Here is a 67,231-nt window from a genome sequence, read left to right as displayed (position 1 = left end):
CCAAGAATGTGTTTCGACCCGAAGTAGATCAATACGAGGAAATGGAAAAAGAGGCAAAAGAAAGGCGACGATATGTTTGCTAAAAGAGATCCACGGTCTCAAAGAAGCAATGAGAAACCTCCAAGTCGCTAGGGGAACCAAGAGTGTAGAATACGAGGATCTGTGTGTTCAGCCTGACGTCGATTTGCCCGTAGGCTACAAACCGCCGAAATTTGATACTTTCGATGGAACTGGTGATCCCCATACGCACTTAAGTGCCTATTGTGACAAATTGGTTGGAGTAGGTAGAGACCAGAACATAAGGATGAAGCTATTCATCAGGAGCTTATCCGGTGAAGCCCTTAATTGGTATACACAACAGGACGTTCGTAAATGGCGTGGTTGGAGTGATATGGCCCAAGACTTTATGGACCGATTCAGTTTCAACACCGATATCACACCAGATAGAGTCTACATGACCAAATTAACCAAGAAATCAACTGAGTCATTCCGTGAGTACTTTTGCGTTGGAGGTCGGCGACCGTGGTTCAACCCCCGATGAATGACAGAGAAATAGCTTCTTTACTTTCATTGAATGCCAGTCGGGCATATTTTATGAGAAAATGATAGGTATGATGGGACGAGAAATTCACGGAAGTTGTCGAATGGGTGAAGCCTTGGAAGAAGGAATCAAATCTGGAAAAATTCAGATCTTACGCTTGTAAGCTATAAACAAAGCTATTCAATACGGTTACATCGGTGGGCTTAAAAAAAGAAGAAAGACAACTGCTGCGGTCATGAATGTCCAAGGACATAAGCCGAGGCAAGCCACCGCATACTTTAATCATCCACAACCGCCTTTCTACCCTTACCATTACGTTGAACCTTACCAAACTCCACTATCTCCTTACCCTCGTCTACGGTACCCAAGCAATTACTACCAACCCCGAGCACCTCCACATCAAAACCCACGTCCATATCAACCCGTTCAAGCTCCCACTTACCAAAATCGACCACATACTACACCCAAAACCCGTCCAAACACCGACATAAAAAATGCCCGTAATTACACTCGCCCGCCGAACCCTCGGCTCAATTGTTCGAAAGATTGAAAGCAGGCGTGATACAACCAATTGAAGGGAAAATTTCGATCCTATTCAAGATGGTTTGATGGTTCCAAGCGTTGGCGTATCATTCGGGAGTTGTCGGGCATGACACCGAGGATTGCTACGGCTCAAAAATAAAATCGAAGCCCCGATCAAGAAGGGAGCGATCACCACCGGAGCTCTTACCAACGTGGAAAACAACCCTCTACCTGCTCATAAAAATGCCAATGTGAACATGATCACTGTTGAGAAAGATGGAGATGTGAAAGCCATCATGCCATCAACCTTTATCGCTCCAGTGGGAACAATCCAAAAACAAGCACCATTGAAGATTGTTGCTACAACAACTCACAACACCGAGACACCGACCATTCAGGGTGCCGAACCAGTAGAGACTTTGAAGAATTGGACTTGTACTCCGTCTCTGGTTCGCCGGGAGTCTTGGTAGATTTGAACATGTAGTGAACTTTTGAGATAGCGCAATTTTAAAATTGAGGCTTAAATTGTGCCCTAAAACTTTTGTTGTTTCGCCTCATCTTTTGGAAGCTAAAATTGCACAATCTATGAATGCATTTCTGATTTTCTTTAACTGTCTATTTATTATTTTCTACTTTATTTATCAAATCTGCCAACTGTACGATTGTGACGTAAAACGAATGAATGAATCAAGTACACCTCGAGGGAATAACAAAGAAATTAGAAGACAAGATTCCATTTGGAAGAGAGCAAATAGCCAATAGGTGATGACGTAAGCCTGAAAGCTAGCAATTCAAGAAGAAATCAAAATACGACATTAGGTTAGACAACCTAGTTTGAAACCTTTCCTTTAACACAGTACGAACTACGCTGACCTGATTCCCGTGGTGGGATAGGTAGGCAGCCCACATAGGGTTCGGTTGCATTATAACAGAAAATCCAAAATCCTCATACAAGCGAGAATTACGCTTGCTCCGATTCCATCGGCGGGATTCGTAGACTATCAACATACAGGTCAAACATATTTAGGTAGAAAGCCAACAAACTTTTACCATTTATATAACAGAACTACGCCGACCTGATTCCCTCGGGGGGATACGTAGGCAATCCACATCGGGTTCGGTCTCTTTATTAGAAAATTTCAAACCATTTTAGATACCGTATGAACTACGCTGACCTGATTCCCATGGAGGATACGTAGGCAATCCACATCGGGTCCGGTCCCTTTATTAGACAATTTCAAATCATTTTCACGTGTCCTACGAACTACGTTCTGACCTTATTCCTTTGGCGGGATACGTAGGCAACCTATATAAGGTCCGGTCACACCATAACATAAGTTTAGTACACCCTTCTGAGCCGAAACTGGCGCATATTTTTGAAAACGTATGGACAAAATGGTTGGACATCGACAAGACTAAGACTACCAGACAGGAAATAGTATAGACAAATGACTTTTCTGTTATATCCCGCATTTTGAACATTGGGACAATCCGGGTTAACTATGATAAGTTAGGGACAAGACCATTCCGGGATACGAAGTCGAGACTTTTGACCTTCGATTTTGTTTTAAGACATAAGTTGTTCATAAATTTGTTGGCATGGAACATTTAGGAAAATTTGGGACTAAAAGTGAAATATTGGAAAGTTGGCAATTATTGAAAAATTGGCCATGTTGGCCGTGTGGTTTGGAAATGGCCCCACACATTTTGTGGCCAAATTTAATTGGTCCAACCCATGTGTGGGCCATGGACACTTGTATGATTCATCTAAGAGCATAAAAGATGACTAATAAGTCATCTTTCTCATTTCCACACTTAGAAAAAAATCAAGAACTTGGAAGAACAACATCAAGGGCCATTCGGCCAAGACCCTCAAAATTCAAGACCAAGATTTAGCCATCACAAAATTATTTTATCTTAGCAAACCCATTAATTGAAGGGTCCTCGTTAACATGGAGTTGTTGTTTGGGGCAATAAACCGCTCGTTTTCATCCTTGCTAACCCTAGCCAAGTTGTGAAGTTGAGAAGAAAGGTAAGATTTAATCTTGTTTTTATGTGTTATGAATGATGTGTGCATGTTGTAGTATGTCAAAATGGATGAAATTCATGAAATATGGCATAGGGAAGTTGAGCCGTGCATGGCTTGTAGCCGTGTGAATGTGTGTGTTGTGTTGAAGTGATGAGTTAAATTCTATGTAGCATGTTTAATTGTTGTAGTGTGTTGAAGTGGATGAGAATCATCAATATATGTATATATGGTGGTGGCCGAATATGGGTCATGTTATGTGACAAAGAATGAATTAATACTACTTAGTGTTTTAGTTGTTGTCGTTATGAATTCTATGTTGGCGATAAGAGTTTTATGATTCAAATTGATATTGTAAGTGTTACGGGCTGATTTGGAGGTTAATGTGCATTTGAGGTAATTTATATATTTATGAGAATGACATTGTTAGAGTGTAGATTGTTGGTGCAAATGTGATTCGGAAGTTAGGAATGTGTTATGGATGTTGTTCTAGGGTTTGGGACAGTTTTCGGGTAAATTGGAGCATTTGTTGGATTGTTGGAAAAATTGTGTGAATTGTTTAAAGAGTTCTTGAATATTGTTTGAATGGTTTCGGATTAGTAATCAAATATGTGAGCATTAGTATTAGTTTGATTGTATATTGGTTTGTATGCATGTAATTGTAATGAACAATTGGAATGTTTTTGGAATATATGGAGAAGAATTATTAATGTTCGAATGCGCTCCGAATTGATTGTTGATGTTGCTAGAATGATTGTTGGTGTTGTTGTTGTTGATTTGGCTGAGTTGAATTCTCGGGGTTGTTGTATTTACAGGGGAAATGCTGCCCAAATTTCTGTAGAATTTAGCGTTAGCTTGGAAATGAACTCCTAAATGCCTATAGTTAACGTTGGTATGTATTGATGTTATGTAGATCTTGGGGAGTCCGAGACATAGGTTTGATTTGGATTAGCTTTGAGAGCGACCGAGGTATGTAAAGCTCAACCCTTCCTTCTTTTGGCATGCCTTAGTTATAAATAGGCTATGACACGAGCCTCGAGGAAATTCTATTCTCGCGATCCGAGCATGTCTATGATTTTTATTTGTTTCTTGGTATTCGTATGCTTGACGTGATGAAATATTGGCCCTTATGTCTTTGGAATATTTGATTTTCAAATGTTGCATAAAAAGTTTTGTTTTTAAAGAGTTCCGTAACTACGAACGACCGTAACTTTCACAGAAAGGCTCGGATTGCCTCGATATGTTCGTAGGAGCTTTTATAGCGTATGATGACTATGTTTTCCATAGGCGGGCCCGGCTTGGGTTGACACCCGTCCGTGGGTCCCGCTACTTTCCTTTATATGTTTCTGATGACTTTTGAAAGAAAATGGTATTACTATTATCCCGACCTCAAGTATGATCAGTTTACTTATCTTTTGAGTTTATGATGATGATTTTATGCATATGGTTACTCACTACTCTGCTCGTGCAAATGGTTATTGCATCTTCCGCCGAGTCCCGGGCCGGTTATGTTATCGTGCGCACTATGTGATATTCTGGAGTATGATGTGTCCGGTTCGCCGAGCCCCTCTGCTATAGGGCCGGGTACCGTGTATATTTGGTGTTATGATGTGTCCGGTTCGCCGAGCCCCTCCGTTATAGGTGGCGGGTACCGTGTATATGTGATATGCGATATGTCGGGTTTTCGGGAGATATGAAATCTTCCGGAGTATGATGTGTTATGGCGCCATTGACGGGCGACCATATTTTTCGAGCCCTATGCATGATTTGTATTTTGAAAATAAACATTTTGGTATTTTGGATATGCACTTACTTTCTCGTACTTCGTTTCGATTATGACTCGCATTTGTTTTCATCGTATCTTCTCGCTTTGCATACTCGCACATATTCCGTACTCCGATCGATCCCCGTCTTCGGGGGTCGCGTTTCATGCCCGCAGGTACAGACGCACAGTTCGGTGATCCGCCAGTCTAGGACACCTATTCTGCTATTGGAGAGCTCCCTTTATTCCGGAGCCCACATTTTGGTACATATTCGTCCGTTGCATATGTATTTGTTGTTCAGGGGTACGGCGGGGCCCTGTCCCGTCATATGATTCTGTTGGTCTGTATAGAGGTCTGTAGACGTACATGTGGGTTATGGTTATTTCTGTACAGGTGTGTTCGCATGTTTGATGTTCTGGGCGATCCCATTCGCCGTGGCAGCCTTGTCGGCTTGCATTTGTATATATTTTGGGCCGTTGCGCCATATGATAGCCTTGCCTTCGCCTCGTAATATATATGTTTGTGTTTGAGACAGTTTGAGATAATTTGAGCGTCGTCTGATATTTGTATACGTATAAGCCATCTGCATGTGATTCGGATTAATGAATGTGTTTGGGTGCCCAGCTCGGGCACTAGTCATGGCCTACGGGGTTGGGTCATGACATTTTCAATTGTGTCACGATATGAGGTTGGCAGAAATATTTTACAACTTACATACATATCTTTCCTTATATACATACGTTTACATATATATTTTCAAATGAAATACTTTCTCTCAATTGTTTCACTACCGTTCATCTATCGAGGCTTGAATGGGAATCACAAGATCCAAACAAACAAGACAAATGGAGCGCCAACACCGTCAAGCTTCGAGTCAACACGAATCAACTTCCCCCCTCCCAAACTAAAAATTTTTCTTTGAGCGCAGGAATCTAAAACCGCGAGATCAACAGTCAAGTCTATCATGGCCGAAAAGCATCATTTGGCCCATTATGGCCTCAACTCAAAAGCCAAACAGCTTTATTCTCAACTTTATCTTCAATTTTATTTCATCACAATAACTTTATGACTTTATTAACAAATATACCTGTTTTGTAGGTTGTCGAGATTGAAGGCGAATCAATCAGGATTACGTGCCATTAATTTGGCCTGTCACGATACTATCATCAGCCGAACGGCTACTCTATCACTTTACTGCATCAATTACTTCATCATATACTTTACCTATTTTAACCACTTTACCCAGAACTTTACAGGAATCTACATTAAGTCTCCGAAGACAACCGGGGGCATCATTCGGCTATACAGCCTCACATGCTTAAGCCAGACGGCTACACTATGACTTTACTCTCTACTTTATCATTCACTTTACCAACTTTAACGACTTTACCCTGAACTTTACAGGAATTATCATTAAGCCTCCGAAGACAACCGGAGACATCATCCACTTTACGACTTTACCCCGGACTTTACGGGAATCTGCATCAAAGCTTCCGAAGACAACCGGAAACATCACCCACTTTACGACTTTACCCCGGACTTTACGGGAATCTGCATCGAAGCCTCCGAAGACAACCGGAGACATCATCCTACTTTACGACTTTACCCCGGACTTTACGGGAATCTTCATCAAGTCTCCGAAGACAACTGGAGATATCATATGGCTATACAGCCTCATTTTCATAAGCCAGACGGCTGCACTCTTACTTCACTTTCTATTTCATCAATTGCCTTATCATTCACTTTAATAACTTTACCCTAATTTCACAGATACCATCAAGTCCCCGAAAATAACCGGAGACATCACATGGCTACACAGCCTCATTTGCATAAGCCAAACGGCTACACGCTTACTTTACTCTCTACTTTATTACTTTACATCCACTTTACTTACTCTGACGACTTTACTTTAAAATTCACAGACATCATTTATCATCAAGTCCCGGAAGACAGCCGGAGGCCTTATCACTATCATTAAAATCTCCAAATACGACTGGAGATATTATTGCATCCTCGGCATACACATCACACATTCATTCAAGTCCCTGGAGACAACCAGAGACAACATTTGGCCACACTGCCTCGTTATAAGCCACACGGCTCCACCCTCACTTTCACACTTATATTTTATCATTTTACATTCTTCAAAAGATTTACAGTCTCAACTTTACCCAGACTTTATTACTAATTTTGACATGAATTTCAGGAAGTACAACTTACAGAGACACAGCGCAACATGGAACTTTATCTTACGCAGTGAACTGGGGCAAATTTGCTGAAGAGGAATCTCAAACTCACAAGCAAGGGTCACGGATCTACTCTCGAACTCAACTCCGCCTGTCCACAAACACGTGATACGTAGGTTAATTTCTCTTTCATATCCATCGCTAAAACTCTACTCAAGCAACTCCTTTCACAATCTTGTGTCCTTTCCTATATCCCAGTCTCACCATAATTCAACACTGGGGCAAAGCGTAGCGTCAGTATCGACCCGCTTCTTTCGAACTACATACAGTTTGATTTTCACAAAACCAGTAATACATAGGCTATCCAAAACTTGAGGTTTGGTCATAATTCCTTCCGTCCCATAATATTTGCCACCAATTCTCCTGCCCATATTTTTCAAATTCTTCAGAGTTCCCATTTATTGGTCGGAACAAAATTGGCTACTACGTCAACTTCTTCGCCCGAAAACTCTTACATCGTTTCCGGTCGAAGAGAGGCATCTGTTGACACCCAATTTTGTCCCTCCTTTATTCCAATTTATTTTCTTGGGCTTTTAAATTAATTAAATCTAAATATTTTATTTTCGCTACTATTTTTACTGTTATTAATATCATTACTTTCATCTTCACTATTTTCTATCAACATTACTTTCGCTACTTTATCACAAATTTTAAATGATTCGTCATCGTTTCATTTTCGAATTTTGTGCTCGTTAAATTAGTTATACTTTATTAAATCTTTACTTTCTACATACTAATTATTAATTGTCTTCATTGTACTAGTTGTTAAATTAGAAACCCAAAAGGAATTAAATTGAAGGAGAAAGGCCACAAAATTTCAGCCAAACAAATGGCCCAATTTTTGGCCAATTTTAGTAGCCAAATGAAGCCTAACCAGACCCGTCACCAGCCCATTACCACTCACTCGATCCAGCCCACTATTCAATCACCCGACCCGGCCCACGTCGTCTTCTTCACCTAAAACCTAACGAACAAACGCAGCCGCTTCTCTTCTTTCTCTCTCTCGCACAGCGTCTTCTCCTCCTCTCTCTCACCCCATTTTAGCAAAATCTCAGTGCCCTTTCATCGTAAACAGTCTCGTCTCTCCATTTCCGCACAAAAATCATCCATACATCTACTCCACCTGCTTATTCTGTCATTGACAGAGGGAAGTCTTCCATTTTTTGCTTCAAGACGCGGACAATCTTGAAAGAACAGAGAAAATCGGACCGTTTTGGGGGCACGAATCTGCCACCAAATCGCGTGAGGATCTATTTGGACCTCAACGGATCCTTTCTTTGACTAGTTTTGAAAACCCAAGTTTCAAAATCCCGCCCAATCCAGAACCGAAAACCCTAGAAATCGCTCTATAAATATTCACGTTTGATCCATCAAAGATTTTGGGGGGGGAGCCGCCTGAGAACCCTTAAACATTTACATTTCTTAGTCACTATATCTAAAAAAGGGAGAAAACGACGACAATCAAAAAATAACAGTCAACCTATTATTTTTTTTTTTGCTTCTCGATATGAAGCTTTTGGGGTTGATTCAAGCGAGTTCGGGTCCATCGCGTTCGAGCGTGGATTCGTGGCCTAAATCCCAGTTCACCGCACTCAAAGGTGTAATTTTCCTTCTTGTCTTAATAGTCCTTATTTCTTAGTTCAGTGTTTCAAGTGAAATGGCTTAGTTCCATCTTCATTTAGATGTTTAGGTTTTCCTTTCAATACTATCTTGCTAGTTCTGTTGCTTTCGAGTCCGCGCAGGTTAGCCTAGTTCGTTTTCGTTTAAATTAGGCAGTAATTCCCTTTCTATTTTATTTGCCTGCATTTCATCCTTTTAGCTTGTTCCGTGTTAGTTTGATTTTTCGCTTGTATATGATTTGTATGCTTAAAGTTCTATGTAGTTTGAGATGCCTACGTGTTCAAACTAATCTGTTCTTACGCGTAGATTATATTGGTGCTTAGTTTAGTCTTAGTTATAAATGAGTAGGATTATGTGATTTAATCAGTTCTCAAGCATGTCAGATAGATCAGTATTACCCTTACCCCTTCTTGTGCGTTTAGATCAGTTTAGCTCAGTATAATAAAAGTGTGCCATATATGTAAATTTCGATTCCAATGGTATGATTAATCTGGATTAAATCCGCCTCACGTGTTAACTTGGTCCGGCTTGCCTAAATATAAAGTATGGATCTTTTTGTTTAATTTCGTGTGAGGGTAAAATGATTTTAATCAATTTCTTTGATGATTTGATCATGTTCTATGCGTTGTCTATGGTTTGATCTGCCCCTGTTAAAAAATAGCTTTGTTGTCTAGTCTGTGTGGTCAAGCATGCTAACTTAGGCTTATATTTTAGTTTTAATTCATCCCTGCCCCAATGTGTTGTGTGTGGTTTTGAATGAGTGTAAAAAGATTTGATCAATGAATCCTCTAGCATTAAGGAAATTTGTGAAAAGTACCTATAGGATATTGTTGAGTTTGCTCTTCTCTGTGTGTCTCCTTCTTATGACCTTGTTTCACACTATGGGATTTGTGTTCTGGGTCGTAACCCATCACTCGATTTAATAAGTGACCAAGACTTTTGTATGCTCCTTATTGGTTCTGTTTTTTTAGATTAAGACGTGTGAAGTCCGCATGATATGAATTTCGCCCTCGGATCGGTTTTGAATGAGTGTAAAAAGATTTGTAAAAAGCATCTATGAATCCATCTAGCATCCCTAGGGAAATTTGTGAAATATATATTAGGTCTATATTGATGTCGCTTAGTGATTCATTTGCCCAATTTGTGTGTTTGTTTTAAGTGAGTCCCGATGATTTCTTTCGATCGCCTATCTATACATTGGGATTGATCTCCATCGTCCTTAACTTGAAGTTAGGCTCTTCGTTCTAAACAAACCCGCTGTATGCTTCACACATGACCTTTATTTCATTTTTATGCATTTTGATTTGTTTGTTCTAGGTCCAACTTGCTTATAAATTTTGGGTCTTTCCCGTGGCATCTAATATTTATGTTATTTATTTGGTTGAATCAATGTGTGAAAGGTCTTGTACATGTCACGCGGTCATAAATACGATTTATCAAATTATGCGTGTTCAAAGAAAATTCATCACCGATCTATTTATGCATGTTTAAGTAAATCGAATTTGAAAACTTCTAAATACATACATTATTATTCAAAGTTTAGCAATATTATTTCTTAGCACATTTTTTCAATCTTATTTTAGATAAATATCGTCTATTTATGTCTATTTATACATAAGTCTTGTACACTGTTTTTTTTTAATTTTTTCATGTTTTGGAACGTCAAAATGTTTTGGAAAAGTAAAACTTTAATGCTCCTAAAAACGGATGTTGTAAACTATTTTCGGTTAAAAATAGGGTATAACATTTGGCATGAAGGAATTTTTTTTTTTTTTTTTTAATTTTTTCATGTTTTGGAACGTCAAAATGTTTTGGAAAAGTAAATAAGCTCCTAAAAACAGTGTTTTCAGAGGCGTTTTCGGGGGAGCTCCAGGGCGGGGCGGGGCATACCAAAAACGCTCCAGGGCGCAAATGAAAGGCGTAGATCCATAAGGGGTAAGTCCCGGGCGCAAAAGCATTAAGTCTCGGGCGCAAAGGCATAGGCCCCGGGCGTTAATAAAATATTTATTATTTCAAAAGTATTTTTGCTATAGATTATGATTTTTATTTTTGTTGTAATGATATTTATACTTTATGTTATCATGTTGTAGTGATAAGAAGCATATTGAGCTCACCACAAGCTAGAACCATAGTGCTATAATCCCCATCATCAATTGCCAAGCTCTGCACTTGATTATCTTCTAATCTAAGATGAAACAGACATAGAAGAGCGAGTGAAGGAGAGGGAGGATGGAGAATATAGAAACGTACATTTCAATTGCGGGTTAAATGATATTTCTACCCCTGGTTAAAGGACAAGGTTCTAGAATTAGGATGCATATCTGCAGAAATGATGATTCTACCCTTGGTCATTCCAAACATTAGTGTTTTCAGAGGCGTTTTCGGGGCGAGCCCCGGGACAGGGCGTACGAAAAATGCTCCGTGGCGCAAATGAAAGGAGTACATCCATAGGACGTACGCCCTAGAATTTGGGGGGTAAGTCCCTGGCGCAAAAGTGTAAGTCTCGGGTGCAAAGGCGTAGGCCCCGCTCGTTAATTTAATATTTATTATTTTAAAAGTATTTTTGCTATAAATTATGATTTTTAATTTTGTTGTAATGATATTTATACTTTATGTTATCATTTTTTCATATTTTAGTGATTTTTCTTAAAATATATAAACAAAGAAAGCAACTCTCATAGAAAATAATACTGCCATAAATAGTTTTTTAGATGATTATGTCTGAAATAGCTATGATGGAGATTTCATAGCACTATGTTGCTGAAGCAACTTCATCCATTTTTTGTCATTGCTCTTACACTTTTTGCCCTTCTTCTTCTTTGAATATATAAAAAAAAGTTAGTGCAAATATTAATTGAGGGTGCGAAGGACTAATAGATTTGGAGATTAATGATGACGTGAATGAAGATTTCATTTTAAAAATTATCTAGGCTATTATCACATTTTGTGTTGTGACCTTTGTCAAAATAATTATTATAATAATTTTTTTTATATTATTGGTGATTTATTTGAATTTATTTGCAGAATTTTAATGACTTTACATTTGCGTATTTTTTAGTAATAAAATCATAAAATTGAAGATACATGAGACATACGCCCCGTAGATCCATGGGGCTTTCGCCCAGTGTCTCGAGGCTTACGCCTCGCCCAGTGCTCCCTAAAATGTCTCGCCTCGCGCCCTCGCCTTTTAAAACACTGCCTAAAAATAAGGAAACTTACTTCCCTAGTGAAAGCAGAAGGAAACAAGTTCCATAAGTAGCATCATATACTAATTGTCTCCTCCCCATCCTACTACCCTTACCCCTCCAGCGCCACCTTGTTTGTTTATATTATGTCACGACCCAAACCGATGAGCCGTGACGGGAGCCTGACCTCTAGCGACCAAACACCCCTAAACACTTATCTGAAACATACTGAACATCAATAGCCCATAAATGGCACAAACTAATCTCATAAAGAGGAAACATCCGAACTCTGTACAATCTGCATATACATATAAACATAACATACGGAAGAATAGTGCAAGCCAGCTATGCTGCCATATATACTGTACACAAAAGAATATAAGCCGACAAGGCTACATCATCTGACTACTGCATACCACTGTCTACAGATCTCTACTGGAATAAAGCTGTAGAAAGGACGGGACAGGGCCCCGTCGTACCCATCTATATACATCTCAAAAGAATGGCCTACCAAAATAGACTGCAACTCCGAATCGAATGGAGTGCACTGATCACTGCTGGATAAGGGTCCTATTTAGCCGGACCACCTCCCTGTCTACCTGTACCTGCGGGCATGAACGCAGCCCCCCGAGTAATGGGGAGTCAGTACGGATAATGTACTGAATATGTGAGGCATAAAGACAACATGCATAAATATGTTCAGAAATCATGAATAAGATCTGAACTCATAAGCTGAAATGACTATCTGCGTAAATCTGTATGAATTAGTATCTGTCCTCATCTGGCTGAATCTGTATGTCGGGAAGTATGGACATATATATATATATATATCTATATGTATATATACACGTATATATATATATATACGTGTATATATATACGTGTATATATATATATATATATATATATATATATATATATATATATATATATATACATATGTATATATATATACGTATGTATATATATATACATATATATATATATATATATATATACGTATATATATATATATATATATATATGTATATATATATATACGTATATATGTATATATATATATAGAACTAGTGGGTACACACCTCATCGTCACATCACAGGCCACACCTTCACCCCCTGTCAAGCGTGCCTTTCTCATGTATATACTCCAACATCATAGGCCACTCATGGACCAATCATAGGCCACACCTTCACCCCCTGTCAAGCGTGCCTTTCACATATACAACGTAATATCATAGGTTACACCTCCACCCCCTGTCAAGTGCGCCTTTTACTCATACCCCCGAGAACTGGAAGTGAATGTGTAATTCAAGTAAAACTGAACGACAGGATTCTCAAATAGTAAAATGATAGTTTGCCTCTCATGGGCCTTACTGAACTCATACTACTAGGACAGGAAATCGTAAGATCTGTATATAGGGAAAATACCATAGCCGGGGTACGGGAACATCAAAACTATATTTCTCTTAGTACTTATAAGAATAGAGTAATATGGAAACTCTCTTACTCGTTTATCGGTTCATATCATGGGATCATGCCAAAAAAAAAAGAAGGAATAACCTTAACATACCTGGAGATATATTCAATCGTCCAACTCTTATTCCTTAAACTCGTAGGTCTACAATTAAGATAACATAGGCTTTAATTAGGCTATTCACCTTACTCACTAATCATCATAATTACAAAAGAGCTTAACAACTATGGACAACATATCCCTTGAAAACGTAGAAAACCCTCAGCTCCTAATTCCATCCAATCTCAACTACAATATCAAGGATAACATTAATGGCAACATTCTCATAACAAAATATACCCAAATACATCCCTCAATCATCTCTTGACATAACCCCAAAAGCACTATTTAACCTTTCATTGACTTATCACTTTTATAGCTATCTTCTCTTCATAGGAACCACCAAAACTCTTAGTAACTAACTTAAATACAAGGGTAGAAATCATTTACGTATCTTGAGGGATCAAGAATCCCAAGAATCACTTTAACTTCAACTTCCTAAACTTCCCATTCTTGGAGAACCCTAGAACCAACCTTCTTCTCCACAAACTCGGGTTTACGGGGTCCGGGTCTTGTCAAATCTTCACTACTATGCCATAAATGTTGGGAGAGCAAAATATTAGGGTTTTCTCATCTGGGAATGAGAGAAAATAAGACTTAAAGTTGTGGACCACGTATTTATACTCGGAGAATTAACTGCTTCAGTGGTCCGGTTCGACAAGCGGGTCGACGACCCGTTAACGTGTCGACGGTCCGTCGACGTGCTCGTCAACCTGCTCCTGCAGAATGCAGGGCTGCGGAACCCTGTCGACGCCGCACAACGACGGTCCTTCGACAGGTTCGACGACCCGTCGATCACGACTGGTGTCTGCATACTTTTTCGCATCAGTTCGGATTGCGTCGATTCGATTCGTTCAACTTCTAATCCTGTAAGTCACCAGGAATATCTGCTGGTACCATTGGACACGGGGTAAGACACTTTCTATCTCCAAAACTCAGGCTCGGGTCTCAATTCCCAAGGCATACTTAACTAGGAAATCATAAGTTCTACCACTACGAAAACGAGGGGTGTAACTTATTAGAAATTAATGCTCTTTGGATAATATTTTCTGCTTACTTATAAACCACCAGAAATAAGTAAGAGAACCTCTTATTTTTTGAAAAAATATTTTCCGTGAAAAACATTTTTCTTTATACCAAACACCACCTTGAACTCAATTTTTCTTTCCCCATGAGATCCTTCTAAGAAAATTGCCTTTTAGCACGCTTGATAGAATTATGGGTCTTTTTTTTAAGACTTCAAATACCATTACTATCTGTCTTTGTTTCACTTTCTGAAGAAACTGCATATATAGAATGTATCTGCATTATTAATACAGAAAAGGGCCTAAAATGTCCCTGAACTATCGTTTTTGGTACAATAATATCCTCCATCCACCTTTCAGGCCAAAAATGCTCTCGCCGTCAACCTTTTCGCTCTAAACGCCCACTAAAATTAAAATTAATCAATTTATTTATTACGTGGCGCAATTCTATTGGCTAATTTTGAAATGATATTTCAAATTAATTAAAATTTCAACACAAACCCGGATCCATCTAAGAGTCATATCCGCCCAGCCTAAAAGCCCCATTTAACTAAGAAAAACACTCCAAATTCTCATTTTGTTAATTATTTTAAATCTGATTTGATCTTCAAAATATTCATCATCTTCTTCGTTGATCCCAGCTTCAAAATCGATCCAAGCCACCTTAATTCAGCTTCAAAGCACTCCAAAATTAAAATACAACTTCACAATGATGCTAAGAACAGTAATCTGAATCAACAACTTCAAAATGAGCAATAAATTATAGATCGAAATTCGAAATCTCCCTTATAGGTTCATCCGAGCTTCAATAGTATTTAACAGATTTTAGTACCAGATTTTTTTTCTTATCAATATTCAGCTCTTTTACAATGGTTTCTAAATTTAAAATACAACACCAATCAGATTTAAGCTCAAAATCTCATGTTTACTAAAATCAAATTTATCTACTGATTTAGGGGTCCAAGGATTTCGAATCTGTTTGGGGTTCTGTTTAAAGTTGTAAGTTGTTGAGTCTTTGAGTATAACCATGCATCTTTGAGGTCGTTTCGGTTTGAACTACTTTGATTTAGTTGTTGTTTTGGTGAATAAGATGGAAGGAAAAAAAAACCATTACAACTCTATTTTTGAAGCTGAAGGATTTCGGATCTCAATTCAAAATCTGAGAACTAAAGTTTTTAGGTTACCCATTGTTAAAATCGTTTGCGAAATCATTTGTTGTACTTAGATTTAGATTTACTTACTATTCGGGGATGTCTTAAAGGAAAATTATAATCACCATTTAAGGGTTTGAAAAAGCCTGAAGAACACCCAAATGGGTTAGTTGTGAATCCATAAGAATTGAGGGTGTTTTCCTTAGTTAAATGGGGCTTTTAGGCGGGGCGGGTATGGCTCTTAGATGGATCCGGGTTTGGGTTGGAATTTTAATTAATTAGGATCATTATAAAATTAGCCAATAGAATCGCGCCGCCTAATAAATAAATTCATTAATATTAATTTCAGAGAACGCCATTAAAAAACAAAAAAAAGGTATTTTAGAGCCAAAAGGTTGATGGCGAGGGCATTTTTGGCCCAAAGGTGAATGAAGGGTATTAATGTACCAAAAACGATAGTTCAAAGGCATTTTAAGCCTTTTTATTATTAATATACATACAATAATAGAAAGCCTAAGGAGCTCTAGGACTTTTCATCTTTTTTTAGGAACTTCGGAACAATCAGACACCATATATATAGGTAATAGTAGTACTAATGCACGTGAAAGTTATGGGAGAACACAAGTAGATGACTTATTATAAAGACTTTAGTCATGGATAAGTTGCTTTCCATTCTGCATATTGTAGAAGTTTGCATGTGCTACCTATTCTAGTTTGATGGATAGAGCCAGCCCGGTTATATATTGTTCACTAGGGATTAGGGATGTCAATGATTTTGTAAAAACCGACTTAACCGACCGAACTGAACCGTACCGAACCGATTATTAGGATTTTTTAATAAAACCGACGGTCAAAATAAACTAATATGTAGTAAATCCTAGGACGGCCAAAATAATTTACTACAAAATTATTATTTTGAATTTTAATAAATTGTTACTTCCATTTTGTTTTATACTTTAAAAGCACAATATCCCTTAGTGAAATGTCTTTTCGCCTTTTTTACCCTTTAAAAATATATTTCACACAAAATATTTCGCCTTTTTTACCCTTTAAATATATATATATAAATATACATATATATAAATTTGAAATGTAAAAAAACTACAAAATCAAAATGAACTAATATTTTTAGTATTTTGAAGTCAACTAAAATATCTCAATTTGAGATTAATTTAGATCAACAAAAATAAAAAAGGAAAAATGACTCTCAATTACTCATTTTAGGTTCAGGATGTTTATTTTAAGACTTTTTTTAGTTTAATTACGCTTCAACTCTAAATGGTCTATTTCGCCGCTGATATTTAGGACTTGCGCACTAATATTTGAGAATTTGAAACTGAAAAGATCACTTACTTTGATTCATATAAGGATTGATATTTAGGGGCCGAGATTAAAGGCGTGTTTATAGAAGAGAGAGATATCATGTTACTTCAATTAATCAAAATATAATAGAAAATATTATATTAAGAAGAATAAAAATAAATTTTAATTGCTCAACATTGTTAGCTGAAGCTATGCTATCAAAAGACAATGTTGCAAGTCAAGTAAAATCACAGTTTACTCCTGTTCTGATTAATCCAATCTCTAGATAGAAAACATAAGCTAAAATGAAAAAGATGCATGATTGTCGATCTTACTTAGATAACTAAACAAAAAAAGAAACTCAATCCCAAAATTCATGCTTTAGAAATTTAGGTCTGAAGTTAGGATTGACAGTCCTCAACTTAGAATAATCAATTACATTACTCACCCGTTAACGTCAGGGATTAGTTGCAACTTTCAATTTAACATCAATATATTGCCATAGAAAGAAAAATCAGTTCTCACAAAGCTGATGAATTATGCCAATGAATGCACCATTAAAAAACAAATAAATTTAAATATATATATATATATATATATATATATAATATATATATATATATATATATATATATATATATATATATATATATATATATATGTCAATAATACATAGTATTCCACCTCCACCATCATGAAGCTGTTGAAAAACTAAGTGAAACAACTGATGCTACGAAGGCCGAAGGGCATGCCAATTGAAATAATAAGGCCTGAACAGTAAAAGAAACGTAAAAGAAGTCTAAAGAGAAGAAAGACGCATAGAAGAACAAAAAGTGGGAATTAAGTCAATAACATACCTCTTTAAACCTAATTTTATGAAGAATGAAGGCACCGAAACCATTTATATAGTTATTGGTGGTGGTGTAAAGTGTTTAGAATTAGCATTTAATGATTATTTATTACTATACAAGGTAATATTTTAAAGACCCAACTATTATAAAAGACGGCAGTTGAACAAATTTTTCTTTAAAGACCTAAATATTATAAAAGACGGCAGTCGCACAAATTTTTCTAAGTATATAATTCTAAATAAGGAGAAAGAAATATAACAATTTTCATGAAGCTTTATTTATGGGTTATTACTCTCTTGTAACAAAGTTTTTAACAGAATTATAGTATAGGAATAAGAATCCTTACGTGGATGGAAAGTAACAGAAATGCAGGAATCTTTTTTTCCTTTTTGTTGATTGACCGAAACTCTTTTAATGAAATGTTTAAGTGGCAAATATTAAGAATATATTTAAATATTAATTTGAAAAAAATAGTACATTACTTTTTTATCTATTGTAGAGTCTTTTAATGAAAGGCAAAAAGTTCAACCAACATTTCTAATGCCCTTCGTGCTTTTAATATAGTGTGTGTCTATATATATATATATATAAAACTAAGATAAAGGATAAAATAGAAACTTCAAAAAATAAGTAGATGGTGGGTGGAGCTGGCCATTGGGTGGGTGGTGGAGGTGGTGGAGGGGTGGAGTGGTGTTGGGGTAGTGGGTGGTGGAGGTGGTGGAGGGGTGGAGTGGTGTTGGGGTAGTGGGTGGTGGAGGTGGTGGAGGGGTGGAGTGGTGTTGGGGTAGTGGGTGGTGGAGGTGGTGGAGGGGTGGAGTGGTGTTGGGGTAGTGGGTGGTAGGGTGGGGGTGAGTGGTAGGGTGGGGATGAGTGGTTGTGGGGGTGGGGGTGGGTATATGGGAAAATGAAATACGTAACAATGCAAAAACCATCAAATCCGTGGTTATAAAAATTGGGTTTTTCCATGGTTATGTAACCGCAAAATTACAACGGCTTACAATATGATGCAACATAATTTTAAAAACAATGGAAACAAACATGATTTCATACAAAACAATACAATATGAACCACGGGAAACAACCATCCAAATAGGGGGTAAGGTACTTCCACAACTAATACTTTGCCTCTTCATGATTCTCAATGATGTCATCTGGACATGGACATCTTCAACCAAGTGGCGGCATCAGACAGCGTTAGAGGGGAACATATATGTACATACATGGGCGCATATATACACACACATGTATCGATTTTTAGAAAAGCAATAAATAAATTTATATTTATAATAGACTGATATCATTTGAAAAATAATGCAGAATAGACATCAATTCGATATGGGAAATAAAGCATTTGAACTCCAACCAATAGAATCGCGCTGCGTAATAAATAAATTCATTAATATTAATTTCAGAGAACGCCATTAAAAAAAAAAAAAGGTATTTTAGAGCCAAAAGGTTGACGGCGAGGGCATTTTTAGCCCAAAGGTGAATGAAGGGTATTAATGTACCAAAAACGATAGTTCAAGGACATTTTAAGCCTTTTTCATTATTAATATACATACAATAATAGAAAGCCTAAGGAGCTCTAGGACTTTTCATCTTTTTTGAGGAACTTCGGAACAATCAGACACCATATATATAGGTAATAGTAGTACTAATGCACGTGAAAGTTATGGGAGAACACAAGTAGATGACTTATTATAAAGACTTTAGTCATGGATAAGTTGCTTTCCATTCTGCATATTGTAGAAGTTTGCATGTGCTACCTATTCTAGTTTGATGGATAGAGCTAGCCCGGTTATATATTGTTCACTAGGGATTAGGGGTGTCAATGATTTTGTAAAAACCGACTTAACCGACCGAACTGAATCGTACCGAACCGATTATTAAGATTTTTTAATAAAACTGATGATTTTTATATAAATTTCTAATCGTGCCGAAAAATTGGGTAGGTTTTTTATTTTATAAAAATAAACCGAAAAAAACCGAACCGTACCGAATACATTTATATGTGTAAAATATATTTATATATTAAGTTTAAATTAATAAAATATTAAATTTTTCGTCTTGTGTCTGAGGTGATGGAAATGACTACAAGTCGGCAACAAGTAATTAACACTAAAGTCACAACTGCGAAACCTGTTACGTTACCCCTATTGAAACTAATTAGTTCTAGCACCTCGAGCGATTATCACTAAGTTACAAGGTATTCCAACGATCTTGAGTAACAAGCTATAAGGTATTAGATATCTTTCCTCTCATATGATTTAAATTCTTTTATTGGATATCGAATCTTATTAGACTTTGTTCTTGTGTCTCATCTTGATTGATTAGTACTTCCAGCTCGCGTGATCTAATTTTTTTGTCTTTAGTTAATATTTCTTACACTACTATAAAACAGTGGGATGGATCTCTATTCTTATTGTGATTCATGTTTTCTTGATTCTTTACTTTTAAAACAATAAAATGTCTAGAGAGTTTTTGCCAAAGTTTTATACAAGTATGCATGGTATCGCGTACAACTTCTATGTGACTTTTATATGAAGTTTTCTTTATAAAATACCGAATAATTAACCAAACCGTACCGATACCGAAGAAAAACCAAGATGATGGGATGGTTTCAAAAAATCTAATTTTGATTATACAAAATAAAATAACCGAAAAATTGATATGGTATAAATTTTATAAAATAACCGCCCGAACCGTACTATTGACACCGCTACTAGGGATGGCAATGGGACAGAGCGATGGTGGGACAGGATAGGCAACCCTTAATACATATAATATTAAGGCAACCCTTACGTTATATTATATGGTGGGACAGGATAGGCAATAATGGGTCAAGCTCTCTATAACAATGTTGATTGTTCGGATATTTTTTTACTGCTATAACAAAATGTTGTTATAGAGAATATATAATATAACATAACATTAAAATTAGTTTCAAAGAAAACTTTAATGTTATAATGTAATATTATTATAGAGGATGACTGTTATTGAAAGGTCCGACTTGGCAAAACAGGGTTAACCTTAAAGGAGGCAGGGTGAGGCAAGGGAAAGGCGGGACAAAACTAATTTTTTGAGATGAGTAAATTTTCATTCTTATAATGAAACCTACGCCACTGATCTTTTCAATAGGGTGGGCAAAGCATAACGAGGGGGGACAAGGAAAACTTTTGGAAAAATGCTTAACAAGGTAGGGTAAGTCAAAATCGTAGCAGGTCAAGGCTTATCCTGCCCCCACCCCATTTACATCCCTATTATTTGCTTCGTTTGTAATGTAAGATTGAAAATTACAGCTAGTGTTTTTGCTTACTTCAGGATTCATTTCTTGAAAATGATCTTACAAGTTTGATTATTACTCATTGAAAACCTTTTTATCTTATTTTTCTTGGGCTGTTTATAGAAATTTAGAAGAGAAAGCAATAAGCGATGCACCCCCATTCAAAGAAGGAAACAAATATGTCTAACAATTTTCCTTCTTAGTTTTGCTTTTCATATTTTTGGATGATGATGGAAGTACAATAGTTAATGACTTTTTTTATAGTAAAAATCTCTAAAGTGATAGCAACAAATTTGCGTAACTACAACTCCGATCGACAATAGGGACAAAACCTATTTCTTAAAAGTCATTCTAGAATACAAGTTTGATGGTAAACATGGGAACAATAATTGAGACAATAAACCATAGAACCTGCAGAAAATTCTTCCCTGCACGTTGAACACGTCCAAGAAATTAGAATGCTTAGACAATGCACCGGCTTCAAGTCTCGTCTTCTTGATCACTACTTAATTCCTTCTACAAAGCTTGAAGCTCAACAATCCACGAATCCAGCTATCTTTGAGTCTTTCTCCATGCCTCAAAATTATAGTGTGGTTCCGTATTGGTATACTTTCTGTGAATTCCATATCGGATAGATAAGTAACCTTGGTAATACTCAAAAGTCATCAACCAATCTATATCGGAAGATAATGATGGACAATCCTTCATGCTAGTGGCGAACTCTGGTATCTTAAAAATCAATATATCCCGGTTCTCCAAAATGGCAGCGGTCTCATCGTACGTGGAACTTATACCTCTCCACTTTAGCTTGTAATCTAAAGAGAAAAGAACATTCATCAAAAATATTATTTTTGATATAATAGTCTTTAGGTACGCACGTTGCACGTGTACCTCGGCTTCATGAATACAAAAAATTATATTATATTGACAATTATGTTTTAGTTATAAAATAATTCTCCCTAAATTAAACAACAAAAGAAGGAAAAAAAGGATGGTGGATATATGAGCAAATTTTCAAAAGAGAATTGGTGAATTGAATAGTTCTAGCATCCTAAAAAACTTGCGTGGACTTATAAAAGTTCATTTTCAATTTGCACGAATTCAAAATTTAAACTCTTATGGAACTAAATAATCAGTTTGTACAAACAATACATGTATAATAATTTAGGGCAACAAAAGAAAACAACTCATTAAGAAAAGCATTTTTTCGAAATATAGTTTCCCATATCAAACGTACCACAATCTGAACTACACCTATGTGAAGGGGTGAAATTTGTTGAGGTACAAAGAGAACTCCAAGCCAAAGTTAGACATGAAAAGAATGTAAAACAACAATATATAAACAAAAGGTTGGCAGTATATCAATTTTAAAATTTGTAGTAAAAAAATCATAATACATGTGAACAATTTAAACAAAATTAACCTAGTGCTTCACTCCATGAATACCAGCCATTTCGCTCCATCAATTGCAAAACATATGTGGAATCAATCAGGCAAGAGTTTGTCCCATTAACTTGAATTTTGTCTTATAGTTGAAAGAGTAGGGCCATTTGTATGGTCATTGCAAAAATGAAAGTGAAAAACACATAAGGAAAACGAAGAGAAACTGCATAAGAAGAGCTAGATTCATTTGCCCTTCATAGGTCACTTTAAATAGGTAAATTTAGGTAAAGAAAGCTGAAAAGTATTAAACTATTAGAAATTTTTGAGAGGGGAAAAAAAAAAAAAAAGATTCATCATCTTCCTACTCTCCTCAATCAATCAGATTGTCCTGACCTTTAGTCTTCATGATCAGTTTCTTGCCTAATTAAAGACCTTAAATAAGGGACAATAAAAAGAAGCAATTAATTAGATATTTTTGGAGCTATTAAATATAAAACATTTACAAGAAAATAATGAAAATTTAGTTTCAATCTAAGAAGATTCTGATTGGAGGGAAAAGGAGAAGCCAACAGATTGGTATCTATTAAAGAAACAATTTGACACACAGAAAAAAAAAAAAATTGGGGAAGGGGGAAAGTTGATAAATTGTATTCAGAGACTTTGTAGGCAATTAAAATAAAATAAATGAACAAATAAATACATGAGTTTCAACATTGTAACTCCCAATTGAATAGCTACGTTGGAATTTTAATCATTAAATTAAAAGCAAGCAAGTACATCATCTGTACATAATATTTGTATGTGCCTTAATTTTATCCAGTACTTTTATTCATTATATATAAAATATTTTCACTCTTTTTTTTTATGGGGAAAAATGTCAATCAACTTTTGATGGGCTTTTTCGTAATTCAACTTTTGGTTTAGATTCTTCCCACTTTTAGTATAACTAGTCTCTATAAACGTGCAGTTGCACGTTATTCCCAAGCAATCTCAATCATTGTAAGAAAATATTAAATAATATTATTTGTAATTATACATATTCATCTTATGAGTTACAAAAATATTACTACTATAATATAGAATTGTATCTACTTAATACTGCTTTGAAATTGATGTTCACGGTATTGATATTTCTTTTCATACATAAAACATATTACAACTACGATAATCCATTGTTAGAGATTAAGTAGCCATTTATTTCTTTATTGTCATTTCTGAGATACAAAGTGTTGAAAATCGTTACTTAACAAAATTACATTAAAAAATATCAACAAGTTTTAAAATTATTTAGTTATTTATTTAAAAAAAATAATAGTTGATCACACAAGTATGATATAAAATATTTTCTATTAAAAAATAAAAAGGATCATAAGAAAAACGCATGAACAGAGTTTAGAGGCTAATCCATACTTTTCCTCATTGTTTACTCGTTTCGATAGTAGGCGTTCTGATTACACGTATTAGCATTCTTGTTTACATGCACTTAGTAAATCTTTATTACTCCTACTTTAGTTGATTTAAAAGTCTTAAATATTACAATTCTATATTTAAAATAAGGGCATAAAAGTCGTTTAATATTCATACTTTTTATAATTACAAAAAAACTGTTATCTAAGGAAGTTAAAAGTGCAACTCGCGAAGGTTAAAGACCTCCGCTATTTTCTGCTGACAGTAAATAGTGGAGGTTTATAACTTTTGGGAATTGAACTTTCAACCTCTGCAAATTACCAGTTTTTTTAGTGATATAGCACGTTATCCCCATCAATCTCAATCGCAGTAAGAAATATTAGACAATATAATTTGTAATTATAATAATTTATTATTGTCGTTTCCTTAAAATTAAGCAAAAGTAATTACAGTTTCCGAGAAAAGAAAGCTTCCAAAAATTTTCAAAGTCGAAATGAAATTGTGTAGAATCTTCAAATAAAAAATTCAATTGATCATCGGAGGGCCTCACAATCAAGGTTGGCTAGGAATATTTACATCTTTCGGAAAAATTGAAGTATTGAAAAACTTTTGTTAATTAAACATGAAAAAAAAAATAAAAATAAGAGCTAACAGCAAAAATACTTGTATAATATGCAAATAAAAGATGGTCAGCCGACTGCCTTAGATTTCAAACCCAACCTATTTATTGATAAGGAAAAAAAAATTAAACTTACACTATAGCATAATATAAATTTAAAAGACAAGTTCAACATCTGTTATCCTGATGTGTAACGTGATCCTAACATACAATATTTTTCTTAATTTGTATTATTTCAGTTGTGTCCTTTTCTTGTATGTTCTTGTCTAAATTAATAAAGTAGTAAAGAGTACAAAAGTCGTTCATTATTTAAAGGATCTTTTGATAAACCAATATTTATATTCATGCTTTTATAATTCAATCTCCACAAATTACCGCTTTTTAATAGTGTTGTAAGATTAATATTTTTTTTAAATAATTCAACCCCCTCTTTTAGACATTCGAACTATTATAATTTCATTCAAACATAAAAATATAAATTGATGCTCCACATGCCTAGCTCCTTCTAATTCTAAAAGACATCGGAATCTGACTAAACAGACTAAATTACACATGTCATCTTTGAATTGTCCAACGTCCAAGATTTAGCAAAAATCATCATTAAGTGACTTGGTTTAAGTAGGAAAAAGCTTCGTTATTTAAAATTCAAGTAACCCAACCGGTATTATATTAGTATTAGGACACTTCATGGTGAAGAAATATGCAAAACAACAATGTAGAGAACTCGTTCAATTGCTGATGATCATTACGGTACAAGAGAAGGCATATTTATGCTTTCTGTACATAGGAGTCCTACTACCGTACTTATTCTTATCTTTACATAGATTAGTCTAATACAACTTCTTTTACACAATCCTACAAAGACACTAAGATATTAGCAGGTGGTGGCTAATCTTTGGAGTCTACAAGATGCTGCACATCACGTGACATCTCTCTAACACATGGCAGACGAATTACATGCAAATTTGTATTAGGATGAGATTTAGATATTACATTCTTATTCAACCAGTAATTATTTTTCAATAATACATTTTAACTTTTTGAGGGTATAAAAATCGTTCAATATTTGAAGGATATTTTGATCAACCAACATTTATATTCATGCGTTTATGATAATATAGATAGATATGATGATATGATATGGTGTCTGGAGCATTATTTGAGAAGATATCATTGTAAGGGATCCAAAATGACGAAGTACGCAGCTTTTCCATAATTAAGTGGAAAACCAATAGTATCGAAGGAACTATTAAGCATACTATCCTGCAAACCTGTTGTAACATAGAGATGTGGACCTTCCTTAAACGTGATGAATGTGGGTCCTTGTGTTAATGTTCCAGAAGCAAAGCATTTTCGCTAGGCTTTGGTAGCAACTGGTTTTATAAAAAATACCAAACTATAATCCTATGAGGATTGGGTCTTCAATCCAAAAGGAACAAACCATAACCCTATTAGGATTGGGTCTTGAATAATTAATTGATTGCTAAATGAATGCGAATGCGTTGTGTAAGAAATCCTAGGGGAAACTGGAAAAAGCTTCGGCCCAATAGCATAACGTTAAAAGCCCAAGAAAGCATTATATTTAGAGTACTCCCCTGTTTTAATCAACTGTTTCATTTAACTTTTTAAGTATCTCAATTCTCAATAAAGATTTGATTAATTTTTACTCGCATTTATGTTTGAAAAAATTATACAGTGGGAAAAAAAAAAAAAAAAAAAACCAGCAGAGCGCTCAATTTGTTATGCCAGTGTCCGGAATTTTATAGACAGCAAGACATGGAATATTTATGATGGATATCGAGATTTATACTTCTTTTTATTTTTTAAATTTCACTTTCTTTAACTACATAACCTTATTTACATTTTGGTACCATTAGATTTTATTCAAGCCCCACAAAAAGAAAAACAAGATAGATGATCCTCATTTTGTTTTTGTCTTCGATTTTCTCCATCCGAGTTTCAAGTCCTTCGTGGATTCGACCTAACACATCTAGAATTTCTATTGGAAATCCTAATTCAGATGGAAATTTTTCAATACATAATCAAGTTGCTTAGAATTTAGTATTACTTAAGTCAATAATATCATGCTAAATATGGCTAGAGACTAAGTACTTCTACAAACAATAGTGTTGCCTCTTCTTGAGGGGTCTTCAAGAATCTCCAATTGATGCCATCTGAACATAGATGAGACGTCTTCAACCAAGTGGCATCATCAGACACCGTTTGAAGGCAATAAGTATATACACACACACACATGTATGTATTCCTAAAAAGTAGTAAATGTACATACAAAAGACCGATACCACTGAAAAACAATGCAGAATAAACATTAATTTGAAATGGGAAGTAACACATTTTAACTCAAGACTAGAATCCGTGTACAAGCTGAATTGTGATGATAGATCGACACTGCTTGTGCAAAAATCTTCGTATGTACGCCATTGCATTTTCAGGGTGCCATGCTACTCAGCTAGTCTATTCTCATAGAACTTTGAATTGTCAAAATATTACACTCAGCCTAGAGGCCTAAAGCAAGTTGGTACTAGTTCTCTCTTGGAGATCATTGCAAGACTTGCAGCCCAGTAATAGATACTCTTCTTTAATCCTAAGAGAAAAGTCTACCAATTTTTTTTCCAATGGTTAATGCATTAATTAATGGTAAGGCTGCTAACAAGTTCCACATTTCCTCTAGTGCTACTCATAAGTCATTCTCACCAAGGAAATTTAGGAGTTGCGGACTTTTCAAACCTATGGAAATACTAAAAATTTCTCTCATTGTCGTAAGTTTCTGCATTTTCCATGTTCCACTATAAATAGGTAAGTTTTCCTGCTATTTCAGCCATAGCTCAATTTGTCTTTCTTTGCCATGGCTTCTACAAAACCACATTTTCCAGTTACTGTAGTTCTGCTGGTGGTACTTATATTGGCTACCGCAAATTTCACAGGTCTGTCAGCGCTCTCTTTTTAATATACATAGCAAACACTAACGTAGCCTGTCTATAAATTTGCATGTTGCAGATGCATGTAGCTCTTTATTCCTCAATTTTTCCCTCGACATGATTATGTATCCATTTTCTTTTCAACTTATGAGTTTTAAGTTATGTACACCATCAATGTAAAGAATTCTTACACTATCAGGTCACATTTACCTTTTGTAGCAGGTAACCTATTTTATTTTCAAGATTACAAATCCATATTTTAGGGAGACTTACTTGTACATATCCTTTAAATGACCAGATAGTGTAAAATTTCTTTATAATAACGGTGTATCCTAATATGCATATGTTTCTGGTTGTCTTGATACTCCAGTCGATCTAGTAGTAGATAGACTCGTGAGCTAATAGACAGAAATGCTATGCAGGTGCACAAACAGGAGTTTGTTATGGAAGAAATGGGAATGGATTACCATCTCCAGCAGATGTTGTGGCTCTATGCAACCGAAATAATATACGAAGAATGAGAATCTACGATCCTCAACAAGACACTCTCCAAGCCCTCAGAGGCTCCAATATTGAACTCATGCTAGGCGTGCCAAACCCCGACCTTCGGAATATCGCTTCTAGCCAAGCGAATGCGAATACCTGGGTCCAAAACAATGTCAAGAACTATGGTAACGTCAGGTTCAGGTATATAGCAGTTGGAAACGAAATCAGTCCATTAAATGGTAACACCCAGCAGTATGTACCTTTTTTGCTCAATGCAATGAGAAACATTCAAAACGCAATTTCTGGTGCTGGTCTCGGAAACCAGATTAAAGTTTCCACAGCTATTGAAACCGGACTTACAACAGACACTTTTCCTCCATCAAAAGGCAAATTTAGAGATGATGTCCGACGATTTATTGATCCCATCATCAGCTTCCTAGTAGCCAACCGCTCACCATTGCTCGTCAACATTTATCCTTATTTTGCAAAAGCAAACAATCAAGACATTAAGCTTGAGTACGCGCTATTTACATCACCTGGAGTTGTGGTCAATGATAATGGAAAAGGATACCAAAACCTGTTTGATGCCCTCTTAGATGCCACATACTCAATTTCTTGAAAAAGCCGGTGGTTCGTCTTTGGAAATCGTTGTGTCAGAGAGTGGTTGGCCTTCGGCTGGAGCAGGGCAATTGACCTCCATTAACAATGCCAGAACTTACAACAACAACTTGATACGGCATGTGAAAGGAGGGAGTCCTAAAAGGCCTTCCAGGCCAATAGAGACTTATATTTTTGCTTTGTTTGATGAAGATCAGAAGAGCCCTGAACTTGAGAAGCATTTTGGACTATTTTCACCAAACAGGCAGCCAAAATACCCAATCAGTTTTAACTAGCTAGAGAATTACATGAATAAAAGCGGTCTTCGTTATTTATATATATATATATGTAGTTAAATAATGGTTGCCTAGCTTCAATGGAAAGCAGCCCATTTGCGTGATGTACTGACCTTACATACTATTGTAAGGCAATTATCTATGTAGCTAATAGCTATTACTCTGAACTTGATTTCCTCTGCTGATGGTTTATCTGCCAGTAATGAATAACCTTAGACGTCTCAACTCTCCAGGCTTATCTTTTCAACTTTCAAGGCTTATCTCGCGACTTAGAGCAAAAGGGGTTGAAGTTGAATATGTGCAGTTGATGCTTCGATCTGCAAAAATGACTTATAGACAGTAGATCATTTATCCTTACATTGCTCTCATATCACCTATTAAGAAAACAAACATCCTTAATAAGTGTTCAAATCTAGATACATCTTACATTTAGATTCACACATCTTAAATCTTAATAAAGAAAAAAGGGCGTAAGATAAATTAATCAGTGATTTTAACTGGATGTCTTTGTACACGCTTATTATAGAAACATCAGAAAGAATCCATCATCAATGCCAACCCACCACTACCTCCAATAGACTCAAATCCTTGGAAGCACAAACAACAATTAGCACAACAAGAAGAGAATGACTCTACTTAAATCTCTACTGCATCACACTATCACCACAATTATGTACTTTTGATACCATGGTGTTAATGTCAGCTTGCGCACAAACCTCGCCATGTACCAAATAACTCTATGCACCAAGGATTACTAAATAGATTGGAAGAAATCACACAGCATTTTACCTCCACGGGGATCATCATCACCACAATTATGAGTGACACAAATGCCTGAATAAAAAAGGAACCTTTACCTATGGGGATTACATGAAGCATTATCCGTTCCTAAATAGAATTAGAGCTTTGTCATAAACATATATCCTAATGTTCAGAACACAATTAGCAGTGAATACTAATTACAACGCTCAGATTCCAAGAATAGTTGGTAAATTGAGCTAACTCTTTACCTTAATCGAAAAAGGGAGAAAAACCAAAAAATTAACACGTCACAGACAATTCTATAGAACTGTTACAAGTCGTTGGTAGCTGGTTAGAATTAAGCAGGTATTAGTAATGAAGAAATCAGTTATAAGGTAATTTAATGGAAAAAAAGTGTCTCTCTGTGTTACCATTTCAGAACAAATTTCAGCAAGTGGATCCCAGTTCTTAGTCATCACCATTGAATATTCCTAAACATTTGCTAGTAACCAAATTTTCATAATTATTAAATTATTATTCGTTTAATCGATGTCTATATAACTATCGAAATTTTAGACACATGATACAATCTATGGTTTTGATGAGAGAGTCTTTCTCTATTTGCCACCCAAATATTTTTACTAGCTTAAAAAATATATAATAGTTGACCCGGAACAAATATTCCAAAATAGTGTGACTAGTGCATGGTAGGGATTGTCATATATATATATATATATATATATATGTGTGTGTGTGTGTGTGTGTGTGTGTGTGTGGATATATACGGGAATAGTTCCACAACTCGAAAGTTTTTTAAGTCAACTCTTCGTTCTCCATTTTTCTTATTTTCTTTTTCTATTTTTCTTTTTTACTTTCTTTTCCTTGTTTCTTTTTATTTTCCCTTGACCGTTTTTTTTTTCCCTTATTATAAATTGACTTTTTCGCTCGGGCTTTTTTTTTTTTTTTTTTTTTTTTTTTTTTTTAGACGGTGGAACGCATTTTCTATTTGAGTAAAAAAAAGAATATAGGATATGTACAATTGAACAAGAGGGCGGAGAAAGTGGTGAATATTCGTACACATTTCCACGAGGAGTAATAAATAAGTAGTACTTGTAAACAAGTGTAACTTACTAAATAACCCCCCTCTCTAGGCTTGATGATTAATCGTTGCTTCTGTTTATAGTTCATAGTGTTTTTTTTTTTTTTTTAGTATCTAAATATGCATCTAAGGTGAGTTCTAGTTCTAGTTGATTAATCCGAAGCTAAAGCTCAAATTAACTTGTCGAAGGCCAATTATAAATGGATAATAGTGTGGTAAGTTTTATGTTTTGTTTAAAATTGTCATAATTATTAAATTATTTGTTTAATCGATGTCTATATAAATCGAAAAGATGAATTTCCGGTAGAAAAAATAAATCAAGTTGAAACCCAAAATGTGATCGGTTTGTCTAATCGACGTTTCTTCGCTCGTTTAAGTCAAACGCCACGGGTCATTCCCCCGGAACCCGGGCTGGAACGCATCGAATCCTTTCCACTTTCCACGAGTTAAAAAATGTAACGATAGCTAAGAGAACTCGGAGAGCTAGAGCTAAATATAAGACGAATAAGTTTTGCAAAAATAGTGTCAATCGGTTTGTCAATGAAAAGATCGGATCCGCCCGACTATAGTTTTCAAATAGTGTCAATCCAATGAAAAGATCGGACTTGAGAGATAAGCTCAAAAAGAGCATGACAAATGCATTACCCTTTCTGGCATCCAAACTTAGCTACATTGTTCAGTTTACAACAGAAACAAATACTTAAGGACATGGGCAAAGCTAGGGTACCAAAAGGGGTTCATCAAAATTTCAAATTCGTCAAAAAATTATACAGTATAATCCAGGTTAAAATAATATTTTTACATATATTAGTATGTATTGAATCCCTTGACTTTTACTTTTTTATATTTTGAATCCTCTTAGTGAAAAAATTAGCCCTGTCACTGCTTAAGGGTCATAGCTCATGATCTCATAATTGAAAGGGCAAGCAAATTTAAGAAATTACTGAGTCAGGATGTTGATACAGATATTGATAGGGATGACAATAGGGCGGGTTAGGGCGTAATATTTTTTTTTTTTCATTGGAGCTGATACTATTTCTGCTGACTAATTTCTTTCTAGAGACAAAACTATAGAAAGATAGACTTGGAGCTGCATAAAGGCCCGTCATGCATCAATGATGGCCACACGCTCGTCCCACGAATAATGGTCTTGCTCCCAAGTAACTTGCTCAAGTATATTCTGTACATGGCAGAACTGTCATAAGACACGGTAGAGAGGGCTCGTGATCCTCAACGATATCCATATATATATCAACGGACACCGCGACATCCATGTGTGCATACCAGCCCTACAAAACGTCGGCAGCTGATCTAAAATCTGATCATACGGCGTCCATATAAAAGCCTGTAAAAAGAATTGAATTAGTTAATAATAAAAGACTAAAAAAGTTTTAAAAAAATAAATAAATAACATACTAATGTTAAATAAAAAGAACTTACCGTGTCCGCCGTCATACGATCTAGCTGATCCCTGAACAGAAGAACTCTGTGGTGTGTACCACATCTTGAATTACGCCTCCCGTTCATCTCCGCGCGCATGGCACCGCCTCAACAATATAGTCAACTAAAAGGCGAGCAGCTATGGGCTGAAAAGGTCTCATCCTAGTCCACACTCATATCTAAAAGGGTCATTAAAAAAAATATTTTATTAGCCGTCGTTTTAAAAAGTTATATTTAGAATAAAATTACACACACTTAGATATATTACCTGAGGAGCGGGCAAAATTCAGCGACATTGGTCCTCAAGCCCATAGACACTAGACAGAATCCTCGATACATGTAAGCCAGAACAACAGCGCTCCATGTAAGACAGAACAGTAGCGCCCCAATTGTAACATTCCAACTCGCTCAGATGCTCCAGAAACGGCAGATACCTCGAGCTCACGTGGGAACCCGATGTGTTTGGGAACAGGATGCCCCCAAATATGATGAGAAGGTATAGACGAGCACGTCGGTCAACATCCACCTGAGGTGTGTCCTCTGTAATTGATGCTCCATGGCTATGAGGCGCAAGTGAGTAAAGAGGGAATGTATCAACACCCGACTCTGTCCCCATATATCACCCTCCTGAGGCGCGAAACCAGTGAGCCTAGTCAACTCCTGCCAATACGACAGCTTCTGCTAAGGCTTCTCAATATACAACGCGCGTCCATATACCTATGGACCGTAAATGACCTCCACATCCTGAAGGGTGATGGCGGCCTCACCAGTGCAGAGATGAAATTTGTGGGTCTCTGGTCGCCATCGCTCAATCATGGCCGTCACAAGATCCCTATCATGCTGTACGCGACCAGCAACGATGCAACAGTAGATACTGCTCTGATATAATATATCTAAGACGCGACGATATGGGGGCCGAGCGCCTAAAATATGCCATGCTTGTTCCACCAACAGGAGACGGACCAAGCGACTAGCATCTAAATCCAAATCCCATACTAGCTAGGACCTATGCTGCTGTTGTAGATGAAGTACCTTTGGCTCGAAGGACCCTGGATGAAGGGGGCGGGATCTATGGAGGTGTTGTATTTGTTTTACGAATTTTTAATCAATCATTAACATGTAATATTAATTATGTAATCTTTTATCAAAAAATTATACTAAGGATGTTTAATCCTAAACTAAGGAAGTTCAAACCTAAACTAAGGATGTTTAATCCTAGACTAAGGATGTTAAATTATACTAACAAACTAAGACTTTAACGGGCAATTAGATTAACTATCTAAATTTGCGAATTAATAATTATTAATTAATTATTATACTAACTATAATTAACTAACTAATATTAGATTAATGCTATTTTAAATTTTAAACTAAGGATGTTCAAACCTAAACTAAGGATTAAATACAATTAACTAACAAATATAATATTAAGGATAGTAAGGTTTAACTAAGGATGTTCAATCCTAAACTAAGGATGTTCAATCCTAAATTAACAAATATTTCACAAATAAAAATATAAAGATTAACAATTCATTGTCATATAATTAACAGTTAGCTAGCAAATAATTAATAAATAGTTAACAAATAAAAAATTAACTAATGAAACTGTTAACAAATATTTAATAAATAATTAGCTAATCCAACAATTAAGAAATACTAAATAAATAATCAACAAATAAATAATTAGCTAACAAACAATTAAGAATTAATTAATAAAAAATTAACAAATAAATAATTACCTAACAAACAATTAACAATTAATTAATAAAAAAATTAAAAAAATAACCCGAAAAAGGATGGTGATAATAAAAAATTTAAAAAAAATAACCCGAAAAAGGGGCAGTGGACAGCCCCATTTGCGCAAAATAAAAAAGGCGTAATTTTTTTTTTCAAAATCCGCAACTATTACACAACAATCATGCTTAGGATAATAATATATTTAACAATGTAATAGAAAATTTGTAGTGAAATACCTAGATTGAAGGTTGTTTTTAGTTTCTAAAATCGAGTTCTACGCTGCTTTATTCTGAAATCAAAGCTTTGAAACTTGTTATTTGCCTTGAATATACCAAGAATATAGATTTTCGGGTTAAAAAATAACATGAAAATGATGTTTTTTAATGTGGGGACCACTGGAAAGTCATTGTTGATCATTTTGTTTTTTAAAAATGGTGGGGGGACCGATCAATGGGAAAGAAGAAGGGCACCCATTTTTTTTATACCCCTATTGCACACTAATTTAGCGCGCAAAAGATACTTCTGTAACTTTTTTTTTAATGGGTTATTTTAGTACCTCCTGTCACTTTTTTGGGTCATTTAAGTTGCGGACTCAGGGCAGGGCAAGCCTTGACCTGCGAAGATTTCAACCTACCCTGCCCTGCCCCGTTTAGCATTTTCAAAAAATTTGCCCTGCCCTGCCCTACCCCGCCCTGCCCCGTTTATGTTATACTTCATTTCTCCTCTTTATTTTTCAAGCATGATATATAATTTTTTTTAAAATTAGATGAACGATTAGTTCCCGAAATTGGATCTTTTCTTTTGATCGTTTGGATTTCAAAATAGAACTAGAATCACATATTTTCAAAAAAGTACGTATATGGCTACATGCTACGTTAATGGAAATTGACAATAAGCTATGGGAGAAAATTGACAGTTTTTGAAAATATATAGTTACAAAAATTAATTAACTACTCCTACAAAACATCGTAGATACTTTTTTGCCTGTTGCATGATATGGTTTTGAGAGTGGGATATGAACTTTCTGGGATATGTTTACTAAACTTATTTTTGCAATTCCGCATCATACGTAGGTAGAAATATTGACGGACTAAACTCCAGATGGGTTTCATTGTTTTGATGAAAAAGTAAAAAAACATACTACTAAAATTAAGACTAATATCAAAATAATATGTCTCTAATAAAGATTTGGGCAGGGGCTGTCCAAGGTAACTAAGCAATTTCTTATTTTAGTCAATTGTATTCTACTAAAAGTTAACATACGAAGCACAAAAAATGGCAGAACTATCGTTCTAAAAAATATATAATTTTATTGTTACAAAAAATGGCAGAACTAGCTAACAATTTTTTCTTTTTGCAAATCTGAAATTTAGCTAACTTAGCAGGTGTAACTGCAAGAAAAGTTGATAAAATAATTCAAAGCTTTGACTTGACCTGCTACCTGCCCTGCCCCATTTACTGTTTTAAAAATAAGAGCTTTGAGCCGCCCTGCCCCGCCCCGCCCTGCCCCATTTGTCCTCACCCTGATTAAAACCCCCAAATCGAAAATTTAACCCGCCGAATAAAAAACCACATTTGTCATTAGTTGGTTTTAAATTGACGATAATATTTGACTTATAGTTATAGTAAAAAATAACGAATAAATAACCGAAGTGAATTATATACATAAAATTTATAATTATTTATTGGCTTTTCTTTAAATATCTAGGATTGGACATATATGACATTGTCTAAAATTAATTAATTTACAAAACAAACGAAAATGACCTCTTTTAAAAAAAAAAAAGTTTTTAAATTATTTTATTTTTTAAATTTGGTATTTTTAATTTTTAATTTAATTTTTTAAAAAAATTAATATTTTTTTTTTTGCTCAAAAACTTATGTATGAAAGTTGTTGAAATGTGTATATCGCTCAAGACTTAAAAAGTTTGCTCAAAATTTAGTGTATGAAAAATGTTTAATTAAATATTAAGGCTTAAAAAATCATGTTCAAAATTCGTGTGTGTATGAAAACAATAGTAGTATAAATTTATTACAACTACAACAACATTGATAACAATTTCATACAAATGATCTAATTCACACATACACATTTCATACAACTTTCATATACGTAAATATGAGGTAATATTTTTAAGCCATTTAAAAAAAAAAAAAATTAATATTTAAAAAAAAAATATATAAAAATTATTATTTTAAAAATAAAAATATTTTTTAAAAAAATATTTTTTTTATAAAAAATCAAAATGCATGTTTTGTAATTAATTAACCTTAACATATGTATATAGAGAGTTTTCCCTTTAAATATTTAATTGTCTACTTATTTTTAAATGTCTTAAAAAATATGTCCAAGTCCAACAATCCAAGCTAACTCTAATAAGTCATAAGCATGGTAAAATTAAAAATCCTTCTATCTCTTTTCATTTTAAACATTTAATGTCGATTTTTAATATTTTTAAAGAAATTTGAAGAATGTAGAGAGAGAGAATATTTGAAACGGCTAGTCATAAATTGAAAAGCCCTTGATATTTTTTTATAAATTAAAAACCTTGAACCACTAGAGACCCAAAGCCCCATTGTCATCCCTAGATATTGACATTGGGACTTTCCCATAGACGAAGGGGAGTGAATTTGGCTGTTGGCTTTCTTTAAATATCTAGGATTGGACATGACATTGTCTAAAATTAATGAAGAAACGAAAATATGGTTTTGTGCATTGTAATAACTTGGTAAATATTTTGATGTTTACATTAAAACAGTATAAATTTATCATATGGTCAAATAATTTAATCAAAATGCATGTTAATTAACCATTGAATTTGACTATATAGTATTGTTCTCACTTGTCATTTGCAACTTGATAAGTAAACATGGAGTTATAATAGTAAAGTAATCTCAAGTTAAAGATTTTATTTGGATGGTTGTGACCCACCGTTTCGTAATATAGTTCCTGTTTAAATATTATACAATTTATTTTGTGACGTCATTTAAATTTGATTTAATATTCCATGTTTATTGTTTGATTTGACTATATAGTATTGTTCTCACTTGTCCAACTTGATTGAGTAATAACAAGTTGTAGCTTCTATTAAATTTAATATTTTCAGTATTTTGACATCATTTAAATTTGATTATCATCTTATTATTTTCCCATTATTGATTTACTACTATTTAAAATACTTGTCTTTATCTTCTATAATTACTTAGTCACTAATATTTAGTTCATGGTCATGTGCTCTACAGTGTTTAATATTAGCCAATAATATCATGCTAAACATCGCTGTACGCAATATGTATGACTATTAAAATAGTAGCCATTTTTCACATCACATTAATCTATCTAAACACTTGTTATTAGAAAGATACTTAAATCCTTGATAATGCTAGAGACTAGCCTCTGTTTGGATGGTCGTTACCCATGGTTTCATAATGTACAGTATGGTATTGTATTGTATTAATGAATATACTGTTTGGATGGACTGTATCGTTTGTTGTGGTTTAATAATATTTTTATTGTTTGGTTTGACTATAAGGTATTGTATAATAACAGGTAAATTTACTAAAATACTCTTAATCCTTAATTACAAATTAGTTTATATATATATTAATAAAACTAAGATAAAAGATAAAATAGAAACTTCAAAAAATAAGTAGATGGTGGGTGGAGCTGGCCAGGGGTGGAGTGGTGCTGGGGTAGTGGGTGGTAGGGTGGGGGTGAGTGGTTGTGAGGGTGGGATATAATGGGAAAATGAAATAAGTAATCATGCAAAAACCACCAAATCCGTGGTTATAAAAATTGGGTTTTTCCATGGTTATATAACTACGGAATTACAATGAATTTACAACACCATACAACATAATTTTAAAAATAATGGAAACAAACATGGTTTCATACAAAACAATACAATAATGAACAACGGGAAACAACTATCCAAACAGGGGAAGGTACCTCCACAACTAATACTTTGCCTCTTATGATTCCCAAATGATGTCATCTGGACATGGACATCTTCAACCAAGTGGCGTCATCAGACAGCGTTAGAGGGGAATATATATGTACATACATGGGCGTATATATACACACACATGTATCGATTTTTAGAAAAGCAATAAATAAATTTATATTTATAATAGACTGATATCGTTCGAAAAATAATGCAGAATAGACATCAATTCGATATGGGAAGTAAAGCATTTGAACTCCAGACTAAACCGACACTGCTTGGCCACTGCCTCTGGAAAGTGACATGCTAGTCCATTGTCATAAAACTTTGAATTTGTCAAAATATTACGAGTACTAGTGTCTTGAAGATCAGTGCAACATTTCAACCTTGCAGCCAAGTAAATGATATCTTCTTTAATCCTAAGTATAATATATCTACCAATTTTCTCCAATGGTAAACTAGATGCAATAATTAATGGTAAGGCTGCTAACCAATAATTTCTCCTAGTGATAAGTCATTCTCATCAAGGAAATTTAGGGACTGCAGACTTTTCAAACCTATGGAAATTTTAATAATTGCTCTCATTGTTGTAAGTTTCTGCATTTTCCATGGATTGACTTGACTTGGCAGTGGAAATTGGAATAACGGAGTCCTTCCTCTTTCTGAATTTTCCACTATAAATTGGTAAGCTTTCCTGCTATTTCATCCATAACTCAAATTGTCTTTCTTTGCCATGGCTTGTACAAAACCACATTTTCCGGTTACCGTAGTTCTACTGGTGATACTTATATTGGCCACCTCAAATTTCACAGGTCTGTCAGCTCTTTTTTAATATACATAGCAAACACTGATGTAAACTAGCTATGAATTTACATGTTGCAGAGGCATGTAGCTCTTTATTTTTCAATTTTGTTCCTCAACACGATTATGTATGCATTTTCTTTTTAAATTATGAGTTTAGGTTATGGACACCGTCGGTGTAAGCAATTCCTACACTATCAAGTCACATTTACCTTTTGTAGCAGATAACCTGTTTTATTTCCAAGATCACGAATCCCACATTTTGAGGAGACTTGCTTGTAGATATCTTTTGGATGACCTGATAGTGTAAAGAACCCTTTATACTGACTGTTTATACTCTTCACTTATATGCATATGTTCTTGGTTGTCTTGAATCTTGATACTCCAGTCGATCTAGTAGTAGATAGACTCGTGAGCTAATAGACAGAAATGCTATGCGTGTGTGCACAAAACGGGGAGTTTGTTATGGAAGAAATGGGAATGGATTACCATCTCCAGCAGATGTTGTGGCTCTATGCAACCGAAATAATATACGAAGAATGAGAATCTACGATCCTCAACAAGACACTCTCCAAGCCCTCAGAGGCTCCAATATTGAACTCATGCTAGGCGTGCCAAACCCCGACCTTCGGAATATCGCTTCTAGCCAAGCGAATGCGAATACCTGGGTCCAAAACAATGTCAAGAACTATGGTAACGTCGAGTTGGAGTTAAATTTACAAGGAGTATATAGCATTGGAAACGAAATCGATCCATTAAATGGTAACACCCAGCAGTATGTACCTTTTTTGCTCAATGCAATGAGAAACATTCAAAACGCAATTTACAACGATTTTGGTCTCGGAAACCGCATTAAAGTTTCAAATTTTAGCTATTGAAACCGGACTTACAACGTACACTTTTCCTCCATCAAAAGGCAAATTTAGAGATGATGTTCGACAATTTATTGATCCCATCGTCAGCTTCCTAGTAGCCAGCCGGTCACCTTTGCTTGTCAACATTTATCCTTATTTTGCAATAGCAAACAATCAAGACATTAAGCTTGAGTACGCGCTATTTACATCACCTGGAGTTGTGGTCAATGATAATGGAAAAGGATACCAAAACCTGTTTGATGCCCTCTTAGATGCCACATACTCAGCCCTTGAAAAAGCCGGTGGTTCGTCTTTGGAAATCGTTGTGTCAGAGAGTGGTTGGCCTTCGGCTGGAGCAGGGCAATTGACCTCCATTAACAATGCCAGAACTTACAACAACAACTTGTTGATAAGCATGTGAAAGAAGGGAGTCCTAAAAGGCCCTCCAGGCCAATAGAGACTTACATTTTTGATTTGTTTAATGAAGATACGAAGAGCCCTGAATTTGAAAAGCACTTTGGACTATTTTCCCCAAACAGGCAGCCAAAGTACCCAATCAGCTTTAACTAGCTAGATAAAGCAAGAATATTACGGGAATAAGAACTATCTTCTTTATATATATCTATATGAATAATGGTTGCCCAACGGAAAGCAACTCATTTGCCTAATGTACCCACCTCACATGCTTATATAAGACAATTATCTATTTAGCTATTACTCTGAACTTCTTTTCCTCTGCTGATGGTTTATCTGCCAGGAACCTTAGACGTCTCAAGCTTTTATCTTTTTCTCTAAAATGGCACGAAGAGTTTGTCTACTAACTCAGATCTGAAACTATTTCTCGAATATAGTTGAATAACTTGAATATTGCCTGGGTTAGATTTAAGCAAAACCAGAATAAAGCTAACAGGAAAACACAAACTTCCAGTCCTGGATTTTCCTTGTTATACATTTAGATGGTTCAAGTTCCATTTTCTTTAGTTCCAAATTGGATGGTCTTAAACTGAAATAAAGTTAAGATGGATTATAAGACGATCATTCAGTTAAATTTACACGAATTAGATGAATGAACCTCAGCAAAAGGAAGCAAACAGAGAAGGCCTTAAACATATAGTAGGCCTCCATTCAATCCCAAACCAAAAATCCTTTCAGGAAAAATCAATCATCAATGCCAACCCACCACTAAGAAGTTGAGGTAGAAGACAACTAAAGGAGGCTGAACCAGTAGGTTTGTCCTAGACCTGTGTGTTATGAAATTCACTACATATGTTCAAACTTTAAATTAAAACCCAGTTATTTGCATTTTTTTTTAATAATCGTGGTATTCAACCTACTTCATTCACTGTTGAGCCACACCCTGGATGCAACCCAACTATTAGCACTTGAAATCGTCATTGTAAAATTTATAACTCATAGGGCTCGTTTGGTATGATGGATAAGCAAAAATAATCATGGGATAAAAATTTAATGCCGCCTTATCTAACGTTTAATTGAAATAAAAACTCGGGATAACTAATCCGAAATTAGAGTATCTTTTTTATCCCACATTGAGAGAGAAATAATAATTCCAGAATAACTAATCCTGAAATAACTTGTTTTCTAATTAAACAATCCCATAAAAGTTCAAATCTTGAATCACCTACCCCCACTACCTCCAATAGACCTTTTTTATTTCCAGCCACCTCCCATAGACTCAAATCATCCAAAGAAAAACAAAAATCAGCGCAACAACAGAATGATTTAACTTATGAGCCCGTTTGAATTGGCTTAACTTTGTTCTATTGTTTTAGACTTTCACTTTTCATCTTTTGAATAGTAACGATCAACTTATAAGTTGCTTATAGGCTTAATCATGTCAAATAATGATCTAGAATTTTTTTTAGTGTTTATTTAACATCATTGCTGCTTTTAAATAACTTTTTGTTGTTCATAAATAAGATAAAAAATAATTAAACCTTGGTTTATCATACTTTATAATCTATTCAAAGACTTATAAAGATCGAAAAAATAAGTTAGCCTAACATATGTCAAACTCAATTTGTTTATTTTTTTGACTTATAAATTGCTTATTTTAAGCCCATCCAAACAGGCTCTATATCATCTTTTTCCCATTTTTATCAATTGTATATTTAGTTTTTGAAGGAAAAGAAAAAAGTACTTTCATTATTATTCATTGTTAATAAACAAGAGTTTTTCTTAACTCCATTTTTACCCATAGTCCATAGAGATTTGAATATAAAGGGATTTGGGGTGTTTGCAGCCAAGTTCAGATATCAAGATAGCCATGAATTTTGTCTCTGGATCTACTACATACAACTATGAGAGACACAAACACCTGAATAAAAAAGCAACCTTTTACCTATTACATGAAAGCATGACTGGTTTCTACATAGAATTAGAGCTTTTGATGGTTAAAGGACATATCATGAATATCGTATATCCCAATGCTCAAAACACAATTAGCAGGCTTTAGCAACTGAATACTAATTACAATGTTCAGATCCCTATAATAGTTAGGTCAGTTGTGCTAACTTTTTTCTATACTTTAAGATTGAAAAATAGGGAAAGCCAATTCTTCTTTGACCAAAGAATTACTGTCAACCATAGATCTGAAGACAAAAGTGTCAAAAGAAAAAAATGAAAAAAAAAAAGTGTCTTTGTGTGCTACCATTTCAGAACAATTTTATACAAGTAGATCTCTATATCTTAATCATCAAGATTGAATATTTTCAAACATTTGCTAGTAAATAATGGGAACTTCTTCATCAAGCCAGTAAATTAACAGCCAAAAGACTATTCTTTTCCAAAAATCTCACATTTGGATATCTTAAAACATGGTAACCACGACACCCAACTAGCTGATTCATTAAGAACCTAAGCCTCATTGTTCAGATCTGCAATGAAGCAACTAGTGGATATTGTGAGTACCATATTTGAGATTGTAACGTGAAAATTTTTATAGAGCCATTTGGTTGAAAGTAACTGACATGATGAAGAAGGTGCCATAGTTTACTCAATGTTTTTGACGGCTATGGACTTCTCAAAATAGGGTTTTCCTAACAAGTAGTAGTCCATTATATAGGGGAGAATTTGCACTTTTAGTCCCTCAAATCTTAGAGAATTCTCAATTTGGTCATAGAAATATTTGGTTGAGAAAATGATCATAATGATCCACAATGTTTGGGGGGTTGAACTATTTTGGTCTTTCATGTATACTATTTAATCGAAATAGTCTTTATTGTATAGAAAATGACATGTGATCGCTTTAATCCTTCATATATGGCACGTAACTAAAATAGTCCTTAATATATAGAAAAAGTGATATTTTAGTCTTTATCATATATATTAAGAGGACTCGACAATTCATATATAAATAATTATTGATTTGTTACTACTTAAAATGCTTGTTATACTTCATAAAGTGAAACTTTTTCACACGAATTCGAATTAATCGAGCATTAAAAATAAATATCGAATGCCAAGCAAGAAACAAAAAAATCTCAAAAAATTGATTGGCGACTTGTTTGAAAAACTTCAAACAACTCAATAACAACACCTACAAGAAATAGGAGTAAAGTGGGAAATCAAGGCGAAAAAATGGTTAATTGGTCTATTACGCTCAAGGATGTAATTAGTGGTCAATGAAGTGAATTAAAAAATATGAGGTGTTAGACTCGAATTCTAGTGAAGACTAAAAATATTTAAGTGATTTCTTCTCATATATTCAAGTTTTAATGGACAAAGTTATTCAGTGTCTATGCTGGCGAGAGGTAGCTAATACCTAGAGAAATCAGTTATCTTGGTGGATAGGGTTATCTGGTACTTATCTTTGGGAGAGGTAGCAAGTACTCCGTGAAATCAGTTATCTTGGTAGACAGAGTTGTTCTGAACATAAAGTTATCCGATACTTATCTTTGGTAAAGGTAACAATGAGTCATTAGTGATATTGTATACATTTTGTGTTTAAGCGTATGACTTTAAATGAGTCGATAAGTAAGACATCTTCTTATATCTATAGCATCTCTCTTATGTTTTGCCGATGTGAGACTTTCCTCCTAAGTAGGGACGTGACATATGCTGGTTGTGTTGTTGTTTCTTGGTAAATAGAGTTATTCGATAAATGTGTCGGTGGGAGGTAGCAATTATCGCGTAAAATTAATCGAGGACCGCATAGGCAGGACCCGAAACACAATTATAAATAAAGAAAAATAAAAAAAATGGTTATTTGTGTTCTTATAATGTAATTAAGCACACAAATGACCCCAATTATTATCCAAAAAAATGTTTATGTTGGTGGAATATAGAAGTCGAAAATGTAGTTTCCTAAACCAACCTTTGGCAATTGTCTTCTTAGCTCAAAAAACATGACAAGAACGTCAACCCATTAATCACCAAGTTGCTCCGACTCGGGTCGGGTCAAATGTCACCGGAACTGAAACCCTTATCGGCCCAAGAATGGGAAACCCTAATCGACGATTACAACCACGGCGGCACACGGCAACTCCGATGGACTTCAATCAACTACGCCGCCCTACCTCTCTTTAACCTAATTCTCTCTTCACTAATCCGTAAAGATATCCCTCACAATCTCAAACTCCAAATCCTCATTTTCCTCGAAGAACAACACAACAACATACCTAGTACTTTCCTAATTCGTCTCCTCGAAACCCTAAAATCAGTTATCCAATCACCAAACGACACCGTTTCATCTTCATTTGCACTTAAAGAACAGTTTTTAATCACTTCTACTTCAATTTTCATTAATTCAGTTAGTTACACCGATAATTGTGTTGATTTTAGCTGTGTTAGTCCACTTGAAGGTTTAATTGAGCTTTTGTTGACTATTATTAATAGGCCAAATCATAGCGTTGACCGACAAACTCGATTAATTGCATGTGAATGTTTACGTGAATTGGAAATTGCTTTTCCTTGTTTGTTATCTGAAATTGGATCACATTTATGGAGTTTATGTCAAAATGAACGTACACATGCTGGTCAAAGTTATGCATTATTGTTATTAACTGTTGTTTATAATATTGCTAGGTTTAAACCTGTTGTTTCGTTTAGTAATTTTTCGACGTTGGTTCCGTTTAGTGTACCTAGGTTTTTGGTTGATGAGAATGGTAAAGATGGGAGCTTTTTAGGTGCGGAGTTATCGGATTTGAGTAATAAGGAGTTAAGGAGAGTTGTCGCGTTTTTGCTTGAATGTCAACAGAATTTGACACCTTGGGGGTTGTTGGAGTTTATGGATAAGGCGTTGCCGGTTGCTAAAATTTTGGATTTACAGCCGTCTTTGTTGAAAGTTCAGTTTTCGGGGTTGCTTTATACGTATGATCCTTTGTTATGGCATGCTTATTTAGTTATGTATTTAAGTTATATGGATTCTTTCGAAGGGCAAGAGATGAAAATTGTGAGTCGGCTGTTGTTGTTATCGAAAGAATCTCAGCATCATTTGTTTTTCCGGTTGTTGGTGTTGCATTGGTTAATTGGGTTCATGGGGTTGGTATTGAAGAGGGATTTTGAGAAAAGGAAGAATGTTGTTGATATGAGGTTGAGCTTTTATCCATCGGTGTTTGATCCGCTTGCTTTGAAATCGTTGAAGCTTGACTTGCTTGCCTATTGTTCTGGTTTGATTGATAATAACGTCAATGGAGTAAAAGGCAGTAAGAGTTTGACTAGGGAGAAGTTATTTGAAGATGGCCTTGTTTGTGTATCAGCTTTTAAATGGTTGCCTCCTTGGAGTATGGAAACTTCTGTGGCATTCCGTGCTATCCATAAGTTTTTGATCGGTCAGACATCTCACTCAGAAAATGATTCTATCTCCAATAAAGTCCTTTTGGAACCAGCACTCTACCACACTGTGCAGGTACAAATACTTCGAACCTGTAGTTCTATTTTTACTTTAGGTCTGTGGCATTGCTTTGACAAAATTGGTGCTTCGTAGAAAGGAAAGAGCTTACATAATCTTTGTCACTGTGCTTCTGTAGGAGAAAACACTTGTCCCTTTTCCTTTTTTACTTCATTTTGTTTGAATTTGAAGTAGAGAGGAAAATATCTTATCGATGAGAGAAGGTTAGAAGGCTATAGGATAATATAGAGGTCGAGAAGAAGTGCTTCAACGCGGACGATAAGAACTTTTGTGAAAAGAATCTGCATATACCTAACTGTTTAACAATATATATCATTCTTTTGAGTCACTTTTGCTGGCATAAAACTGGGTTGGATTCTTAGGTGAACTTGTTCTTCCCACTATAGGTGCGCCGCCACATGTTTTGTCAAAATCTGGATGTTGATTTGTTTGTTTTGTAGGTGATTCGGGTTTAGAAATGAATGATATCTCGTCCTGACATAGCTGTAATACTGATATCCTACTTTGATTTTGCAATTGATGCTCATATATTTTTTACCTAAATTTTTCTGAAGCTTGACTTTTTGCAGAGAACACTTATAGACTCTCTGTCTGAATATAGAGGATTGGTTCCTGTCATTGTCGGCTTCACTGACCGCTTGTTGACATGTCACAAGCATCGGTTTTTGGGGGAACGTTTACTTAAGACATTTGATGATAACTTACTTCCAAAGCTCAAGATAGACTACAAATTGGTATCGTACTTCTCTATATTGGAAAGGATTGCTGAGAGTGACAAAGTTTCACCTAGTGGGTTAATAGAGCTCCTTACCAGGTTCATGGTATTTCTTGTTAAAAAACATGGTCCAGATACAGGATTAAGGTCTTGGAGTCACGGGAGTAGAGTTCTTGGAATGTGTCGAACTATGATTATGCATCACCAGAGTTCCAAATTCTTTGTTGGGCTGTCTCGTCTTTTATCATTCACTTGTCTTTATTTCCCAGATCTGGAGGTTCGTGACAATGCCAGGTAATTCCATGAGAAAATCTCTACTTCCTACCTCATTCTGTTTGGATGTGCACATTTTTAAGATCACAACAGTGGGAAAAATATTCATATTAAATTTGGAGGTTGCTATTGTTTTCTAACATTTGGTAGTATTTTGCAGAATTTACCTGCGGATGCTGATTTGTGTTCCTGGGAAAAAGCTAAGAGACATTCTAAACAGTGGGGACCAGCTTTCTGGAATTTCTCCATCTACTCATTCCAGCTCTTTTTTTAGCGTTCCGTCTCCTAGAATTTCTCATGACCCTAAGAAATCGAGGAGTATTTCATCCTGCATGCATCTTGAGCGCATGGTGCCATTGTTGGTTAAACAATCTTGGTCTTTGTCCCTGTCAACTCTGGGACTTAATGTCAAGAAACCTAGTTATATAGAACCCATCAAGGACAATGCTTCCTCAAGTGAGCAAAGTGAGTTTGACAAAATTACTGATGTTACAGTGATCTCTGAATCCAATAGGCTCAATCAGCCTCCGGAGCCATTACGTGTGATGGATTCAAAGATTTCGCAGATTGTTGAAATCTTAAGGAAGCATTTTTCATTTATTCCTGACTCCAGACACATGCCGGGTCTCAAGATTAAAATACCCTGTGCTTTAAGGTTTGAGTCGGAGTCCTTCAGTCGAATTTGGGGAATCAATATGCCAGCTAATGGAGTTGATACCCTGCCTGCCTTATATGCAACTGTGCTCAAGTTCTCTTCTTCTGCGCCATATGGCTCCATTCCATCATGCCACATTCCTTTTCTACTAGGTCAACCCCCTAAAAGTTTCTACTCTTTTAGCCAGACGAATTCTCTTGATATTATCCCTGTGGACGATCTTTCTGAAACTCCTGGAGATGACAAAAGCTTCAAAGCTCCTGTTCTGATTGAATTGGAACCACAGGATCCAATACCTGGTCTTGTTGATGTTTCCATTGAAACGAATACGGACAATGGTCAGATCATTATAGGACAGCTGCATAACATTACAGTAGGAATTGAAGATATGTTTCTCAAAGCTATTGTTCCACAAGACATCCCGGAAGATGCAGTCCATGTTTACTACGTGGAGCTGTTCAATGCTTTGTGGGAAGCATGTGGTGCATCAACCAGTACTGGACGGGAGACCTTTGTACTCAAAGGAGGCAAAGGGGTTGCAGCAATTAGTGGTACTCGCTCCGTGAAGTTACTGGAGGTTCCTATGGCATCTTTGATTCAAGCTGTAGAGCGATCCTTGGCACCTTTTGTTGTACGTATAACTGGTGATCTTCTAACCAACCTCACGAAGGAGGGAGGAGTTATAAGGGATATTGCATGGGATGAGGTGAACTCAGGTTCCCCTTCCACTGATGATACCTTCGCAGAAACCAGTTTAGGTGGGGGTCCCCTTTACCTCAAGTACAAGGATGATGAAGATGATGGAAGGGGTATTGTCCAAATTAGTAAGAAAAACCTAGGCACCATTCAGATTTTGATATTCCTTCCACCAAGATTTCATCTCCTTTTTCAGATGGAAGTTTCTGATAATTCTACACTTGTTCGAATTCGAACAGATCACTGGCCATGCCTTGCTTATGTTGATGACTATTTGGAAGCTTTATTTTGCTAAAGAGATTTGTTTTTGTCCTGTTTGAGCTTTTTTAGTCTCCTTATTCTATTGAAAGTCATATTCTTTTTTCCCATAGTTCACTTTGTGAGCCTGTGATATCACTCAATAATTTGTCTGATGTAAATTGCTTTCCTTTGCAAGAAACCTCCTGGTAAGTTGTAAAGATTGTAAGTGCCTTGTATAATGTTTTTGGTGAGAGCTGAAATACTGCAACTTTCTTTTTCTTGTAATAGTGCAAATGTTTCATGCTTGATCGAAATAACTGGCAATCTTTTTGTTTTCAGGGGATGACAATTGTATTTTAAAAGGCTTTTATACCTATAATCAATTGAATTATTTTATATTTTTATGCTATTGTTCTGTGTTACCAGTTGGAAATCTGCTTTTTACCATAATATATTTCAGAGAACCTCTTTTGTTCTATGATGGCTATACATATCATTGAAAGTAATTAAGAATTGAGACACTTACTTCACAAGTCAGTGGCTGATGAAAGAAGATTTAAAAAAAATTAAAATTGAAATAAATCTCTTTTTTCCTACAATTACACTGAGCAAAATTTTACAGATTTGTAGAGCACAGCAACTAAAGAAAAGTTACCACCAACTTAAGAGTACAAAACCTGAGAACAAGAGGAGCTGATTCTAACAAAAAACATGTCATACACAGTAGCATCATCTTGCTTTTCGAAATGGAGCAGTGACTGCTTTTCTCACCCACCCTTTAACCTTTATCTGCTCCTTTTCTATCGCAAAATCTCTCTTCTTTTCTATTTGTGGTGCGATAAGGGGTTGAAGAGGCACAAATCAGGCTGATCATTATAAGAATTCCAGAACTTGGATTCTTATGATGAGATGAGTGCAAAGCTATCTGGCTCATGGGATTTCATGCCGTCTACTATTGATGTGAGCACCAATAAATGGTTCAATATTTCCGTTCAAAACAGCAGTAAGGTCAGCCAATTGGACGCCTGTCTTTACATCTTCTACCAGTTTGTTTGGATGAAACACATACCTCCTGGCTACTTGGTTCCAACTACTAGAGATATCACTACTGATGATGCTAGCCAAGTCTGAGACTCCTTGCTCCCTCATTACAATGAGAAGCTTTGCCTTTAAGCGATTCAGAGCCTTTAGCTTATTTGCAAACCGGCTTCTTTCACCTGCAAATCAATGGAATATTGGAATTTAAGACGGTATCTCCAGCACCTATCATAAATTGTCAACCACATAGTAGTATACAATCTATAATGGAATCTTGAAACGAAACCTTTTTTCCTCCCCCCCAAAACCTCAGGGAATGCTATCAACATTCAATCAACCAATTCTTTGAGTTCACTCAACAGTGGTATCATTAGTGACACACTTAAATATGGTGTGTACATGATTAAGACGATATATAACAACTAATATGTATTATATAGACTTATTATGTTGTATCGGGTGCCCCATAGACATTTAACTCGTTTGCTTGTTGAAAATGTACCCAATCCTATAACTTGGAGACGAACCATAGAAGAAGTTTCCCTGAGATGTCATATCTCATACCCTTTGAGAACAGTGCTTCTCGACATATAATTCTTCAGTTCTGATATTGTTCTAATTTTCTTTGACAATATTCAGATGCATAGACACATCAAATAGAATCTTCTTTATACACGTACATATATGGAGAAGATTATATTGTGCATGTAGAAACCTTCAATAGATCATAGTGCAAAAACATTGAAGTAATATGAATCGCCCTACAGAGACAATGATACCCAACTCAAAACACCCAAAAATTACCTGTTGACCGGACTTGCAATCCTGTCGGAATGTGCTGAATGGTGAGTGAAGGCGACGTTGTGATTTCTAGATCATTTTCATCAATTTGGAGGTCAGGAGATGATTCAAGAAAAAGAGGAATAACATCAATAGCGGCAGCTCCGTCCTGCACAATCCATTAAGATTGACATGTAAATTTTGTCATTTTGATGAACATCTACCAAAATATAAGTAGCCAGATAGACCGTTGCGTTAATGTAAGGTACTTAATGATTGGTCAACAAACATGAAACATGTGTTGAATCATCATCCTTTATTAGTCAGTTAATACTTCAAAAGTTTAAAGTTCCTGTCTTCTCGATAGTTAAAATGTTCTCCTCTTAAGAGGCCAACAAGGATATGCCTAATGACTCTCATAGAACACATAATTCAAAGGGTTGAGGAAGAAATAGGAAACCATTGGAATTTTACATTAATATAATCAACTGATAGAGACGGGGGAGAACTAAATTTGTCCTTAGGTTCATACCTTTGAAAGATCAGATTTATTTTCAGAACTTCCACTCATGCAATGGATTCCTCTTTCCCCAGAAAGATATCCGTATGCCGATTTGAATTCTAACTCAATCATCGCATATTTAATACCACCGCTCTCTGAATCTTGTTTCTCAACTATCCTCGCCTTATGACCTTGTTTCTCGGCCCATTTGATATACATTCTTGTGAGCTTTTCTGCCCAAATCTGGATCATAATTGGACAAGTACAATAGTTAGAAGTCTAATATACATATACTTACTTCCTTAAGTCAAAACAATAATATATACTTACTTCCTAATCTCAAGTATTCTCAACTATGAATAGCCAGCATCAGGTCTACAAAGTACTACCTCTTCTCTGAAATTCGGCCCATTTCCCTACCAATTTTCAATGTTTTCCATAAAAGAACAACTTTTTGGGAAATTCAGAATCATTTCCATATAAAATGAGATCTTTTTGGGAAAAGAATCCATGACGCAGCTTGACTATTCACTTCATGGTTGAGATGAGTTTATAAGTGAGCAGTAATAAGGAGCAAGTGCACTGATAAAGTGATAATACATCTTTTACAGTTACAGAAATAGCTTTTGAACACCGTAGATATGCCCTCTAACTTCCTTACCAGTGTAATTAGTCAATGAACTGCCTTTCTTGCCACTAAATCCCAATGACAAAGCCAAAGCATATAACATTCTCTTCTAAAAGATATCATTAGATGTTAGCTATATGCATCCTATATTCTATTATCTATATTAGATCCCCTATCAATATAATTTCTTAACAGTGTGAGCGTTGCTGTAATTTCAAAGGTACCTCAATTTTAATCCAGCGGTTATGGCTTCATGTCTTTTCTTTTTTTTTTTTTTTTGCTTTTCAATAACCTCAATTTTAATCCAGCGGTTATGGCTTCATGTCTTTTTTTTTTTTTTTAATAACCGTGGTGTCCGGGCCAGCTTGCGCATGCCTTGACTAATTCCGCGGGATACCTGCTACCTCCCAGCAACAACAGGCACGAGGTAACTCTTCTGGCCACCAAGGCTTAAACAGATACGAAGAAATCACTAATGTTTTTATCTCCGCTGGAATTTGATCCAGAGACCTTATGGTTCTCCTCCCACTTCATTGACTACTAGGCCACTCCCTTGGGTGCTAGGTACAGCTTCATGTCTTAGAAATAGTATCTCCGACACATGGGAGTAAAGCCACACCAATATGCAGGGAACTCATCACGAAAGTTCCACTTCTTATACCTACCTAATAGCATGCTTATACCTCGGAACACTCATTGACCAACTTTTTCACCTGAGATATATATGGGCCTTTCCTATTGACTTTGTAAATATATGTAGCAAGATAGCAAGAGATTACAAGTGAATACCTCTGAGTAAACACCTTCGTTTCCAGATTCAATGGTGACACATGCTCCCTCCATATCATATGGCTCCCTCAGAAGTTTGGACATTTCATACTTATCTAATGTCTTATTCACATTGACACAAGCTGCATAGGCCTGCTTTAAAAACTCGTAGTTGATAGAATCCATTCCCGCCAGCTCGGTAATCAGCTTAGCTTCTTCAGCCTGCAGAATCACACTCAATGAAATAGAGTCAACTGACAGGCTTGAGTTTGATGGTTTTTCTTTTTAAGTCTTAAAAAAATAGGCGAAATATGCTGATAAAATGACACCTTGTATCTAAGGTCTTTGAGGGAATCAATGGCTTTAGCGCTCTCAGCTAATTGCACAAGGTCTTCATTTGATTTGGCTACATCATCCCACAAATCATATTCACGAATAATCTCTTCCTGTTTGAAGCGTCTTGCTTCTTCAAATTCTAGTGCTGTCGGTGCCAGCATTTCAGCACGGAGTACCAAATCTTCAATCTTCCTTTTCAAAGCGAATGTACCTGCATCAAAAAACCATCAATACCACACAGTCCACTAAGCACTTGGAAAGGTTCTTTCTTTCAGTTAGCTGTTAGCCTCCTTATTTTTCTCACCCTCTCACACAGAGCTTTCTCTGTCTCCGTTCTCTCAACCACTAATCTTTGCACACTACTAGTACTACTACTACTACTACTACTACTACGTGTCAAACTTTGCACACTACTAATGCTCCAAATTTATCCTTCAGCACCTTGCAAAAGTAATCTATAACCCAAAGGTTTTGAATTTTTCCAAGTACCACAACCTTCTAAAGTAACATCAACTAGGTGCTCAACTTAGCACTACCAAATATGAATTAGAAACCCACCGCCAGCAACCAAAAGAAAAAAAAAAACTCACCTGCCACAAATAAAGAGCTAGAACTGTTTAAATGCATGACTATTTCATCTATAAACTGGGGTTAAAGCAAGGACATTTTTTTTAATGTCTACTACAATATTCCAAAACAGAAGCTCAAGATATATTGTTGAACTGGGTGACTACATCATCTAAAAGCTGTTTAGAACAAAGACATTTAAATTTACCAAGTTTATAACACGTCCCCTCACTTATGAAACCTCTCTTTTTTCACATGAATTCAGAAATTTCAACATAAACTAAGGTACCACTTCATCTAAAAACTTACACGGTTAGAAACAAATACACTTTTTTATACTTATTTTATGTCTAAAACAATTACATAGAGACAAACCGAGCTCTTTGTAGAACCTGCTTTTGTCATCTATGTGCTGATTATTATTATGAGCTCTAATTCTTAAAGCAACTACTGTCATTGTTGAACTTCTGAAGCTCGAAGGAGAAGAAGAAGAACAAGTAGTTTCTGTTAGTACAGAAAAAGGGCCAGTAACCATTTTAGCCATAGTAGTGGTGGTGATGGATAAAATGTGTGAAGGTTTCTTGATTTTCCAAAAGCCTAGTTATATTTATTAAGTTTATAACACGCCCCCTCACTTATGAACCCATCTTTCCACATGAATGACCATGATACTGAATTCAGCATTTCAGCATAAACTAATCTACACTTCATTACAAACAACAACAACATACCCAGTGTATTCCCACAAGTGGGGTCTGGGAAGGGTAGAGTGTATGCAGACCTTGCCCATACCTTTGTGGGGGTAGGGAGGCTGTTTCCGATAGAGCCCCAGTTCGAGTAAGCTACCACTTCATTAACATTCAGAATAATACATTTTTATGACTTAGTTTATGTATAAAAGAAGAAGAAGAAGATGAGCAGAGAAGGGATACATACCGAGCTCTTTGTAGAACCTGTTCTTGTCATCTATGTTTTGATTATTATGAGCTCGAACTCTCAAAGCAACTATCTTTGAGCTTCGAAGTGTCGAAGTAGAAGAAGAAGAACAACAAGTAGCTTCTGTTAGTACAGAAAAAGGGTCAGCAACCATTTTAGCCATAGTAGTGGTGTAAAGGTTTCTTGATTTTCCGGCAGCCGCCGAAGAACAAGGGCTTTGGGAAGTAGGGGGAGTGGTGCAGGGGATGTGCACGTCCCACTTTCCTGTTTTTATATTTTCTATGGTGTTTTGTTGGCGGTAATTTGTCGTCTTATTTTTTTATGGGAAAAAAAAAAAAAAGGAATTCCCAACATTATTGTCTTAAAAAATAATTTCCTCTCCAGATATTTATACTGTATCATTTTCTATGCTGCTTTCATTTTCAAACAATTAACGCTACGATTCAGGTTTAATTTTTCACAAAAAGATGTATTGAAAAGGGTGTTTTTGGTACGAAGGAATGTTCTCCTCGAAAATAAATATTTTCTGATTTATTTCCTTATTTTGTTAAGTAATTGAAAAATATTATCCCAAAAACATTTGTATCTAAGCAAATGTTATGATAATGGAGGGAGATGAGGTGATTAGGTATGTTATGAGAGTAACTTTTACTTTGCTAATTATAATTTTCATTTCGTTAATTAATGGAGCACTAGAAGATACCCACGGTTAACCATGGCCTTGTTGGTAGGATCTTGCTAATATTCAGTCATCATAAGGAAGTGATTATGTGTGTTCTCTAGCAGTACTTGGCTTTCAAAGAACTCCCCCATAGTTTCTTCTTTGCTCTAAAGAGCTATCATTATTTTCAGTAAAATACTGTATAAGTATCTTCTAGAGATCTATATTCTTCCTTCTTTTGGAGGTTTTAGACATTCTTGACCTAGAGATCCCAATATAGTACCTAATTGTTTTTCTCAACTTTCTTTTCTAGCTAAAAGGAAATTTGCTATGAATACTTCAACAATCTGTGTATTCTTGTTTTGGGCAATAGGTCACAGGCTCGATCTATGGAATCAACCATGATGTTTGCGTCAACGAAGGCTGCCAACATACCCCCTCAAGGTGTGGCCTTTCCCCGAACCTTGTGTGAACGTGGAATGCTTCGTGCACCTGACTGCCCTTTTTCTTTGGGCAGCGAGTGTCACTGCAGAAGTATGTAACAGGACAGAACTAACAACATATAAAATTAAGCATCAATGACAAATAATTTCGACGCCCAAGTAGTCAACAGAAATTTAAATTTGCAAGTGATACAAGCAATAAGTCTCAGTTTTGAACAGCAACATCTCTGTGTCTAATAATCTCGACGCCCAAGTAGTCAACAGGCCCTTGGACGGCCACATGAGGCTTCCCAACTTGAACACGAACAGCAGATACCTGGGGATACTTGGTGAGGGTTGTAGATGCAATGAGTTGAGCCACAGATTCTAGCAGATTTTTAGGTGGCCCCTCCATAACCTCTTTCACTATTCTGCCAAATCCACAGATTAAAATGATAGTATCAGTGAATGATCAACGCCAAAACAAGCATATGAACCTAGCTAGTAAATTGATCTGCGAAATGTTTATTCTCAAACAAGAAAATCAACTGCAACTAAACTGTCTAGAGCTTTCAGTTGAGTAATCAGGATGCAGCAGGCAATAAAAATAGACAAAGTTACTCGCTTCATTTTTAAATGGATCTTTTTGTAGGTGACATTCAATTGCATTTTTTTTTTCATCCATATTCTAAATAACTGGCAAAAGCTCCAAAAGGCCATGAAGGTGACTACCTTATTCTACAAAACTTCCCGTTAAACGAGATCATGGGATGGCTAATCCTTCTTTGTCCTTATTCTACACAATTTCCCTTCTCAATTTTCCGTCCAATGGAAGAAAGTAACTCTCATTCTCAAAAGGTTGGGAGTAATAAAAACGCGAAATTCTTGTTTTCTTTTTACCTTTTTTTTCTCCCTATAAACAGAACAAAATGAACTGTGCTAGAAGAACCAATTGTCCATGTGTGGCAGCTCCAATAGAAAATCAAGGAGGGATGTGAAAGGAAACACGTAAGAACTCAAACCAGTTGTAGCATCTGCAAGGTACATCATCTAGCCACCTTAGCATCTACTCAAGAAAAAATGTGACCTTTCACAATCAGAAGGCCTAGTTGAAAAATAGTTTTATGACTTGTGCCCACGTAAATCACGATATGTCTTTAAGTTATTAGCAGGATAAGGTTCCAATCTTGTTCCTAGTTCTCAACATAGAAATTAATGTCGCTTTCTTCTTACTTCATTTAATATAGTTGACAAAGTAAAAAACTGAATTGGCTGGAGGAGGCCTGCAGTAAGTTGTCACGCAAAGAGAGAATATTACGTCCTAATAAATACTGCATTCGGTTAATCATTTTTCTCTTTCTATTAGCGGATAAACATTATGCAAAACCAAATATAATCACCGCACAGAATTCCAACATTTTTGCTACTCATTGTTGACACTTTCACATTACCAATCTTAAGAATCAAAATTTCAACTAACTGCAAAGTGAACTCTTCTAAGATAAATAATAATAAGGCAACAGTCCAATTTGGCCTCAAGAAAGTAGAGGATTGAAAGCACTTCCTGCAATGACTTCCAATTCCAATGTCTGATGGAATATTCAAGAAATCACATAGCAACAAGAATTTGCTTCAGCGTGTTATGGGAGATGTTTAAATTTAGTCAAAATTGAGGTCTCATCTAGTTCTACACTTCTACTCATCTCTTTCAGTTTAGCTTTGGTGAAACTGCTCAATCCTCGTTTATTTTCTATTCTATATGGTGAAAAGAAATATCAATTAAACTGACCTCGTGAGCAATAGGACCCTGTTACTTAAATGTTGATGAAGATATTACACAATTTTCATCTACTAAGCTATGAAATCAAGTTCTTTATGTTTCCATCTCAACCCTCAAAAATGCAAAAATGAACAAAATCGAAAGCATCACTCACCGGTATATATCAGTATAACTTAGAGTATCCGACAAGCAGTCAGATTCACCAGCAGCTCGAAGATCCATCCAAGCATCAACATCTACCAGGAACTTCTGACCAAGTTTCCTTTCTTCTTGCTTCACCCCATGGTATCCGTGAAACTTTAAACCCCTCAGCACAAGCTTGTCTCCTTTTGGTATGTCCATGTGACCTGCCAGAATCCTCTTAAATATAGCAAAATGAAGCAGGTCATGTAATCATGATGTCCTAGCAATTTGCTTCTTAGGCAAATTTCAACAGCTTTAGATGTCAAACTTGACATGTGATATAGGTCTAACTCAAACCCTAAAGCCAGCTCATGAGGTGAGAACTGCCCAAAATCACATAAGGAGTCAGATAATCTATATTCCTACCGATATGGGAACTCAACACCCCCGCACACCCAGGACTAGCTATCTGGAGCATGGAAAACATATAAGATAGGGGCCTACATTAGGTAAACCATGAATTCGGAAGAGCTTAACTCTACTACCATGATAAGAAAATGGACATTACGCGTAGCTCAATCCCAAATGTCAACTCATGAGGTGTGGATTTCCCAAGACCATTTAAAGAAGCAAATAATCTACATCCCTACCGATGTGGGAACTCAACAACATCTCATTATAATAATTTTTCCTTTTAAACTAAGGCAACTTGTGAAACCATGGGAATTTTATTTCTGACTTCCTATCAAATTAAAGGAGAACTTGAAATAGATGCAGCTTGCAATAATTTTGGCCCCCATGGGATACTTACTATCTCTTGCAATTACATTCTGAAAAAAAAAAAAAAAAGCTTTTGTTTGGTCCTTAAATTTTAACCAATACATCTGATAGATTTCTCTTGCAGTCATAAAGATTGTACCTTTACATGCTTATATACCAAAATCAATTGAAATCCACTAAAAAAAAAAAACCTTTTGTTTGGTCCTTAAATTTTAACCAATACTTCTGATAGATTTCTCTTGCAGTCATAAAGATTGTACCTTTACATGCTTATATACCAAAATCAATTGAAATCCACTTCAACCAAGTTTTTCTTGAAAGATTAAAAGATTTCAGAGACCCAAATTATCAAGTAATAGGAATAAATTATTATAAAGGAAAAAGCTTTAGCACTTACCAGAGCAATCTGAATAACTTCTACTGAAAAATTTCGGGGCTTCCGACTATGGAAAAATGACTCTACAAATACCACTCTTGTTTTTATATTTTAACCCTTTTTTTTTTTTTTTGGTATCTGGTGTGTTTTATTTACACATTTTCAGTGTTATTTTTTGTTATCTCCTTTGTAAATTTCGAAATATAATTTTCAAACCACTATGTATTGAAATGTTATAAAATTATACTTTCAGAATACTAATACGCTTAAATAACAATAACACCTCAGACTCAGGGGTGGGGCTAGGTAGGCTCCAAGGGGCCGAATCCTTCGACGAAAAATTACAGTATATATAAAAGGTTAAAATTAATTTTTTATGTACATAGAGCAGAAGTTGAATACCTTTAGGCTTATGTGGGATGATTATATTGAATTTTTAAGTGAAAATTTTGGGCTCATTCTTTGCGTTCTTTATAATTTGTTTAAATTTGTTTTGTTTTTGCCCTTGTTCCTGACGGAACTCCATGGTGAACTAGAAAATTTTAAACCCAATATAAGTTTTGGGTCAATTGATTTTGTAGTCTCTTATAAATTTATTCTTAATTTTATGTCATTTTATTGAAGATTTTCATTTTCACATATAAAAAAATTGAAAATCACACACAATATATCTGAAAAGGTTATTTTCTTCCGTTCAATATTGTAAGGGACCATTATCGAAAGTGACCATACGAGACCCTTTTTCCGTTCAAGATATTTTGAGAAATGGAAAAGGTCCAAAATATGATAACTTTGTTATCTTTGGGTTGAATATCTTTTCTGGTTTTTATGCAAATATCTGCTTCATTTTAACGGAGAGACACGTGTAATCTTCTGTTGGCCTATACTAAGCATCTCTTAATTAATTAAAATCTAACCCGTAATTAAAATCTAACACATAACTCATATCCAATTAAAAAAGACCCATACGCGTATCCAAAAAATTGAAGCAAGGCTTCATCAATGGCGGCTACCAATACTCACTAACCGACCGTCCCCGGCACTAGTTATGATGGAAATTTTGTTATAAAAAGTAAAAATACGAAGAATACTAATAAACTTATATATAACAAAATAACTAAAAATAGTGTTTTTTCTGTAGAAATTGGTTCGGATGAGCGCCCTCGGCATAGTGTGGCTCCAGAAACCAGACAAGATTGAAACGTTAGCTAAAACTGCAAATTGTAACTATAACAGAAAATGTAAATTAATTGAACCGTGTCCCCCTGTTGCTGTAAATTTTCGATAATTGCAAGTGATTCATTCATCGGAGCAAACACTAAATCCTAACGAGTCTATCGGAACCGAAAGCTTCTTTTTCCCTTTGCAAGAACTGTAAAAATAAGGTAGAGCAAGAGTAGAATGCAGAAGGAACAACTGTGTTTTAATTTGTTCACTGTGTAATCTAAAAAACTAACAATACATTTTTGTTATTACAAGCGAAAAATCATTTTATTAAAATTGCACAAATTGAAGATGAAGACCGGCAGGGCCGCATGTATATAGAACTAGTGTTGTAATAGAGAGAAAGATAGAGAAGGGAATTGTCATCTTTTTATCCATCTGGATTTGTTCAAATCTCAAAGCTTATTGGATTGATTTGTTTCTATTACTTTTTTACTTCTTGCTGTGATTTTTATCTAAATTTTCTTTCCGAAATTATCACTTGCAGCTATCTTTTCTACTCTTTAGTTAAACAACTTGCAGTTTTCGCTAACGTTTCAATCTTGTCTGATTTCTGGGTTTTTTTAGAATTTAGTATAAAGGAATATGGTAGATGAATTGGGAAACTGTAACTAGCTCCAGCTATCACCATTGGCCACGAATGGTCACTGAGTATTGGCAGCTGCCACTGATGAACCTTGGCTTAATTTTCAGAAATGGATATAGGTCTTTTAATTGGATATGGATTATGGGTTAGATATTAATTATAGGTTAGATTTTATTAATTAGCAGACAATTAAGATGGACTAATAAGATGATGACATGTGTCTCTTTGTTAAAATGAAGAATATATTTGTACTCAAAGTATAACGGTAGGGATATATTTAAATATTAAGCTATAATCATTTAAAATTGCTTTCTAAGAACTAGCATCACTTTCACGTCCTGCATTAGTACACTGAATTCAGAACCAAAAACAGTTCAAAAAAAAAAAAAAAAAATCAGACCCATAAAGCGAATTTTCCACTAGCACTAGGTCCAACACGCAAGTGGACTATGCACCTAATCATACTGTAACGACACCAGCGGAGCTTTCCATGTTATAGTAGGAGTATAGTAGATTTCTCAATTAAACAATCAAGAACTTGCAAAAGGAATTGGAATCAGTCTTTTGAGTTAATAATACTACATGATTATTGAAAGGGGTCTACATCTTATACTCAAAGTATACATTTTTTGTTATATTATTCGTGTTTTTAAGCTTCTTATTACGGGTTACTTGATTTTTTAGAGTATCAGATCATAACACTTATTTTAATTTATAATTACATAACTTAACATGCTGCCTAGTTTCATCATAGTATTATTCTCATACTATCTTATTTTTTGATTTTTGGTATTGTCATTGCTTATCATATTATTTGTTGTTGCTTCCTCTTCTCCATTGTTTCAGTACGGCTTCTGCTTTACATATTTAATTTTTGATATGTTTTACTTGAGGCCTATCAGAGACAACCTCTATTATGCTCTATAATGCACTGTTTGTTCTAAGAACTAACTTTTCCCTCTTGTTATCTCAATTTAATGGCTGAGGTCGGCCAAACCACAGCTTATCCGTTGAAAAGAATCGTCTTAGAAGTGTTTGAATTGATGGAAAAGGTTTATTAAGAGAATATTCTTTTATTTCATTATGATAAGGAATGGAACTGACCGGTGCATGAAACACACACACACTTGCGTCGAGTGCGTCTTTTACTACTTTGATGATGTTGATAACTTGGCCACGGAAGTAACGCAACTTTTGGACGAACATACAGACAAGGCATCATATTCCACCAATTTTGGCTGTCGATGTCACATTTAATAAGATCATGCTATCTTGAAACACTATAACTCTAGATCTTCAATTTGCCTCTATATCCCAGCCATATACTGGAAATGAAAAAGGAAGCGAGGGATGCATCACTAAATTTACTAAGATTGAAATATCTCCTCCTAACGGTTAGGAGTACAATGTCGGGTCTAAATCTCTACCATCGACAAAAACAGCAGGGGAAGGGAAGAAGCAAATTATATTTTCATCATTGCTAAGAGGAGAAATGAAACTTAAAAAACTGCTCTGTTTTTTTAACTTTTGTTCAACTGGTTTTTACACATTTTTTTGTTCCTTTTACGGTTCTGTTGTTTACAAAGTTAAGCTAAAGAAATGATATCAGATTATGAACAAGGCTAGATACAAGAGTGCCACCTACCTTGCTCTATACAAAAGGTTACATGAAAAAACTAAAAACTTGATGCTTTCTAAACCGCAGCTTGTCTATAGTAACTGCAAACTAAGGACTGACTTCCTGAAGACAGACCAAGAGACTAGCGATTCAGCGAGGCTGCTGGATGCTGCGGAAGCTGTTGCGCGGACTCACGATCTTGGCTGGCTTCTCAAAGTATTTGGGTGGCCCAATGGGTGATCTTGGTGAACTCAATGTTCTCATCAGTGCATCAGAGGGTAAACCTGTTATCAAGGGGTATAAGAATTAACACTAATAACCATTGTAGACGCTAAAAATCATCAAAACTAAGATCAGGCCTGCAGGAATTCCCTTTGCCTTATAGCTTTTGTAGTGTAAAGATCTAATGACTAAGGGGGCTTCACTTTCTTCAGAAAGGTTCCGTTCTGGAACTTCAGTACACCATGCAAACATAACGTTTACTTGTGCTAACTGTAGGTTATTACAAGAAATAGATAGAATGGGAGAAATTGTGTGCATACCATATTGTGGTATCCCATTGACACCATAAAGAGATGACTTAATTCCTTGTTGCCCACTTTGGGATGATTGGAGAAATTCCTCATACTGAGCTTCCATGTTCAAGATATCTTCATCGACATCGAGATCAATATTTTCAGGAAGCAAATCAGCAACATCGTTACCAGCACCATATTCCTCTCCCTGATTCTGGCTCATCCAATAGTCATGGAACCATGTTGATGTTTTCACCAATTTCCACCATTCTGGTGAAAAATCCTCCACCTGGCGCACATATGAAGGAACGAAGATGGGCGCATTTGGATTCAATGTTGACCTTCCTCCAGAAACTAATGCCATAATGCTTTTTCAAAATTGCTACCTGGAAAAAAAAAAAGACGTTAGGGCATGAACACCAAATATGACCACATAATATAACAAGTTTCACCTCAAACATTCATTAGATCATCCATAGAATTGAAATAGAATTTTTTTCCTCACCTAATAGCCTCCAACTTAAACAATCAGGTTCCAATACATAAACCAGGTTCATGAGCAAACTTATCAAAATAAGCAAATTCAACAAAACCATAGAGTCTAAAGACACGTATAGATGCAAGGTTTCGGTAACCTGGACCCTAATTGCAATCATTTTGATAAAAAAAGAAACTTTTGCACTACGTTTGCACCCAATTCCGCACAGGAGTAACTAACACAAAATTGGTTATAGAGCAAAACTTAATTGAAGCCACATGGAGAATAAGTAACAAACTAATACATCACAATTAACAAACTTGCTGATACAATTGCATAACGATATAAATTTAGCAAATAGTATCTCTATACAACTACTAGCCTTCCGCTACAATTTCGAATCGCTACTTCAATCCTAATAAATACAAATATACAATCATAAATCTCATCTTTCTAGTGCCAAACATGCTCCTCCATCATTCTTTTCAGATTAACTCATAAATATTAACCTCATTTTCTCAAGAACCTCCAATCCTTAACAGATCTACTCCAATCTTAACCGTTTCATCATCAAAATAAGCGCACTATTGACTCAAATTGACTACAGAAATCTATCTAAAACAACAAAATCAACAGCACATACGGCAATTTTTTAGATATATTCATCTATCACCATATATAATTTAAAACAATTATCTCATTGACAACAAGAACACGATATTGACTCAAATTGACTACATAAATCCATAAAAAACAACTAGATCAATAGCACATATCGCAATTTCTAGATTATATTCATCTATCAGCATATATTAGTTTATTAAAACAAAAACAAACAACTAATCAACCAAATAAATCATTTTTTTTTTGAAGAAAAAACAAACTTGAAACGATCCAACAGATCGTTATTGACTACAAAAAACCATCAAAAACAACGAAATAAACATCACATATCACAATAGATCGCAATTTCTAGATATACTAATCAAACAGTATATATAGTTCATCAAAACAAAAAGCAAACAACAAATCAACGAAATAAAAAAAATTACAAGCTAAAGAAAATTCAAATTTGAAATGATTCAACAGATCTACAGATCAAAAGCGTAAAAAGTAGAAAATTGAACACTTTAATGTAGTTTTTAAAGTACCTTTGAAAGATTTTTTTGTTGAGCTACAGAGACGATTTCGTACGCGTATGAGTTCTTATCTTCAGTTGAGGTCTTGTATTTATAGGCCAGAATACAGAGCCTGAGCTTTGGATAAGACCAAGGTCAGGTGGCTCGATTATATGGCTCGATCATATGGCCAATAAAGCTATCAAATTTTTTTAGCTCATTTTTTTTTTTTAAATGTGTTTTATATATAAATTTTTGCCTTAATTAAAATTAATAAAATTTTATCTAAAATTAATAATGTCTCGAGAAAGATTGAATGAATTAGATATATTATTAATTGAAAAGAATTATTTGATAAATTGATTATAAAATAATAATTAATAACTTATCATCCGTAAAAAATTTAAAAAAATAGACGTTAAGTAAAAATATATATGATGATTTTTTTTAAAAAAATTAAGGTCTCTATTTAAAATTTGATTTTAGGCTATTAACGTTGTTAAGACGGTCCTGACTAACGCAGCCCGCTGATTGACCTTCGAGAAAAACTCAAATTTGTACCAATTAAAATATGCCAGATATTCTTTATAGCCAATCAGATATTCTTTATAGTCAACCGGCCACCTCCGGTCAATTTTCCATAAACCGGTTAATTCCCAATAAACCGATCTAATCCTCAATCAGTAGATATCATCTAATACAATCTTTTTCTTATATTGTATCTTATTTTTAGATAAGTTTGCATTGCTTTCAAGGATTTATATGTTTTTGGAGACGACTTTTTTTCATATCATTTTAGATTTATTCCGACCTTTTTTTAACACAATTATTTATCATGATTTCACACCTATGTATTGGTACATCTGCAACTATACTATTTCAAGTTGCCTTTTCTAATTTTATCTTCAATGTATGCTACTAGCACCTTATGGTGAATGTGATCATTTTTAATCTTGTAAGCATTTGTATCTCTACAACACTCATCTTGCGGATTATTAGATTTTTGCGGTCTAACATTCACTAACATACACCATTATCGGTCTTATAGTTGTTTTATAGAACCTACCTTTCACTTTAGTAGCCATCGAGTTTTAATTATATAAGTAACTCCAGCTTAAATATATAAATTATTTTCATTTTATATCGTAATCCCATTTAGTCTAATCTTTACTTCGATCTTCCAATGTTGACTACATGTTCAGTTCTTATATTCCGTCTTACTTAAAATCTTTTATAATCTTTCAAGATCAACAAATCTTTATATATTTTGTGCTGGTTAAACACAGTGTTTTAAAAGGCGAGGGCGTAAGGCGGGGCGTTTTACGTTTGCGCAATTAAAACGTCTTGCGAAAGCACGAGGCACGGGCGTAAGCCCCATGGGATTTTAATTTTTAGTATTTTATAAAATGATATAATTATAATAAATACTTTTAAATAGGTGAAATAGCGTAAAAAATTGAAAGAAAATTATAAATAAGTCATATATATATATATATATATATATATATATATATATATATATATATATATATATATGCGCCCCCCCCCCCCCCCCAAAAAAAAAAAAAACTAATTAGAACAATCTATTATACGCTACTTACAATACAAGGATCGGTCATATTCTTTTTTTTTTGAGATAGTAGAAGACAAGATAAATAATTGGAAAAGAATATATATTAGGCATTCCATTTATTATCGTAAAAAAGGTCTTGACTTTTAAATTTAATGTTTGTCTTACCTTTTTAAAACATTTGAGTAATTACGTTACTTTTGAGAATTTGGGCATTATATTAAGGACTTATTAACAAATTTCGTTTTAGTTCAAAAAAAGAAGAAGTTTTCAATTTGGCTTACGCTCCAACACGGTTTGACCCCCCAACAAAAAAAAACTCGCCCCCAAACACTGCGCGTACGCCCCGATTTAATCTTTAGCGTACGTCTTTGGAGACTTTCGCTCCGACCCATCGCCCCGGGGCATTTTTGGTACGCCCCGCCCCAGGGCTCGCCCCGAAAACGCTTTTTAAAACACTGGTTAAACATTTATTACTCTCAGCTTATAACCATTGACAAAGCAAATAATTTTAGCCTGATATGAATTTTAAACATGTTTCATGACTATAGCAATTACCGGTTCAGAATTGGACCGGGTTTTTCATACGCGGTGTACGGACAAGCAGACAAAACAAGCAGCCAGTAAAGCGTGTATTCAGACAGGTGTTCATAATTGACTAGATAAGGAACCAATTGTGGGGACCAATTCTTACGGTGATTGACCTTTTTCATTATTGCGTACGCATTAATTGTTTTATGATCAACGGTTGATAAATGAGACTGTTTTGATCCAACGCTGGAGAATGGTTGGAGTAGTTATGATGATGTATTCAAAATGAATGGTCTCAAATCCACTATAATTCGCGTTGTGCACATGGCTTAGTTGGTCGGTGTACCAGAAATTCCAATGAAATGACTTGTTTATTGGTTTCCATTTACTGATTGAATGTTATAATTTAGGTTGATCCATTATTGAAAATGCTATTTTATAAAGTATATATAGAGATATGTATTGTCTAATACTTACAAATAGAAAGGCATGAGACCATACCTTTGTATCTTTTAGATATGGTTGTATTATAAAAAGATCAAGAAACTACAGGCTTAGGTACGGTCACATGTCAGGAATATTGAAGAACAAATAAGTAGTAGTTAAAGTGTAGTGCCTTGATAGTTTATTTCCATTTATGTGATATGGCTTAAATCGGTACAAATTAAAAAAAAAAAAAAAAAATTGAAGCTTGTGCTCTTAAATATGTCATAATATTCGCGTGAATATAAATTTTTTTAAACTTACTGTCTCGAATATATAGTAACATTTACATGAGTATAAATGTATACAACAACAACATAGCTAATATAATCCCACAAGAGAGATCTAGAAAAGGTAGAGTGTACGTGGACCTTACCCCTTTCTTGGGAGGTGGAGAAGCTATTTCCGATATTTACATGATTATAAAAGCATATCATTAAAAATAAAATGAGATATGTAAAGTTAAACGTTTAATACCCATGCTTGTTAAGCACCTTCCGAGAATGAAGAAAACTTTTAAGGGTCGTTTGGTATGAAGGATAAACATAAATAGTCCTGCGATAAGAATTTAGCAATTTCTTATCCCTTGTTTGGTTAGTAATCATGGGATAAGTTATCCCAAAAATAAAATTAGTGCTGGGATAACTTATACCTACCATAGGGTGGAATAATTTATCCCCGAATAAGTTATACCGAAATAAGGAAGAAACTTCTTCTTTTTAGAAATTATCCAATGTATAATACTTTTAGTCAACATACCAAAATAGTCAATAAAAAATAACTGGAATAACAAATCTAAAGATAACTTATCCCAACGTAATTAATCAAGATAACTTATTTCAAAGATAATTTGTTTTTGAACCAAACGACCCCTTAGACTTAACATGGCAGGGAAGGACTCATCCCTTTGCATTTGAAAGGTCACAAAATTCTAGTAATTAAGATAAAACTTAATCTAAAATATAAATCATACTAAAACAAGGTCACAAGAGGAAGAGTACAGGGAAAATACATAAATTGGCACCTAAAGTGTCACCAAAAAGTCACTCTCACACTCCAACTTTACCGGCGACCTATTACCTCCCTATACGTAATTTAAGTAATACTAATACCCCTTTATTTGCCCATCTGGCAGAGGAGGTGTACTCACCTACCTAAAGACGCGTGAAATGTAAAAAAATTTGACTAAAATGAAAAAACTTTACATGTGTCACTTTTTTATTGAACATTATATAGCAAAATAATCTTAATCTTCTTTTCTAATAAATAATTGTTCTTAACAAGATTTAAAAAAAAAAAAAATTTAAGATAAAAGGAATTTTTGTAGGTCACACTTTTTCACTTTTAACTTTTCTTCTCTTTCTTCTTTCTTTTCTTCTCCCATGAATGGCAGTTCTCAGTTCGTGAAAATTTGATTTATCCAGTCTATTTGAAGGGAAATTTCTTCACTGTTGTTAAAAGTCCATTTGAAGGGCAATTCGTGCAATTTCTTCATTGTAGTTACGTATTGTTTCTTAAACTTGGACGAATTT

The 67,231-nt window shown here is 35.1% G+C and overlaps 4 protein-coding genes, 1 long non-coding RNA gene and 2 pseudogenes across 9 annotated transcripts; 3 read left to right on the top strand and 4 right to left on the bottom strand.

The window, feature by feature from the left end:
- Positions 1-21,404: 21,404 nt before the first annotated feature.
- LOC132045510 (uncharacterized) lies at positions 21,405-23,707 on the bottom strand. The gene is made up of 2 exons (XR_009412438.1): positions 22,512-23,707; positions 21,405-21,903 (listed from the first exon to the last, which is right to left on the bottom strand). It is a non-coding gene; the product is annotated as an uncharacterized LOC132045510 (long non-coding RNA).
- A 3,597-nt stretch (positions 23,708-27,304) lies between these two features.
- Positions 27,305-28,982, top strand: LOC132045508 (glucan endo-1,3-beta-glucosidase, acidic-like; annotated as a pseudogene).
- Positions 28,983-38,477: 9,495 nt separating this feature from the next.
- On the top strand, positions 38,478-40,148 carry LOC132045512 (glucan endo-1,3-beta-glucosidase, acidic-like; annotated as a pseudogene).
- Positions 40,149-43,704: 3,556 nt separating this feature from the next.
- On the top strand, positions 43,705-48,147 carry LOC132045515 (uncharacterized). Of its 2 annotated transcripts, none has more exons than XM_059436101.1 (3): positions 43,705-45,297; positions 45,855-46,309; positions 46,449-48,147. In XM_059436101.1, the coding sequence occupies exons 1-3, from the start codon at positions 43,852-43,854 to the stop codon at positions 47,932-47,934; spliced, it is 3,387 nt and encodes a 1,128-aa protein (XP_059292084.1). In that variant the 5' UTR covers positions 43,705-43,851; the 3' UTR covers positions 47,935-48,147. The 2 variants fall into 2 exon arrangements, with proteins under 2 accessions (XP_059292084.1, XP_059292085.1); XM_059436102.1 differs by having other exon boundaries at positions 43,707-45,297; positions 45,870-46,309.
- A 270-nt stretch (positions 48,148-48,417) lies between these two features.
- On the bottom strand, positions 48,418-53,770 carry LOC132045516 (peptide chain release factor PrfB3, chloroplastic). 4 transcript variants are annotated; one of them, XM_059436107.1, is made up of 7 exons: positions 53,435-53,552; positions 53,291-53,346; positions 51,925-52,142; positions 51,617-51,817; positions 50,230-50,442; positions 49,722-49,866; positions 48,418-49,096 (listed from the first exon to the last, which is right to left on the bottom strand). In XM_059436107.1, the coding sequence occupies exons 3-7, from the start codon at positions 52,090-52,092 to the stop codon at positions 48,810-48,812; spliced, it is 1,014 nt and encodes a 337-aa protein (XP_059292090.1). In that variant the 5' UTR covers positions 52,093-52,142; positions 53,291-53,346; positions 53,435-53,552; the 3' UTR covers positions 48,418-48,809. The 4 variants fall into 4 exon arrangements, with proteins under 4 accessions (XP_059292090.1, XP_059292088.1, XP_059292087.1 ...); XM_059436105.1 differs by lacking the exon at positions 53,291-53,346 and having other exon boundaries at positions 53,435-53,770; XM_059436104.1 differs by lacking the exons at positions 53,291-53,346; positions 53,435-53,552 and adding an exon at positions 52,874-53,057.
- An 864-nt stretch (positions 53,771-54,634) lies between these two features.
- On the bottom strand, positions 54,635-56,696 carry LOC132045517 (dihydroneopterin aldolase 1-like). The gene is made up of 2 exons (XM_059436108.1): positions 56,452-56,696; positions 54,635-54,948 (listed from the first exon to the last, which is right to left on the bottom strand). The coding sequence occupies exons 1-2, from the start codon at positions 56,637-56,639 to the stop codon at positions 54,744-54,746; spliced, it is 393 nt and encodes a 130-aa protein (XP_059292091.1). The 5' UTR covers positions 56,640-56,696; the 3' UTR covers positions 54,635-54,743.
- A 4,183-nt stretch (positions 56,697-60,879) lies between these two features.
- Positions 60,880-63,178, bottom strand: LOC132045518 (protein EARLY RESPONSIVE TO DEHYDRATION 15-like). The gene is made up of 3 exons (XM_059436109.1): positions 63,149-63,178; positions 61,547-61,905; positions 60,880-61,288 (listed from the first exon to the last, which is right to left on the bottom strand). Exons 2-3 carry the CDS (start codon positions 61,881-61,883, stop codon positions 61,155-61,157), a joined length of 471 nt encoding a protein of 156 aa, XP_059292092.1. The 5' UTR covers positions 61,884-61,905; positions 63,149-63,178; the 3' UTR covers positions 60,880-61,154.
- Between the last annotated feature and the right edge of the window lie 4,053 nt (positions 63,179-67,231).

This window comes from Lycium ferocissimum, unplaced genomic scaffold (assembly GCF_029784015.1).
Source record: "Lycium ferocissimum isolate CSIRO_LF1 unplaced genomic scaffold, AGI_CSIRO_Lferr_CH_V1 ctg685___fragment_1, whole genome shotgun sequence".
Lineage (NCBI taxonomy): Eukaryota > Viridiplantae > Streptophyta > Magnoliopsida > Solanales > Solanaceae > Lycium > Lycium ferocissimum.
The sequence above is the reverse complement of the archived record's forward strand: the minus strand, read 5'-3'. Positions and strand labels throughout refer to the sequence as shown.

What these genes read in the sequence shown, in the direction of transcription:
- LOC132045515 (XM_059436101.1), top strand. Translation starts at nt 43,852, where the DNA reads ATGTCACCGGAACTGAAACCCTTATCGGCCCAAGAATGGGAAACCCTA. An exon ending in CACTCTACCACACTGTGCAG is followed by an intron (nt 45,298 to 45,854) that starts GTACAAATACTT and finishes ATTTTTCTGAAG; the next exon opens with CTTGACTTTTTGCAGAGAAC. An exon ending in GAGGTTCGTGACAATGCCAG is followed by an intron (nt 46,310 to 46,448) that starts GTAATTCCATGA and finishes AGTATTTTGCAG; the next exon opens with AATTTACCTGCGGATGCTGA.
- LOC132045516 (XM_059436104.1), bottom strand. Translation starts at nt 53,042, where the DNA reads ATGGCTAAAATGGTTACTGGCCCTTTTTCTGTACTAACAGAAACTACT. An exon ending in TCAAAGACCTTAGATACAAG is followed by an intron (nt 51,818 to 51,924) that starts GTGTCATTTTAT and finishes GTGATTCTGCAG; the next exon opens with GCTGAAGAAGCTAAGCTGAT. An exon ending in ATTGCAAGTCCGGTCAACAG is followed by an intron (nt 49,097 to 49,721) that starts GTAATTTTTGGG and finishes ATTGATTTGCAG; the next exon opens with GTGAAAGAAGCCGGTTTGCA.
- LOC132045517 (XM_059436108.1), bottom strand. Translation starts at nt 56,639, where the DNA reads ATGGACATACCAAAAGGAGACAAGCTTGTGCTGAGGGGTTTAAAGTTT. An exon ending in AGTTATACTGATATATACCG is followed by an intron (nt 54,949 to 56,451) that starts GTGAGTGATGCT and finishes TGGATTTGGCAG; the next exon opens with AATAGTGAAAGAGGTTATGG.
- LOC132045518 (XM_059436109.1), bottom strand. Translation starts at nt 61,883, where the DNA reads ATGGCATTAGTTTCTGGAGGAAGGTCAACATTGAATCCAAATGCGCCC. An exon ending in CAATGGGATACCACAATATG is followed by an intron (nt 61,289 to 61,546) that starts GTATGCACACAA and finishes CCTTGATAACAG; the next exon opens with GTTTACCCTCTGATGCACTG.